The 60,948-nt window shown below is 40.0% G+C and overlaps 1 protein-coding gene and 1 pseudogene across 1 annotated transcript; one reads left to right on the top strand and one right to left on the bottom strand.

The window, feature by feature from the left end:
* Positions 1–2,239: 2,239 nt before the first annotated feature.
* Positions 2,240–3,867, bottom strand: LOC145041092 (Transducin/WD40 repeat-like superfamily protein). Its single transcript, XM_078989017.1, has one exon. It carries the CDS (start codon positions 3,785–3,787, stop codon positions 2,429–2,431), a length of 1,359 nt encoding a protein of 452 aa, XP_078845143.1. The 5' UTR covers positions 3,788–3,867; the 3' UTR covers positions 2,240–2,428.
* A 1,386-nt stretch (positions 3,868–5,253) lies between these two features.
* On the top strand, positions 5,254–7,038 carry LOC145039227 (pectinesterase pseudogene; annotated as a pseudogene).
* The last annotated feature ends 53,910 nt before the right edge of the window (positions 7,039–60,948 follow it).

The raw sequence follows: 60,948 nt of genomic DNA, 5'->3' as shown, positions 1-60,948 counted from the left end.
TCAGAAAAAAATATATACCATATGAACTATTTTTATAGTTTTGTTTTATTTTTATTTTTTTTTTATATAAAAACTGTTATGATTTAAAAATATTCTAAAAAAAAATTACTGATGACAAGTGAAAACATATTAGTATTTATATATGATTTTAACAAATATTTGGTTTAAACATAAATTTGAGTTTTGATATATTAGTAGTAATGACCGATAGTGTGGTATCAAATTCAATATTGATGTTTTTGAAAAGAAAAAAAATATTCATCCTCGAAAAAAATAACAAATGAGTTGTGAAATAAATAATACCAAATGAAAATTTTTATTTATTTTTAAGCTTAAAATATTATGTTTTTATATAATAACTTATAGTTTTATATAATTTATTTTATATAAATAATCGACACAAAATATTAAAGGTTTATAATTAAAATTGAAGGGTTTTGACAAAATTAATATCAAGATATTACATGATGATATTATTCATTTAATTGATTAAATATAATTATAAATTATTAAATATAATTTAATTGTTTCGGTTCCCATTTGATAATTTCCTAATATTTTATGGTCTCATATCCCTACCATTTCATATAACATTATTTAGTCAAAGAACATGCAATTTATGATACCACTCGAATAAATTCTAACTACAGTCTAAAAGTCTAATACACGATTTCATGATTGATGGTTGACCATACATATAAAACCCTACTAGCACATGACAGTAAAATACAACTATACTCAAAGTTGCTTTAAAATAAAGAAAATTTTAATTTTAATTTGTGTATAAGCATAACAAACTTAAATGTAATAATTTTAGTAGTAGTAATGTATATGCATGACAAACTTAAATATAATTAACATTAGAAAAGAAATTAGGAAACATAATCTGAACTACAAAGTTTAGGAACAGGGGAACACGAACATATAAAAAGTTTGTAATCAAATAACATAAGTTTAGTCATAAAAGGTATATAATAATTTTATGCATAGTCATGTATCTTTAAATGTTCAAAACTATGTATGTACTATAGTTTGCTAATTAACTGATTAAGTGTGTATACGTATTATTCCACACAGTGTTGACTAATTTGAGTTGAATACAAAGAAATAATAATAAACCTGTTATAATATTATTTAAATGACATATATGTTTATTTATACTTTTGGAAATCCAGGCTTTTAGATTTGAAAATATAACCCTAAAAAGCAAATGGGAAATCTTTAAGGTTTGTTGACTTATGAAAGATGTTCCACATGACAAGTTGCTCAATTTATGTGTTGAAGTGTGTGTATTTATTTAATTCCATTATTTGTGGCTTTTATACCAATATCATACAATTATATTATGCTACATTTGTCTCATTCTTTATGATCTTTTGCCAAAACAATTTGAATTTATATTTAAACCGGAATAATAATAATGATATCCGCATCCGTTAGTATGGGATATAATATTTACTAACTATCAAGCTAATATATCTAAAAGCCAGTCATTAAAATATGTCAAAATCCGTGGTTAGGTTGTCAAATTAAATAAACATCATGAAGTATATATGATTATTACGTACTTACTTAGAATTTTAAATCTGAAAACATTATAGTATGCTACATTTGTCCCATTCTTGCGTATGGTTTGAAACTTTGAATCTTGTTTTTGGATCTCAAATGAAAGTAAAAATCAAACACAAAGGACAAAAAGGTAATTTACTTAATAATTATTGTACAATGTACAATAAGCATAACTAGTTGTACCAGCTTATAACATGAACAATGTTTATTGTAATGGACAATAAGTCCAAAATTTGATAGTTGTTATCAAGGAGATATATAACTTAGAAAATCACGTAACATTATATTAAATCCATGCAAGGTGTAGACTACTATACGAGTTTGAGTGCACTCTACATATCATATCCTACACACATAATTATTTCCGCTCCTCCAATCACTTCGTGATTAGTTAATTAATTAATCAAAATCTAAATTATCATTTTTATAGATTTATTGCTCATAATCCCATGTCATATTCATGCACTTCGGTCTAATTTAGTATATAATATAATATAATGTTTATGTATACATGTATGTACATGTTTGAAATATGTATGTATATTGTTGTGACATTTAAAGCCTAGCAAAATCACTCGAAAATTGGGTATTCAAACAAGAACAAAGGTAACATGGAATCACGTGATATGTAATCAACTCTTGTCAATTTCACCCAAAACAAAACCTTAAATACAAATTAAACAATTCATTAATTGGTAACATAAAAAATAATCACCAATTATGTACATCTCATCCACTTTTCAGTTCTTCGTTCTACATGTAAATAACTAAATTAATCCAAAACAATTCTCAAACTTTTTTGTATTTGAATTTCACACAATGATAATATCTCATAACCAAAACGAACACGGTTTTATGATCATAGTCTGAGTTTAGATAGATGACTTGACATCGGACTTGCAATATTCGAGACCTCAACCTTCCATACCTTAATTTCACCCGCAAAACTTCCGCTAAATACTTTTACGGTTGATACAGGTACAGATTCTTCTGAAGAATCTGTATCCGCCACCAGCGATCGGACGGGCTCTGTATAGCCGTCCAATACGGTCAAACAACAAAACTTCCCATGGGACCCACGTTGCCAAATCCTAACCGTTCGATCAGCGGACCCACTGAATAATAAATTTGAGACGTTGATGAGACAAAGTATTGCTTTACTGTGGCCCCGCAACGCTCCGGTCACCGCCATATGGTTTGCACTGTCCTCCTTTTCCCACACCAAGATTGAACGGTCACAGGCGCCTGAAAACAGCACTGATCCGACGTCGTTTAGAGCAAGTGCGTTGACAGCTGACTTGTGCTTCTCCAACGTGGCCATGAGTCCATGTTTGTTCTCGCCAAACAGTTTCCCCCATACTTTAATCCGGCGATCGGCGGATCCGGTGTAAATAGTGCCGTCTGTTGCCACCACGACGGCGTTGATTGCGTCGTCGTGTGCTTTGATACTCTCCACACATCGGAAGTTTGACGTTTTCCAGATTTTTAAGTATTTATCCCATGAAACCGAACACATTAGCTGATTATCTATCATCGCTAGTCCAGTGACGGCGTCGTGGTGTTCGATCCATAACCGCCGTCTATGACGACGGACATTCACGTAATTTTTATTTAAAATCGATCTCAGCAACCGATCCTCCATCGTCGGCAGCGTCGCGGCGTGTTTGTGACGTTTGCTTTCTGTTAATTTCCATACTCGGATCTTACTATCTTGATGAGCAGTAAAAACTTTCCCGTTGTGAAACGCAACAGATTTAACTGAACCAGACGAAGAGTCGTTGACGCTGAAGACATCCAGTAGCGCGAAAGATGTCGTATCGAATACGTGAATGAGGTTGCCGGAGGCGGCGTAGAGGAGGTGGTTATGGACGGCAAGGTAGTTGACTCGTCCGGGTGGGGAGGGTTTGAGGGAGGTTAGGTAGCCATGGGAGACGGCGAGGTTGAGAGTATCAGGGGAGAGTTTCTGGAGGGAAGGGACGGAGGGTAGAGTTTGAAGAGAGAGGTTGCTGTGGAGGCTGCTACTGTAACTGTAACTTGTGTCGAGTGATGGACTGGTGGCTGTGTTGGTAGTATCGGAGATGCTACTGCTTGTGTCGGAGAATAGGAGTTTACCTGGCGGTGCTCCATACTTTTGTCGATGTGTTATGGTGGTCGTGTCGTCGTCAGTAGCTGTGCAGATGGTGGCGGAGCAGGTGGAAAGAAATGAACGTAATTTCATGTCGCCGCCGGCCGGAGGAGATAGAGGGTGTTTCGAAAAGAATGGTGTTGATGAAGATGAAATGAACTAACCAAAGGAAACGATATATAGAGCATGGATAATCTCACAAACGCGAATATATTCTTTTTCTATCTTTTGTACTTCTGCTATTTTTATTTTGTTATTTTTTTTAGAAAATTACAAAAACTGAATTATTATTCCTACATTTAAACAATTACTGTCAATATTTTTATTTTATATTGATTAAGCTATGTACATTTAGACATAAATAATTGTCTTTGAACTTATGTGTACTTAAGTTGTTGGTTTAAATATATATAAATATTCTTAAGATTATATGCATGAGAATTTAGATATTTGATTGCTGCAGTTCTTATTGGCATAATTAAATGAAAAAAGAGGCGTAAATATCTGAATTTTGTCTATCTTGTTCTGAAGATATTTATAGGGAAATTATTATTTATTTAACCTGATTAGGTGAAACATACGATATGCATGTTTTACAAACTCCAACTAATAGAAAAAGGTTGCTTGATCAATATATATACAGTGGACTAGTATAAGTTCAGTTATTATGCTACGTACCTATAATTAAGAATTAAAAACTTTTATTTTATCCTTTCATTTGTTTTGCAATTTGGTGAACATACCTAGCTATTAGTATTTTCCGTTTCATTCTTTATGTTGGTGCCCATCAATAACGAATATGATTCCGTATAAAAATATCGATATAAAAGACACAAATCAAATAAGTTGATGATTAGCATTTAACGAGTAGTTCCAAAATTAGTAATCTTCATATATAACCCGAATCTAAGAGGAAAAAATGTAAAATTTTGTTACTAATTTTAATTAGTTAGTTAAAACAATCATATATATATATATATATATATATATATATATATATATATATATATATATATATATATATTCCAATGGATGCAAGTGAAACTAATAATAAAATATATATATATATATATATATATATATATATATATATATATATATATATATATATATATATATATATTCCAATGGATGCAAGTGAAACTAATAATAAAATGGAAAAGAAGTGGCCTCGAAATGGTATATGGAAGAGCATAAAAAGGGGAGATGCTTAAGGGTTGATGGAAAACTAAAGAGAAGGACGGCCTTTGCTAATTTTAGGAAGAGTTGCAATATACATTCAATGTTTTTAGGAAAAGTAGCAAAATACATAAGATTTATCCTCTCTAGCACATGCTTCATTCGTTTGAAATAAATAAATTTGACAGGAGAAAAGGATACAAATAGAGGGAAAAAAAAAAAGAGAGAGAATAGAAGTGAAGCTCAATCTCCGTCTCCATCTCCAATAAGTTTGCTTGTTCCATTGATGCATGCGGAACAAGCAAATCTTTTTGGTTATTGTTTGTCCCCAATACTAATAATAATATAAGTAAGAGGATATATTAATATTTGAATTGAAGATGGCTAATCATTTAGTACAAGCCGTGTTATCATTAGGGTTCTCGATTGTTGTTATTCTTTGTATCGTGGCTTTGGTGGCTAGAAATGGATATTTGGAGGATGATGAGCTGATAAACACCAAGGCAGTCTGCATCATCTGTAAACCAACAGAGTACAAAGACGCATGCAAAAAGGCATTAAGCGAGGTGTCCAAGAACTCGTCGTCCACCAAGAAGGATTACATATTTGCTAGCTTCCATAGCATCCAAAAGGGGCTTGATAAGGCTTCTGAATACGCCAAGTCTGGTGGCTCGGAACTTAAGAACTGTGAGAAACTATTAGGTGACGCCTCGGAAGCATTGAATCAGGTTCTTAATGTGGCAACGAAGAGCAAAATAGCGACTTTGGGAGAGCAGGCCGACCCCATGCTTGTTTGGCTCACGGCTATCCGTGCATACCAAACCACATGTGTCGATGAGATCAACGACGAAACTCTCAGAAAGGAAATGAAACAGGAGTTAGACGATGCCAACAAACACACCTTTAATACGCAAAAGATCGTCTACTATATCTCTGATATCCTCATGGAGTTTGGGGTTGACATGGGTAATTTCCATTACGCAGGACACCGCAGGCTTCTTGATCTTGATGAGGAGGATGAGGGTCCAGTTCGGTTTTCTGCTGCCGACCGTACCCTTCTCGGTGGTGGTGGCGACGACGAGGACGAGGATGATGAAGAAGAAGACAAAGACAAAGGCCATGGGATGTTTAAAAAATACACAAGCCAAGACTACTTCAAGACTCCCGAACCTGAAAAACTTAAAAAGCTTAAAAAGGGATCAACCTTGACACCCGATGTGGTGGTGGCTCAAGATGGTAGCGGCGATTTCAAGACCATCAAACAGGCCCTTGATGGGTATCCTTCAAATCACAAAGGAAGATATTTCATATACGTCAAGGCTGGTACTTATAAGGAGGGTCAGATCGTTGTGAAAAAGAACCAATGCAATGTTTATATGTATGGCGATGGTCGTGACAAGACCATCATCACCGGTGACAAGAGCCAAGAAAAAGGACAGACCGGGGCCACCCAGACCGCAACTTTTGTTGCGGAAGGCGAACGGTTCATGGCAAGAGGTATAGGATTTAGAAACACGGCCGGTCCAGAAGGGAACCAAGCGGTGGCATTCCGATCCCAAGCCCCGAATACTATCATGGTGGATTGTAGCTTTGAAGGTTACCAAAACACTATATACTATCATGCCCACGACCAGTTCTACAAGAATTGTTCCATCTATGGAACTGTGGACTTTATCACTGGAAGCGGGAGGGCTTTCTTCCAAGATTGTGAGATCTATATTAGGAAACCAGAAAATGGCCAAAGCTGTTATATTACAGCAGACGGAAAAATGAAACATGTAGAAGCTGCAGGTGTAGTGCTTCAGAAGTGTAAGATCAAAGCAGACAAAGAACTAGATTCGGCCAAGGGAGAAACCAAGAGCTACCTCGGTCGTCCATGGAAGCCAGATGCTACAGCGGTGGTGATGCAATGCAACATCGGCGATCTCATTCAACCACAAGGATGGAGCACATGGCTTGAAACAAAGAATCACAAGACGTGCATGTTCAGAGAGTTTTACAACAAGGGACCTGGCTCTGACACCGATGATAGGGTCAAATGGAAAGGATTTAAGGTCATCAAAGATAAGAAATATGCTGGCTATTTTACTCCTGATCCCTTTATGGATGCAAAATCTTGGGTGCGTAACGCTGGTATTCCTGTCAAAGCAGGATTTAAATATTAATTTAATTCATTCATTCATTAATGTTTTTACTTTTTATTACCATCAGTTTTATAATTATATACATCTATACATAGGTAGAGTTTAATATCATATTTTACCCTTTCATTTCATGTAATATTATACTTATATACATATTTACTCATTTTGCCCATAATAGCTTAAAGTTAGTGGATATTTTATATACTGATAAAAATCCTTTGAATTGTAATGCATTATTGATGATCATACTCTATGTTATCATGTTAAAAATTGTGATCCGATGTATTTTTGTCGTTGTATTAGAAAAATCTTTGGTTGATTATTTGTATTATTGGATTATTAGCTAAAAAGGTATAAAGATATCTTTGCAAATGTTAGGTGTTACAAATCTGCACGTTCTCTCATTGGCTACAGATAAAAATATTACTACATACAACCTATTTCATTTTGACATGTCATTAGTTGGACTTTGAGCATAACGTCCCAATAAGTGGTTATTCATCGTCAACCTGTGAAAGCCGAAAGCTACATCGAATTTTGAACCTTGCTTATTTCCATATGCATAAAGTTCATAATGTATGTCTTGATCTTCCATCATTATTAATATTTTTTTTGAAGGACAAATAATTATTTTATCACCACATTGAACTCATTACCATCTAGTTAGTTGTTAGTTTAGAACATTCATGCTAGTGAAGTGGACTAACCTAACTTTCTTGATATTTTAGGTGAGATATATTGTCAAGTTTCTTTGTCCTATTTACGTTGTCTATTCTGACATTCATCCACTTCAAGGTATTTTAACTAAAATCAAATGCAGTGTTTGTTTATATGCAAAGTTGTGGCTCTAAATCTTCACAAGTTACTAAATTGATGGTCGTTTTCAAGAATAATCGCATATTTAGGTATATAATGATCTATCCGTAATTTGGCCGTATGAAAACCTTCTTGGAAGGGATTACAACAATTATTGTTAAGAAACGTTGATCTTGTTAAAATAATTGAGTGATGATGATTACATAGAATTCTCTTTTACATGCATAGGTCATGTCTTATTTTTAATAAATACAATTGGATATCTGCTACGTTAGGTCATCTGGTATACTTATAACGAATGTATTCATGATCTACGTGACAACTAACCATTATAGTGCACATCATCTCACTCCTTAGTGGTAGCTAGTGGTCGTGGTGGATTGTGGTGCAAACGACGAAAGCCAACATTTAGTGGATTTTTTTCTCTCTCTATCTCTCTCTAATATATATATATATATATATATATATATATATATATATATATATATATATATATATATATATATATATAATTTATTTTTTTGCTACTAAATATTTAATCCATTTAGTGGTGGGTACACCAACCTTTTTGTGGTTGTGTGTCGTGGTGATGTGATATTTACCACTATAGTGGTTAGTGGTGACTATAACAGATGGTCTTATATGTAATCTTTAGAACGACAACAAACATATTTTTTGATCTACTTTTAAATTACACAACTGTCGGAATAAAACTTAAGCCATCAACAGACGAAACTCAAATATTCAAGTTAGGGGCCGAAATTATAATTTTAAAATAAAACCATATAAACATACGGATCAATTAGACGACCAGTGTCATTCCGGAAAAATAATTAATAATTAATTAATGTTCATTATAATAATAGTTAAGAACATAAGATAAGTAATAGTTTGTCAATAAAGTAACCTCATGTAAATTTCATTTTTTTAAAAATATTATGCTTGATAGGGATAACTAGAATACAAAGTATTAGGGAGGTCGCTTTTTGCGACGACAAGAACTTTAGCGACGACACCAGACAAACCACGCTTGGTGTCGACACTAAAACGTCAATATCGTCACTAAAGGTATGGACCGGAGATCCGTCGGAGATACACCGCTTTCGATCCTGACCTTTGGTTCGGAACATGATCCAACAGATAGGGTTTGTTCCTGTGGAAGACAATAGAGACAACACATTTAACGACGACATGTCGTTGCTATTGGTGTCGATCCATTGACCTACATTGGATGAAATCTTGGCCCTACGATTCTCACGCGATCTAATGGTCGATAATCTCCAGAAAAGGCGCATTCAGTTCCCTCCAGATTGTCGCCGCTAATAGCCTCTATGTCGCCGCTATTAGCATTGCTGCTAAAGGGTTGCCCCTTTTGTTCAGCTTCCTCATCCCATATGACGTATAATCTGTCAAGCGTCTCCAATGGGTCTCTCCGACTATGATTTGTGACATCACTGCTGACGCCACTGTTCTCCACTGCCGATTGACCTCCAAAGCCGATTGCCACCACCAATTAACCTCCAAAGCCGACTGTGAATGCTTTTCTTCAAAACCCAACGTTTGTGACGACCATTGGAGACATTGTCCGTTCGTTTAAAAACCAAGTCAACAACGAGGAAAACAACAATGAGGAACATGTAGAAACATAGTATTTCTTGTTTTTTTTGTTATGGATAATGTTATTTTGGATTTATTAGATAGTTTATGGATGATATATTAGAAGTTTATTAAGGATTTATTAACCCATATTATATATGAGTCTCATAACTAGTTTCATTAATGAACTTTCCTTCTAATTTCAAAATTATTAAATTAAAGATTCATTAATATTATTTATTTATTTATTTAAATTTAAAAGTGAAAACAAAACACTTTAATTTTTCTAATTAAATATTTTCTCATTTAACTTATAAATTCAAACTTCTCAAATATTTAGAATTTTATATTTAGTTTTTATTTTAAATAAACTTATTTAATACATAGGTCTCACACATAATTTTATAATATATATACAAATTAATATCATAAATGAATTGCTTTTTTAAACCATTAGTAGCAACACATTTAGGGACGACACTGACCAATTGCGACGACAACCGATTCCGGAAAGAGAAGCTGGAAAAACTCCGACCGGTGTCTGGAAAGGTAATAGAGACGACGACAATAGTGACAACAATGACCATTTAGCGACGACAAGTATTAGAGATGACGATATTTGCGACGACAAAAGAGTATTAGCTGGGAGGTAATAGCGACGACCTTTTAGCGACGACAAGTGGCATCAATTGCGATGTTTTTTGTCGTCACTAAAGGGTACGTTTTTTGTTGTGAGGATCTTAAATTTATTTTGGACATTTTTTAATTAAGAAAAATTATCCATACACAATAATTTTTCTTCATAGACAACAATCTATGTATAAAGGGTTTTATATTATAGCATTTTAATACATATATTGTTGTGCATGGAGAAAAAAAAGCATTCTATATTAAAAGATGTCTACATTTTAAAAAAGTTTTTTTTTATAAGTTTCAAAGTTAAAACATGAGAGTTATTAAATTGTTATAAAAAAGAAAACTGATAATATATAATTTGTTTTTAATCATATATAAAACATGTATTTGTTTTGAATCATATATAAAATTGTAAACTAAACGAGGTAGAAATATATAATTTAATCGTCATAGTCAATGAGCACCAGTTAAGCTCATTAATTGGTAATCATCTTAATCTAAAAAAGTTGCCACTAGTCTTGCAACTTGCCATACTTAAATATCAATCATATTAAATATAAACAAGTGACAATGACTTATACCAAGTAAAAGACACAACGACGATAATCAGGAACTTCAATTTTATGAAAAAATAAAATAAAATATCAGTTACTTCAATTTTGTGAAATATATATATATATATATATATATATATATATATATATATATATATATATATATATATATATATATATATATATATATATATATATATATAACATCTGATATGATATATGATGCGACCTGGTCCTTCGGTTGTTTGATGCGGTGGCTCTTGGCTGCTACAGAGTGGATCCAATTGTTTCCGGAAGACCTGCTAGGTCACAATCGGATCCACTCTGCTAGGGTTCGAACGTCGCTTCGATTTTTTCGGTGATGTGAGTGCACATTATGCCAGGCGGCTACATCACCTATCAGGGATTTTGAATACCCCGCTTTCCCTATTTCCTTATAAGGAGGGATCTTTTTTCCTTTTCTGCTTATGCTTCCCACTTTACTCTTTCTTTCTTCTTTGACTTTCTCGTCTTCTTTCATTTTCATCTTCATGGCGAATCAGTCTGACATTACTAATTCCGTTGCAGAGTTCAAGCTTCTACGAGACACTTATGGCTTTACTCCGACGGGCGGAGTGGAGTTTTCAGTTGTTGATTTTGTGAGCTAATCGCCTCATCCGAGGAAGGTCGGCGTTTATCTGAAGACCTTCGATGTAGGGCTTCGCTTTCCCTTAACCGATTTTCAGGAAGAATTTCTTCAGAAGAACGGTTGTAGCATTCAGATGCTTACTCATAACGCCATCAACAAGATGGTGGCGTTTGAGATGATCTGTCGGGCCAACGGTATCCTTCCCGACTACTTCGTCTTCAAGTTCTTCTTCTGATTTAGTACCACCAGTGATAAGTTCACCTCGTTGAGAGAAAAACTTAAGATACTTGAACAAAAGGTTAGAACAAGTATATTGCGGAATAGTTAATCTCAAGGATCTATAAGCTCAACAATAATATTAATATTAGATAGTTAGAGTATTAGTTGTGGAAAGTAAAGAATAGAAAAAGATAGCAGTTTATAAAGTTATATCAAGTATACACATAAGTTGATTCATAATTAGGAATGCATTCAAACCAAGTTAATAGATGTGATCAAACTTAGTAATTAAGTCATAGCTGACTTGCTCCGAAGAGAGATTGTGATTAGATAAGATAGTGAGAAGTGAGAGAAGAGAGAATTGCTGAGATAAGTAGTAAATATACTTTTAAGATGTGTGTTTGATTCAGAACAAGTGAGCTCTATTTATAGAGACTCAAGAATTACAAAAGATAACTCTCTAGAAGTAGCCATGCAAGGCATACTGGACAATAGAGAGTGTAAAGAAAAGACAAAATAGACTAGGTACAAAAGATTGATGTCTTCTGACTTCGGATGACTGCGGTAGAGGCTTTCATTGCGGTAGTAAGTTCGTTGCGGTTCCAGGAAAGTTCAAGAGGGTCACTTTCAGTGTTCTAACAATTTCCCCCTAAGTGACCTCTTTAACTTTTATCACTTATCAAGATGGAGATGCTTGATTAGGATCCACCAAAACTTCCTGACACTTTCTAACCAAGTGATCATTCTTAGAATTTCATACTTGACTTCCGGAATGGTGTATTTTGACTTTTCAACTGCGGTCCGATAGATGTCAAGCTGCTTCTTTGTTAGACGATGTATAGCAGAGGTAGGAATGAAATTTGACATTATCAGTTTTCCTTTTGAAGATGACACCGAGTTCAGGGAAGTTGGTTGCACCTAAGGGTCTTTTTTCAAAGCCTTCAGAGGGCATCGGTGTTGGATCAAGTAGAGGTAATTCAAGCTTCTTCACAATGGTGGGATAGATATCTGCATCGATTTTAGCAAAATCGCATACAGTATCCATAAGAAAATTGTTGACTCTATCAAGTGCAATTTGCATCTTCGGGTACTTCTCAGCCTTACCCTGGAACACTCTTGCAATGAGGAAAATCTCTTCCGGATTCATGCAAGGAAAATCAACTTAGTTCCGGACATAATCTTGTTCCCTTTGGGTCAGAGTGTACTGGAAAAACTCTGCCTTCATGAGTTTTCTAACTTTGTATTTTACGACTGCGGATGGTCGATCGTTTGACCATATGTGCTCAAAGGAAGAGGCATGCTTCGCATAGAACTGAGATAGTCTCTCAAATTCTATAGGCAATCGTTTGACATCCGGAAGGCTTTGATCAAATGACTCAAATACAGTGAAGTATTTGGCATTGGGTGAGATGGGGATATCCCAGTAACCATCAGTAGGAGGCTCAACATATGTAAGATGAGGAACGTAATCTTCATCTAGCAGTCTTCGGTGGGGATTAACCCAAGAATTGATAAGAGTTTCATCCATGACTGTGTCAAATCCGCATAGCCTCCAGATCTCTTCACCAAGTTTGGCTACCCTTCAGTCTTTCTTCCTTTGGATGGTGGTAGGAAAATCTATTGAGCTTGGAGATGACATATGTTCCTTAAGATATTTTAAGTGTGGGGGAGTTTCAGGTTTCTCCGGAATGTGAGGCGCAGTGTGAGATGATGGTTGCGGTGAGGGAACTTTGCCAATGATGACGGGGGGGGGGGGGGGGGGGTTGATGTGGTGAAATTGATTGATGAGATTGATGGGCTTGATCTTCTTCACTTCCCCCTCTCGAGGAAGTCAAAACCGGAGCTTCCTCAAGCCATTTCTGAAGGCCATCAATTTTGGAGAAGGCCTCCTGAAATTGAGCCTTGATAGCATCTGTGAGTTGTTGATTGGTTGGAGAGGAGGATTTGAATAGCAGACGATGAATCTCCTTAGTGAGTTGAAGGATTTCAGGGCCATGAAAGTTTGTTGTTAAGGATCGTTGAAGACGGTTGATGGTAGAGGGAAGAACCGAGATGGTAGACTCATAAGCGGTATGAGTTTCATCTATTAACTTCTGAGACTGAGAGGCTTGATCTTTGATAGCGATTTGAAGATCATTTTTGATTGTGGTGACTTCTGAGATAAGACGTTCAGTGGCATCCATGAAATCTTTGTGGTCTGCTTTGCTATTGTTGTCGAGGGACCGGATTCCCATTTCGACTTTTAAAGAGATGCACTCCGTAGCCATTCGTTCTCTTGCTTCCAGTCTTTCAATCCTTTCTATCAATGATTGTGGTCCAGGAACATCCTCTGGTTGCGGTTGAGTTGGCTTGACCGCAGCCAGGATTTGATCGACTTTCGCCTGGAGAGATAGAAACTCTTTTCTTGTTACTGCGTTCTTCTTCTTCTTTTTGGGCTTGGAGGTGGAGTGGTGAGAACCACTTGATTCTTCACCTTCATCGAACATCATTAGATCGTCTTCAGAAGGAGAGGGTTTGTTTACCTCTTGTACTTCGTCATCATCAAGACCGAAGGTAGGAGCTTAGCTGATTGCGATCTCAGGACCTTCGTCTTGTGATGTTTCAAGAACCGTAGTGGGAGGAACTTGGGAGGTATGTTGGGCCGCAGATGCTGCTTGAACTTTGAGGAGTGTATCGACCATCTGAGACATCTAGTCTTGAATATGAATAATCCCTGATACAGTATAGGCATTGTTGATTGCATCAGCCCAATACTTAGTAATCATCTGAATTTCTCTTTCCTTCTGCTGTTGCTGTTTGATTTGTTGATCCTTGCGGGCTTGGAATGCCCTACGAAAGGCAGCATATTTCTTGATTTCAACATCAGTAGTTGGTTGATACTGACTCCATGAATCACTTGAATCGTCTCCGTCAATTCCTTGAGTGCGCACCAAGGTGTCCCTTGGGTTCACGGATCCTTGCACATGTGTGCTCACCGTGCCTAAACCACCTGTAAATGATGGAAGCATAGTAGGATTTCCGGAGCTTCCTTGGTCTCCGTGACTCGTGGTCACGTTTGGCCTCGGCTCCGTTCTGGCAAAGGCTAAAGAGGTGCCCTACGGATGGTCAGGTGTTTGAAGTGTTTGGGATATGTTCAAGAGGATGGAGTCTAACTCCTTGGGAGAAAAGAAATGCAGTCGGGAAGCCCTGGAGACCTTAGGGCGATAACCATATTTATCTACTTGAGATATAACTGGGGGGTGTCTCCACGTTCAGATGATGATGATGATGATGAAACAGGCTCACTTGATGAGCTTGAGTGGAACTCGATTGTGGTGTCGAATGGATTTACGGGTATCCGAATGACTACCGGAGCCTTTTGAGAGGCTGAGGTATTAGTCGGTTCACGCATTTGGCTAGAGGTTTCGGTTGTTTTTTGTTTCTTGAGGATAGAGATTGATTGCCTATCCTCATCAGAGTCGCTGATAGATATGGTTTGGGAAGGTTTTGTTTTACATTTCTTAGAGGGTGCGGTTGGTTTGGGAGCATCCTTCTATGGTGTTCTGTGTTTCCTTTTGGATGCCAATTTCTTTCTTCTTTGAGAAGGATTGGATAAGGTAGTGGTAGAGGTGACTGCGGCACCTTCAGGGTTAATGGTTGCGGATGGAAGGGGCGGGGTAGAAGGGTATGGGGTAATACCCTCTGTAGCCTCAATATGGTCTGAGACATCAGCAGTCTTAGGACCAAGAGTAGAGAGAATATGGGTGGGAAGCATGCGGATTGTTCCAAAAAGAGTTTGATCGTATGAAGGAGTGTACCTTTTGAGATATTTTATAGCAAAAAGATTAGTGTTATTGCCCATTGTGATGCCTGCATCGGCATGAAGATCTAGGATGCATAGTGACAAGAACCTAGCAAAGGTAAGTTCTGTTGGGTTTTCCTTACGGTGTTCTTTAGGGATGTATTGAAGGAAGTCATCCCATAGGATTTTCCCGTAATTCACATCGTTCCCTGTGAATATGCTCCAAACCAACTCAAGGAGCTTATACCCCATATTATCGGTTCCTCTGGTTTTGCCGGATAGGCTTCGGATGATCAAGTGGCATACATATTGCCAAGCTGCGGGCAGTTGATTTTTCTTGAATTCACCGATACCCTTGATTCTTTTCTGGTATCCCATTTGGTAGAGGGATGCAATGATGTCCGCCATTGAAGGAGAAAAGAACTTGATCAACGGATGAACCAGTAGATTGATGGACCTTAGAAATTTCTCCTTGGTCAGAATGACCAATACGTCATTCACGAGATTAAGATGCACTTCTTGAGGGTTTTGGAGTGGTCGATATGCTGAGAATGCACATTTGAACAAGGTTGAAATTGGTACAATCTTTGTAAATGCATCGAAAGGACCAAACAGAGGGTGGTTCTTGAGGAACTTGATCATGATCTTGATGGGAGCATTGTATGAAGGATGATCTTCAAACACTGCTCGGAAATTGCTTGATGCAATTGAAGGAGAGTCTGATCCTATTGGATTCACCGAACCAGAAGCCTTGGATTGCTTCTTAGATACTCCTGATTTCACCATTGTTGAAGTTTGAAGGTTGAGGGTGTTTGAAGATGAAGAAAAACACAAAGTTCTTGAAGATTTTGAGAGGGATTGATCGATATTCTGAAAGCGTAAGGTAAATAAAGGAAGGAGATGGGTTTATAAAGGGAAAACGAAAATAACCCTGTGTAAATGGTAAGAATAGGGTAGAACGACGATTGGTTTTTTGGGGGGGAATCTATGAATTTTAGATTGAATCTCAGCCACAAAATATGAAACAGTTCATAAAAGATTTTGGAGATTTTCCGAAAGCGGCTTGCATTTAATGAAAAGTCAGACGTGGGTTATCACGTCTGGTAAACGTGTGGAGGAAGATAAAATTGGTGGAATGGATGGGACAATCTGGGTATAATGAAAGGACGGGTTAAGGTTTAAGAAAAAGTTCTTTTTGTCATCATACCTAAAATAGGTCTGACACAAAAGGTCTTAAGAAAGAACATGCGACAGTTTCTCAAGGAATGTTTTTATTTTTTAATTAATGTAATATTCAATGACAAGTCATTAAATAGCACACCATAATTCAAACATTAAATAGAAAACCATCTTTGCGGATTGGAAATGGTAGTGCGGTTGGACACATAGTTGCGGTTGAGAACGTCATTGCGGTTAGGTGAATAACTGCAGCAGAAAGAACTTGGGAGAACACTTGTAAAGAGAGTTAGCAAGACAAACAATAGGGACCGGTGAAAGATAGATGTAATATGTGGTTGCGGTACATAGACTACCGTGCAATGTATGCATCGAGACCACTTATTATAAGTGTCTATCACTAAGAACCGTAATGGGGATCACAAATGTCTTCGGTATCTGTCAATTCAAGAAGAATTGAGGATCCGGGTTCATCATTCCTAACATTTGTAAGAATGTGTTGAGTCTGGTGAAGTCGAGAGCTTTTGTGAACACATCATCAATCTCTTCATAAGTAGGGACAACGATAAGTTCAATATTACCTTTCAAGATGTGATCTTTGATGAAATGATACCGTAGTTCAATATGTTTGGTCTTGGAGTGCTGAATTGGATTGTGAGAAATAGCAATGGCACTTTCAGAGTCGCAGTAGATGGGTATCCGCAACATTCTATAACCGTAGTCTAACAGTTGTGTTTTCATCCATAGGACTTGTGAGCAACAGCTGGCTGCGGCCACGCACTTAGCTTCTGCAGTAGACAGAGATACACAACTTTGTTTCCTTGAAGACCAGCTGACGAGTCATTCAGCCAAAAAATGACATCCACCTGAAGTGCTTTTCGATCGAGCTTGCATCCGGCATGATCCACATCAGTAAATGCTTGAAGACTGAAGTCATTGCCTGCGGGGTACCATAGACCCAAAGATTTTCTTCCTTTTAGGTACCGAAGAATTTGTTTGGCTGCGGTCATGTGTGAAACTTTTGGGTTAGCATGGTACCTTGCACACACACCGGTTGCGAAGACAATGCCAGGTCTGCTTGCGGTGAGGTACATTAGCGAACCAATGATACCTCTATAAGTCTTGTGATCCACAGATTCTCCAGAGGGATCAACAAAGATCTTATAATCGAAGGCCATGGGGACCTTAGCAGATGAATAATTGTCCATCGAATATTTCTTCAATAGTTCAATGGTGTATTTCTCTTGATGAATAAATATGCCTTGCGGTACCTGTTTCACTTGAAGACCTAGAAAGAAGTTAATCTCTCTATTCATGCTCATCTTGAAGTTGTTGGTCATGTGCTTAGCAAATTCTCCACCATGCCTTGATCAGTTGAACCAAAGATGATATCATCCACATAAATTTGTACCATCATAAGGTGGTCACCATTTGCTTTTCTAAATAATGTGGGGTCAATCACTCCTCTTTTGTACTCGGATGGGACAAGGAATTCAGAAAGTGTCTCATACCATGCTCTTGGGGCTTGCTTTAGACCGTAGACTGCTTTTTCAAGCTTGTAGCAGTGGTCAGGGAATTCAACATTCTCAAAGCCCGGAGGTTGCTGAAGATAAACCTCCTCTTTTAGTTCCCCATTGATAAACGCACTTTTAACATCCATTTGGTGTACCTTGATGTTCTTGTAGGCTGCGTATGCTAGGAAGATCCTGATAGCTTTGATGCGTGCTACCGGAGCATACGTTTCATCGTAGTCAATACCTTTAAGTTGACTATAGCCCTTTGCAACTAGCCTTGCTTCGTTTCTGACTACCGCACCAGATTCATCCAGCTTGTTTTTTAATACCCATCTAGTGCCAACAATGGAGTGACCATGTGGTTTCGGAACGAGTTTCCACACTTTGTTTCTTTGGAATTCTTCAAGCTCTTCTTGCATTGCGGCTATCCAGTCCGGTTCAAGTAATGCTTCTTTGATCGTTCTGGGTTCTACCGAGGACATAAATGCTGCATAGTGGCAATGTTCAGATAGGTCCTTGGAAGATCGAGTCTGGATACCTGCGGATGGGTTGCCGATGATTTGACCTGGTGGGTGGTCTTTCGTCCATACATGAAGACGTGGCAACAGATGATCAACAACTACGGTAGAGGGGATATCTTGAATGTCAGAAGAATCTGTGGTTGGAGATGGCAGTTTTCCCTAGACTTGAGAACAACCTACTGAATCATCTTGATCTATTAGAGCCTAATTTTCTTGAGTAGTTGAGAGAGGTTCCCCCTGGGTTGCGGATGGAGGTTTCTCGGGAACTTGAGAAGGTTCCCCCTGGACTGCAGATGGAAGAGTGACAATTCTTGGATCAGTTCTGGTGTCAATATTCTCTATGAGTTCATCATCCGAATCCGAAGATACGTTTGATGGTAATGCTTCTCTTCGAGCAGGAATTTGAACAACATTACATACTGGAACCTCGACGGTTGCAACTGGATCTGGAGTAGAGTTTTCCCCCTCAACTGGAGAGGTGGAAGTATTGAGAGATACTCCTTCAGACAGAGGTGGTCCAGAAACGTCAGCATGTTGTAGTTGACCTGCGGGTGACACCAGAACTTCTGATAGTTTCGTCATTTCAACAGGATCGAAGAGATCATCATAATTGACTTCAATTAGATTTAAAGGACCGGAAGAGGAAGGAATGTCACATTCCATGATTGCGGTGGTTTCGGTGGATGGAGAGGCGTTACGGATGTGTGAATCATCAAATTTCACATCGAAGCTTTCAACGATCAACCTTGTACGCCTGATGAGCACTCGATAAGCAACCTTGTTGGTAGAATAGCCAAGGAAAATGCCTTCATCCGCCTTTGGTGCAAACTTGTTGAGTTGGTTTCTGTTGTTGATCACGAAGCATCTACATCCAAAAATGTGAAAGAAGCGAACATTTGGCTTGCGGTTGTTAAGGCCTTCATATGGTGTTTTATTGAGACGCTTGCACACAATGGTTTGGTTTTGGACAAAGCATGCGGTTGCTACAGCTTCAGCCCAGAAGTAGAGAGGAAGGTGGGCGAAGTTAAGCATGGATTTAGCTGCTTCTACTAGTGTGCGATTTCTTCTTTCTACAACACCATTTTGTCGCGCAGTGTAGGGTGCTGAGAAGTTGTGAGAAATGCCCTTGGACACCAAGAAACTATTGAGAAGGTGATTAGTGAACTCGGTTCCATTATCACTGCGGATGCGTCTAACTGGAACCTTTATCTGTAGTTCGATTTCTTTGATGAGGTTGATAAAGATCTGCGGTGTCTCTGATTTGAGTCTGAGGAAGAAGACCCATGGGAAGCGAGTATAGTCATAACCAATAACCAGTATGTACTTCTTGTGGTGGAGGCTGGCTATAGTTGATGGACCGCAGAGATCAATGTGTAATAGCTCCAGAGGTTCAGAAACAGAGGAGTCCATTATAAGAGGGTGACTTGCTTTGGACTGCTTACCACATTCACAAGTCGGACAGAGAGTGTCGTTGCTAAATTTGAGAATAGGGAGACCGCGGACTAGTTCTCCAGTGACTAAATTGTTGATGTACCAGAAGTTAAGATGAGCTAGCTTTCGGTGCCATAGCCAGCTGACTTCGGATACAAATTTGGGCAGGAAACACAATTGCGGTCTACCAATGATTAGAGAGACATCCAAAGGGTACATGGTACATTCGGATAGAGATTTGATCAGACATGAGCTCCTATCACTTGTCATTACGTAGCAGAACTGATCATCAAATTCAACATGATGTCCTGCTTTACATAGTTGACCAACACTGATGAGATTGTGTTTAAGGCCTTCTACATAAGCAACCTTCTGAATGGAAAAGTTCCCGGTAGTAAGAACACCATATCCTCGGATGACACCGTTTGCATTGTTACTAAACGTGAGATTTCCACCATTGCATATAGGCCTAAAATCCCGAAGGTATTCTAACCCTCCAGTCATGTGCAAGGAGAAGGCACTGCCAATTAACAATTCTTCTTCTTGTTCCTCCTTGCACATAGCCTGAGAATTACACAGTTAGTTTAGGCATCCAAACTAGTTTGGAGCCTGGGACAATTGGTGTGTTTCTGATTGATGCACGGTCCAAGGTTGCAGGGATAGATTTATTGTCTTCTTTTAGTCGTAGTCCTGGGTGTTTGTTTAGATTTGGAGTGATGTGAGTTTTTAAGAAAAAACGAGGTTTCTGACTTTGATTTGATTGGTCATGAGATAAAACCTTTTGACAACTGCACTGACATTTACAAAAAGAGATTTTGTTATTCGATCTGACATTATGCTTGGTCAGCGGTTTATTGGACTTGTTACCGGTCCGAGGTGGGTAATTCCTAACATGAATGTTGTTTGGTTTCATAAAAGTTTGTTTTGAACGAGGATTAGCGCGTGCAAATCTTTGAGTCCCTTTAGATGGATTTGGTAAGATACCCTTCCATTTATTGAAGTTTTGACGTGATTTTAAAAGTGTTGGAGTGGGTAAAATACCTTTCCATTTAGTATCATTTGCGGAATAGACCTGAAAAACATAGTTTCAAAAAGACTTGACACTTTTTTGGGTTTTTTCAGAAGTAGTAAGAATGATTTTTGAAACTGAACTTTCCTTTTTGTTTGTTTTCTTGATGGGAGAGTTTTTTGAAAAGTAGTGGGTGAAGACAAATTTTTCTGGACTCTTGTATTTTGGAAATTTGATATGTTTCTTGTTTTTTGAAAAGGTTTGTCTGTTTGTGCCTCGAGATCTGATTTCCTCTTTGAAAGCCTTTTTTGCCAAAGATTTTTGTGATCCGCAATCATTGTTGTTTAACTGCGGTTTCTTGGATTTTTTTTGAATAATTTTGAAAACGTGGGCTTGATTCATTAGAACTTGAAGATTCTGTAATTTGAGAGCATTGACCTACTTCAAAATTCTCTATGGGTAACTCATGAAGTATCGGTTGAAGAGTCACAGTTCCCTGAACTGATGACTGCGGTAGTGATGACTTGACTATCTCAGAGTAAGTCTTAGATGGGACTTCAGTGAGACATTTGTGGGACATTTGACTACAAGGAGGGACACTGTGGTCTGAGGGTAAAGACGGAAAGTCTTTAGAGACTTCAGGGCCCTGAACAACAATCTCTTCATCAACTACGGATGTTGTTTGAGAATTTGGAAAAATGGTGTCACCTATAGGAATTTGATCACATGTGTGACCCAAAACCTCAGGCACAATTTCCTCAATGACACAATTATTGCTTAAATTGTGTAATCTACCTAAGTAAGTTTTGATGTCTTCGGGAAAGGTCTAGTTATTGACATGAAAATGAAATTCTCTATCCGGAGGGACATACAGTCTGTCTTTGTTGAACCGGGGCAAGGAATCCATTGCGGTAGAATATCCATTCAACCAGCCCCAATTGTATGTATTGTCCATGGTGCCATTGTTTACCAAATTTTCAATAGCTTCACTTTCATTAAACAATTTTTCAATTAAGAGATTTAAGTGTACAATTTATTTCTGAGCTAAATCTCTCTGGTTCAAAGCTATATCTAATTGGGTTTCACTTAACATCCTAGCATCTTTTTCTAACTCGAGATCCTTCTCTAACATAGCCATCTTAAGTATTTTGTTATCCAGTAGTCCTCTCACGTGAAACATCTGTTGGGACGCAATGTTCTTCTCATCTAAGGCTTTATTATAGTCTGTTAGGACGGCAACACAAATGTCATTAAGATCATCTATGTAGGGTTGACAGTCATGCATGCTATAATTTAGAGTTTGGATCATGAGTTTTACCTGTTCGACAATGCTTAGAGTTCCATCCTTTGCCATGTAGCAGTAGTTTTTGTTCAGCATTGAAGACCCATCATCATCCGCAGTGACCAGCATGCAGATTTTCCCTTTTTCTTTGACATTGCTGATGGCCTCTTCTTCATCTCCAGATGACCAAACTTGATGGTCTCTTTTGATATGAGCCACGTATGCCCTAGCCTTTTTTCTTCCAAATCTCGAGCCATTCTAAGGTAGAATGCTCTGTCTTTGACTACATTGGCCTTGCAATCTTTTACGAAGTGATTTTCTTTATTGCATTTGTGACAAATCAGAACGTCAGTCTTATCTTCTGAGGAAGTATCGGAGTCATTGGTTTGAGGAGACTGCGGTACCTCCTTTGGTTGATTATTCTGATATTGCGGTGGTGGAAGAGGACTTTTGGGATGTCGAGGTTGGTTATTCTGGGAACCGAAGTTGCGGTTGAATGGAGGTTTGTTGAACTGCTGATTCTTGCGGGAGGAAGGAGGTGGTATACGGTTGAACTTTTTGCTAACAAGATCAATAGCCTTCTGAAATTCTTATTCATCATCATATTCCGAGTCAACTACGTATGACTATGGTGGATTGTCATACGATGAAGAGTAAAGTGACTGCGGTGGAGTTTGTGCTATGAGAGCTAGTGGTCCTCCGAAGTCAGCAAAATCTTTAAGTACGGTTGATTCTTGTGCTTGAAGCTCTCCATAGAGCTTGTAGAGAGACAAGGAGTGGATCTTTCTATCTCCTTGGACTATCATTTTAACCGTAGTCCAATGTCTTCCCAAACCATTAAGAAACTGAAGATTGGTTTCATGGTTACTGCGTACGGTGCCTGCATTGGATAACTTGGTGACTATTAGGTTGAACCTTTTGAAAGAGTCTTCCAAACTTTCACCAGTATGAGCTTTGAAGTTGTTGAACTCGTTGAGTGCGGTAGTAAGTTTCTTGTCTTGTGCTTGTTCTGTGCCTTCGTACATATTTTTGAGAACATCCCAAATCTCTTTTGCTGATTTTCAATCTATGATAATATCGAAGTTGTCAGGAGCAACTCCGCAAGAGATTTCATAAAAAGCAATAGCATCATTTTCCATTTTATTGAGATCATCCTTGGTGGGACGGTTCATTGCTGGTTGACCTCCTCCTAGCCTGGTTGCAGTACCATCAATTTGAACTGGCGTAAGGATTGGGATATGTGGTCCTTCTTCTTCGGATCGACATACATCTCTTCCAAGTCATCTGAGATATCTCTCCATCCTCTGAGGCCAGTGATGATACTCATTTTCAACCAATATTGGGGCTCGATTGGAACCACCAACACTGTTGGAAACATTCAGTGATAACGATTGTGCGATTAGAAATTTTTTTGTTTAGAAATGAGCTTCAGTGGTATAGAGGGCTCTTTGAAAAATCAGAGTTCCGATTTTCAAAAAGCAACCACTTAGGCTCTGATACCAATTGTTGAGAGAAACACTTAAGATACTTGAACAAAAGGTTAGAACAAGTATATTATGGATAGTTAATCTCAAGGATCTATAAGCTCAACAATAATATTAATATTAGATAGTTAGAGTATTAGTTGCGGAAAGTAAAGAATAGAAAAAGACAACAGTTTATAAAGTTATATCAAGTATACACATAAGTTGATTCAGAACTAGGAATGCATTCAAACCAAGTTAATAGATGTGATCAAACTTAGCGATTAAGTCATATCTGACTTGCTCCGAAGAGAGATTGTGATTAGATAAGATAGTGAGAAGTGAGAGAAGAGAGAATTGCTAAGATAAGTAGTAAATATACTTTTAAGATGCGTGTTTGATTCAGAACAAGTGATCTCTATTTGTAGAGACTCAAGAATTACAAAAGATAACTCTCTAGAAGTAGCCATGCAAGGCATACTGGACAATAAAGAGTGTAAAGAAAAGACAAAATAGACTAAGTACAAAAGATTGATGTCTTCTGACTTCGGATGACTGCGGTAGAGGCTTTCATTGCGGTAGTAAGTTGGCTGCAGTTCCAGGAAAGTTCAAGAGTGTTCTAACACACCTTTTCCGCTCGCTGCGGTGGCCATGTCTTGGTTCTAAGTGGCAACATTTCAAAGAATTGGTAGAACAAATGGTTGTGGGTTGAGTGGGAGTGAGTTGGTGGAGGGTATTAGTGAGCGAACAACTTTTCCAGCGTGACTCCTAAGCTGTTTCTGCATAACCAACCGACGGCTGACCTTCTGAAGACAATCCAACTTGTTCTTGATGACTATTTGGAGGTCCTTCTTGCTGGCATCAGAATGAGTCCTTTGTGGCACTGTAACACTCTAAAATTTCAAACAAAATTTTCAAATTTCAAAAACTCCAAAACAAACATAGTTTAGTATTTATCAAGCCAATTTGAATTTTTCCCAAACACAAAACATCAAAAATTAATTATCCCAAAATCCTCATAAGCACAAATCATCAAGCTGGTGTGTACAATCATGCCGACGCCTTCCCGCGATCCTATGATGTACCTGAAACACATTTCACACAAACATTGTAAGCTTAGTGAGTTCCCCAGAATACCACATACACAAATAATTAGCCTCACATGGCTATATCTCGATAAGGACCCTCTAGTTATGTGTCTCAATAAAGACCCTCTAATCTCACGACTCGGTATGGACCCTCCAGTCCTATGTCTCGGTGAAGACCCTTCGGTCTCACTACTTGGTATGGACCCTCCAGTCATAATTCAATATAAAGACAGAGTAATATAACAACATAATTCACAAAGACGGAATGCATAATATCACATAGCTCAGTATAAGCACATAAGACCCTTCGTTCAATAGCACAAATAAGACCCTCCGGTCGCACAATAATTACAACTCAGGTAAGTATAGTGAGAAGACTCACCTCGTAAAGTAAATCAAGTATATCCTGCAACCGAACTGTCGGTCTAGACTTTGCCTAACATATATTCATATAGCTCTAACTAATATTTTATATTAACAAACCCTAAAAGTTGTTAGGTTAGGCTTGTCTACTAATCTCAGAAGGGTAAAACACCATTTTACCCCACCATGTCCTCCAAGGTCCACAATTTGACCAAAACCCTAAAAGTCAATGAAAGTGAACACCCAGCATGTACGCTGGGCGTACAGTCTTCTACGCTGGGCGTACAACTGACCATGCATACAATGGGGGTGGCTTAGTGCTACGTTGCGCGTAGCTGGGAGTATGCTCGACGTACATCCCAGACTCACTTTTCTCATTCTCCTGGTCTTAATCCATTAAGACCATTGCTATAATCTCAGATCTGGACTAACTAGAGTCTATTACTTCACAAAGTTGGTGACTTTAAGCCTTAGCATGGTTGGCCAAGTCTAAAACTCACAGATTCCCCCTTTATTTACAAAAGTCCTCCTATATCATGCATGGTGAGATATATACGACCAATATCTCATTTTTATGAGTCCAAACGACTAGAAACACCTAAATGGACATATGATATGCTTTGTAGCTCATCAAACTCATAAAGCTTCAAGCTTTGGGGACATGAACCCAAAAAATGGACCAAAACATGAACTAATCAAAATAATGATAAAGCTTTAAGCTTGATACCTCTAAATGATGCACCAACCACAGGGAACCTCATATCTAAAAGCTTGGACACCAACTCTTCTTCCTTCAATGCTCCTTCTTCATAAAGAATCCCACAAGATCAGTCAATAAGCCTCAAATGCTCACACGAGCTATGAAAACAAGATTTAGGTTTTGAGGGGAGTTGAAGGCCGGAAATGGTGGCTGGAAATGAGGCCATCATGTTCCTTAAATAGGGACACACAACACAATTAGGGTTTACACTTTGAGCCTAGTACACCCAGCATACCCTCTGGTATGCCCTACGTACTAGGTGGCCTACGCGTCCATAATACGCACATGAGTACGCTGAGCGTACACATGTGTATGCCCTGCGTACTCATCTGCCACCTTTTTCTCATTTAAGGGTTAGTTTTGACAAATCAATAAAAGTAAGGGTCATCAATAGATACCTTAGTCCAGGATGTTACAGGCGATCTCGGGGGAAGATGTCCGTATTCTACACTGTTGTGGATGGTAAGCATTTCTAATCTTTTTTCTCTTCTCCTTCCCCCTTCCCCACTCTTTTTTTCTTTTAAAACCATCTGCGGATATCTCCTGTTGTTTGGTCAAGTGTTGAGACCCCGATGACATTGGATTTTGTGCTGCAAAAGAGATACCAGGGAAAGTTGGAGCACCTCAAAACTGATCTCCACGATGTTGTCTCGGCTCTACGTCGTTCCAACCGTTTGGTTATTACTCCTATTCTAGTGGCGCGGCCGTTGGACGGATCATACACGACCGATGGTGAGCAGACTATTGATGCTTAATCGATCACTGTGATTATGCCACCTTCACCTACTAAAGTGGTAGAGGACAACAAGGATGAGATAATATCAAGCGTTCGGAGGTCCATGGATAAACAAAAGGCAGTCCTGGTCATGGGAGAGGCTTATTCCGATGTTGGCACTGCTAACATTGGTCAGCGCGTTCAACAAAGGCGAGGTCTCAACCGTCTGCTAGATTCGATCTCCTCCAACCCGTAGGGGGTTGTGGTGATCCCCGATGACAATGTGGAACATTCAGAGGGGAATCAAGGGGCGTTTAAAAATCCCTGTAACATCCGGATTTTTGCCAGGTATATTGTAAATCTAATTTTTGTCATATTGTGAGAGGGACTCGGCGAGTTGGAGCTCAGACTCGCCGAGTAGAGACGCGGAATTGATCATTGGTGCGCGCCTGGACTCGGCGAGTCCAGGATATGGACTCGGCGAGTCTGCGCTGTGTAATGAAACACTAAATCTCCGGGTTTGAGGCCTATTTAAAGGGCCTTATGGCCGTCATTTGTGCTCACCCAACCCTCAGTGAGTGACCCTTGTGTTCTTGAGCTATTTGTGAAGAGAAAGGAGCCATTCTTGATCTTGTGTGTGTTATCTAGCAAGAAGAAGGAGACCCTAGGCAAGAGGAAGCAAAGGAGGTTGCTATTTCGTGGATTTGGAGCTTAGATCATCACTCTAGAGGTATTATCTCGGACCATTTTCTGTTTAGTGAAAGCATGATGCAATTTAAGGCTTGTGGTGGTCATTTATGGGATGATTTGATGCCCATTGGTTCCCTCTTTGAGTTGAGGCCATGGATCTAGATCCATAGAGGTCCAGGGAGCCTCACTCATCAAGCTTTATGAGTGTCAATAGAGTCTTTGGCCTTGTGTTGTAGTATTTGAGTCATAAACATCATATATGGTCATATAAAGGTTGTATGTGCACCAAGATTGTAACTTTACGTGCTAAATGAGCTTGGAGGGACTGAATCTATGGACTAATGAACCGGATCTGACCTTTAGAGCAAGATTGAGTCAGTGCATGGCATGGACTCGCCGAGTCCGAGGAACAGACTCGGCGAGTAGCATGAATGTTGCCCGACCACTCTGTGAGTGGCCTCGCCGAGTTGGGAAAGGTGGACTCAGTGAGTCAAGGGGGAGTCAGAATGGGCAGGTGGACTGAGTTTAACTGGACTCGCCGAGTTGTTCTTGAGACTCGGCGAGTTGAGTTGTGGTGGCCCCACAACTCGTGCCAGGTGGAACTCGTCGAGTTGAGGGAATGCTCGACGTGTCAAGGGAGGATTCCAGAGTAATTGGGTGTACACGCCTAGACTCGCCGAGTCGCCTGGGTACTCGCCGAGTCCGGTCAAAGTTGACCGTTGACCAGCGTTGACCTAAATTGACTTGTTATAGTGTGGTCAACCCTAGTTGGGAAAGTATTAATTAGAGGTGTATTGTGCTATAGGGGGACGACAGCTCGACAGGTCGAGTGATTAGCGATCTCAGGTTTACGATTTACCGAGACACGTGAGGTGAGTCTTCTCACTATACTTTGCCTTGAGTAGGTAACCAGAGTTATGTGATAGAGTATTTGTATGCTATGTATGTTATGTGTTGTACTGCATTACTTCTATGTGTTTGATGCTGTGCATGTTTACAGAGTTAGAACCGGAAGGTTCACAGAGTTAGAACCTGAGGGTTCACAGAGTTTGGGTGCACGGACCCACAGAGTTATAGCCTTGAGTGGCTAATATGTGTTATATGTAGTATTTTGGGGGAACTCACTAAGCCTTGTGCTTACAGTGTTGATGTTATTGTTTCAGGTACTAGTGACGACCGCGGGAAGGCGCCGGCTTGATCCGTACACACACACATTCGGAGCTTGATATCATGATCTTGGGATTTTGTATTGTCTTGTTTGGATACTTAAAATGGTTGTTTAATGAATGTTAATGGAAACATGTTTTATAAAATTGAAAATTTTGTTTGGAAATTTTCGGTGTTACAATCCCATCGTTCAAGTGAAAAGTGCTTCAAAACCTACCCCAACCCTTCTTCTTCGGGCGGTTTTTCGGGGGGTTTTGTGCCATCAAAATCCTCTACAAAAGGTTTCTCAGGGGCCAACAGGCCATGATGCGGGATCCTTTGTGCTAAAGTGGAATGTTTGCAACGACTCAAGGCTATTTGTTTATGCCAATGCCGTGGAGTTTTCCCATCTTGCTCTTCCTCCAACTGATGTTGCTAATATGGATGTTATTGTTAACATTGCCCTTTCTCATAACATGCCTTATGCTGCTGCTCCAACCATGTTTTATCTAGTGGCTGGTTCTTGGCGCATTCAACATCTTGATAAGCCGGAGTGCGTCCTAGTTGGTGTTGTTGCCCTTGAAACAGAATACAAACTTCAAATCGTAGAGATCGAGAAGGAATTCCACAGCTTCAACTGTAAGTATGATCTGTTGGCTTCAGAAAAAGCGTATGTGGAAGAGGTTTGAGAATCGTTGGAAGCTAGGGTGGATTCTATGGTGCAGTTCAATGAAAGGTTGGTGATCCAGAATGAGAGCCTTGAACGAGATGTTCTTGATTGGGAAAAGTTGGTTAAGGATACCCAAGCCGATGTGGAGGCCCTGCGTCAGGATCCCGATTGACTTCTACAGGTGGAGGTTGTGCACGTCATGGACAAGTTGATTAAGCATCCAAAGTTTATAGGTAAGGTTAGCCGAATTCTCCATGCTGCTTTTGTTATCGGGGAAGAATCTAGCTATGTTGGGCTAAAGTTAAAAATAGACTCTGGAGCCTATGACCCTGAAGCCAGTGATTCTCGGTCCAGCCACACCATGGGGTTGGATGATGCACTTCTTAGCTTTGTTATACTTGACTACGTTGCTCTACATGGATTGGGTCAACTTGACATGGCTGGGATAAGGCAAATATGTGTGTTTGATGATGTTGATGAGCCTGTGGGTGACCTTGCAGGTGATTATGGTGTCGGTGGCAACGTGGCAGGTGGTGGTGGTGCTATTGTGCAAAATGTTGAAGTAGGTGTTAGTGGTGGTGTTGGGAAAATTGTTGAAGGAGTTGCTAGTGATGGGGATGATTTTTTTGGTGGTTAAGAGGAAGTTGGTGGTGGTGGTGAGGAGGAGGCTAGTGAACTGTGAGGTACCTAGTACTGTTGTGCTACCCTTCGGAGTGAAAAAAATTGATGAAGCTTTGTTATTTTTTTTGTATGAATTTGGCCCTCTGTGGCATGAAATTTTTTGCACCATGAATGTAATGACTTATATGTTTTGGAAAATTGTATGCACTTCATTCTACGCTCTCTTAATATTTTCGTTTATCTGCTTTACATTTGCTCTTTTTTTACTTCTTTGCTAGGTATTTACCTAATTAGGTTCCTTCCTTTTTGTCTGGGGATTCTTTTGGCTTTATGCATGCTAGAAAACTTGGTCACCTCTTTCTCTTTTCCCTTTGGTGTTGAATTAAGTCTTGTGGAAGTTGCTATTTCAAGATGCACTAGGTTTTATAGTTTGCCAATAGTATGTTTGGCTTAAGTGTTTAGTAGTGCAAAGGGATATTCTGACCCATTAAAGTAGAAAAACTAAGTATTTAAACGCATAAAGGTTGTTTTGAGCCTTTTGAAGTTGAATACGTTGAGTAATAAACATTTTGAGCCCTTTTAAAATGAAATACACTAAGTATTTTAAGTTGTAATGAGTACATTGAGCTCTTTTTAGAATGGAACACTGTAATTATTTTAAGATGTAATTAGTACATTGAGATCTTCTAATAATGAAATACAGTAAGTATTTGAGAGGTGAACTAAACCTGTAATGCACTGAGTATTGTCCATCAACCTAGGTGATCAGTCCAGATGGTATGTCATTGCAAAGTCATTGTCACCCCTGAATGTGGGTATTTCTATGCTCTTCCCCTATGAATGGGGACATTTTCTGTTGCTTCTACTGGGTAGGCGCTTTCCCATAGTGGCTCGTTCCTGGTGGGGACTAAAAATGGAACTTCTTGAGGTTCCTAACATTCCATTTTCTTGGAATCAGCCTTCCTTTGATTGTATCGAGTGTGTAGAACCCGTTGTGGGGTGCTTCAGTTACTCTATATGGTCCTTCCCATGTAGGACCTAGCTATCCTCGTGGTTCAGCATGGCTTGCCTCATTTTTCCTTAAGACATAGTCTCCCACTTTGAAGGCTTTGTCCTTCACACTCTGATTGTAGTATCCTTCTACTGTATTCTTGTAGGCCGCTTGTTGGACGTTCGACCACTCGTGTCATTCCACAATGTGGTCTCGGTTCTTCCTTAGATCCTCATCGTTGTTTTCCTCTTGGAAGTGTATCGTGCGCGGTGAGACAATCCTCAATTCTGCTAGTTGCATTACTTCTTTGTCATAGGCCAGGCTGAACGGAGTCTCTTTCGTGCTTATTCATTGGGTCATCCAGTATGACCAAAGTACTCCTGGGAGTTCTTCTACCTAACTGCCTTTGGCCTTTCCAAGATACTTCTTTATTCTGTTCACGAGCATCCTATACAACACTTCTGTCTGCCCATTGGATTGGGGTGTGCTACTGACGTGAATCGTTGTTCTATACCTCTTTTTGTGCACCAGCTTCTAAATGGGTTTTCTGCAACTTGTAATCCATTATCACTGAATAGTACTTTGGGTGTTCCGAATCTCATTATGATGTTCTTCCTTAGAAACTTAATCATATGTCTCACCGCTATGTGTAGGAGCCCATTTTAACGATCTTATTGTGCGGAATAATATGATCTTGAGATTCAACGATGACAAAAGTATGAATAACATAATGAGATGAGTAATCCAATAATTTTACTAGAAAGAAAGAGTTACAATATAAAAATGAAGAAAACTTGGTGGAAGTGATCCCGCCATACTCTCTCTAACTAGAGGACTACATTTTAGTGCACACATAATACAATGATCATATCTCTCTATTTATAGTTAGAGACAACTTACAATACAATAAAGGGTAATAATTTGTAGAGAATTTCCATGCTCCAAAAATCTCTCCCTAAATTCTCGCAAATGATGAGGCATACAAATACAGTGATAAAAGGCTAAAATACATAGCAACCAACTAGCAAGTGCAGTAATAAGAATGATACATAATGAGAGCCAAATGTTGAAATGTCTCTAAAACTCTGAAATGTTTGTGATATCCGATGTTGGGCATGAATCTCTAATCGGTAAAGGTCTTCGGCTTCACGGTCACCACTTTTGAGGCAGGAAAATAAGATCCAAATCTTCAAACTCATCACAAGCATAATGATCAAGTTGAAGATCCAATCAGAAAAATACTTCGTCTTCAAGAAGTATGAAACATCTCTAGTTCTCGAATCATAATACACCCAAAATTCTTCAAAAGAATAACCTGCTAAAAATATGAAACATCCTGTGGTAGAGTCTGAATAATAAATAATTTGGATCCGGTAGAGAGGCCAAAAATTTGATCATGGTGACCAAAATCAGTGCCACGTCACATCACTAAATAAATCATCATCTTCAGAAGTCTCGAAAATCTAAGCTCAAACAATAAAAAAATCATATCCAGATGACAACATAATATTCTCTTTTTATTTTTGATAACCAATGACCAGATATCAAAAATAAATAAATCAATCTGGATGGAGAGTGTCGGATACCTAGAGCTTCACATGCTCTCCCTAGATGTATGAAGGGTCTCGATAAAACACGAGAATGAGAGTAAAATAAAACTCTTCGCTCATAACTCTTCGCTCATAAGTAGCCGGATGATTATGTCGTAGAAAACTGTCTGAATAAGTACTGAAGTAACAATAAGAACTGTAGCACTTGGTTTCCGGTATGTGAATTTTATTTGAGCATTGCCCTATTTTAGCCTTGGACTCGGCGAGTCATAAGGTCCGACTCGCCGAGTAGGGACGAGACTCAGGACACGTTTTAAGTGGGCGACTCGGCGAGTCCATATCCTGGACTCGGCGAGTCACCGCTGCTGGATGAAACCCTAAGTTTCAAGGGTTTGCACCCTATTTAAACCCTCATTCCGCCCCAACTCGTCCCCATTCACCCCCAGAACTCCCCCAACACCGTTTCCCCTTATTTCCTTGAGAGATTGAAGTGTTCTTGGTGTGTTCTTGAAGGTTTTGAGGAGAAAGAGGAGTAGATCAAGAAGAGGAGAAGGAGATCAGCCATCTTTGTGTCATTTCAACATTTTCCTTGAGGTATATCTCGTTTTTCCCCTGTTTCTATGCTTAGGATTTCATTTGGGACACTCTTGAGCAATTCTTCAAGCTTGTTTGTGCTTAATGTTTTGTAATAAGTGGATTAACCTTTAGATCTAGGCAAGATTGAGCTCCAGGAGCTCAGATCTGTTAGCTTTATGGCCCCATGTGGCTTGTTCATCCTAGATCTACCCTTTTGAGGCATTTTGCACCCTAAAATCCACATTAGTGAATATCCACACGTAAAGTTGGAAACTTTACGTGTGATTTGTGTCCTAGAAGTCCAGATCTATGAATGGCATGGACTGAAATCGAGTAAATCGGTGTATTTGGTGGATGCATGGCGGCGACTCGGCGAGTCGTATTGGCGACTCGGCGAGTCTGGTCGCGAGTCACCGATTTGGTCCCTTCATGATGTATCGAGTTGAGCCGTGAGTCACAGGGGGTGACTCGGTGAGTTGGGAGCTGAACTCACCCATGTTAGGACTCGGCGAGTCAATGCCCTGACTCGGCGAGTCCAAGGCAATCTTCATAGATCAAGAACAGACTCGGCGAGTTGTTCATACAACTCGGCGAGTCTTAGCATAAAGTGTTCTTCGGATGAAGATGAACTCGACGAGTTGTTCATACAACTCGGCGAGTAGGATGAAGGAGTTGAATGACAGTTAGAAGGTGAACTCGTCAAGTCATAGCCCGACTCGACGAGTAGAACCAGGGACCCAGGATAATGGTTTGCTAGGGACTCGGCGAGTGGTGATTCACTCGGCGAGTCGGGTCAACTGAAAGTTGACTCTAGCATTGGCTTAGAGCTAGACCAGGGGTAAAATGGTCATTTTACCTAAAGGACAGTTAGCAGTGTTTGATTGAGTATGTTGTGGGAATTGCAGCCGGAGGACTCCCGGAGCAGCAGCAGTCAGTTAGTTCCCGATCAGTTCAGCAACTACTTTGAGGTGAGTTACCTTCCAGTAGCGGTGGATCTAAGGCCACAATGCCGGCCCACCAGTAGGAGACGTATGATAGATGATTGTCTTTGTGAAATCATCTAGGTTTGCTATTACCTGTTATGTTATATGCTATCATGATACGTTATATGCAATAGTAGTAGAGTTCGGTTGTTAGGACCGCTGGGTAGTCAGACACCCCAGAATTATCTGACTGTATGTGATGGTATGCTTGTATGTTGGTCTGTTATTTTATGAGATAGAGGTAGCGGGAGGGGACCAGTCCCCGAGGATCGGTTGTTAGGACCGATGGGTAGTCAGCACCCCAGAATGGCTTGACATGGGTAGTCAGCACCCCAGAATGGCTTGACACGGGTAAGACGGCACCCCAGAATGGCCGTATGGGTAGGTCGGCACCTCAGAATGGCCGTACCGGGTAGTCAGGCACCCCAGAATAGCCTAGCAGTGCGTATGTTATGTGATTGTATGGTATGTGGTACGTTGGGGGAACTCACTAAGCTTTGTGCTTACGTTTACAGTGTTGTTTTCAGGTACCTCTGCACCGAAGGGGAAGGAGCCGGCGCGGTAGCGGCACGTCATACACACACTCTTCGGTTTCCGCATTTACAAGATTTACTGGGATTGTACTCTGATATTTTGATGGGATGTATGGTTTGACCTTTTAGAACATGGTTGCGATGTGTTATGGTGTGATCAAACAATGTTTTTATTTATTAATGTTTTCTAAAGTAATATTTTAAAATGAAATTTTCGGACGTAAAAATTGGATTGTTACAAGTTGGTATCAGAGCCCTGGTTTGAGGGATTCGGACACGCCTTCGGGAGTGTTTGGACTCAAATCGAGGGATTGAAAGATTTTTCAAAAGAAATTGTTCTTTAAAACCCGGAAAAGAGTCATAAGAAAGAGCAAAGTGTATGACGTGCGCGATTGGCCGAGCTCAAGTAAGTATTCCCCATAGTACCCATACAAGTTTATGTTATGTTTATCAGCTTACGTGGAACTGCATGCTAGAATAGGCTAAGGATCTAGGAGTGATGCCTTATGTGCCTGCTTATGTGTTACAGCTTTATGAATATTGCATGCTAGAATTGAGTAGACAGCAGTAGGATAGCCTGTTTAGGTTATGCCTGATAGTATGAGCTTAGCATCCTATGTTAAGTGTCGTTTCTTGTTACAAGAATAGTTTGGCTTGAGTCTGTTTTTCCCTTATCCGAATGCTGCTTGCTTCGTGCTTGGTGGGATTCTGAGTAATGGGAGTTAGCCACTAGGTAAACACGTCACACCACATGTAATCAGGGTTGAATAATCCCAAAGTATTGGAACTGGCCCTATTGCGCAGCTCTTGTTTGAGTCCAACCGTGGTAGGGACGGATCTTTTACTTGAAGGATTATCTAATCCTTATCACATGTGATGGTGTTTAGGTGGTGGCTAACTGGCATTAAGAGGAGACCTACAACAGCTGAGGACCAGTCGTGTTGAACTTGAGTTTTCCCCAGGGCAAGCCTAGGATGAGAATATCAGAGAGTAGCAGTAGTAAAGGGGAGCTGGTGGAATCGAGGAATTCCTCGGAGAAGGTACGGATAGATGTGGAAGGTAGTATGGGCCCGTACTACTGAAAGCAGAGGATCCGTACCCGAGCCGAGGAAGGCCAAGACGAGACCAAGGAACCTGTAAGTAGTTGAGATCCCTCAGAAAGTAGCAGTACCACTAATGATTATTATGGTGTTTTGTAGAATGGTGGTACTTCGACCGAGACCGACAGATGGCAGGTCAGGAGAGGGGTCAGGTTCGGGATCTGGCACCGAGCCGATTGATGAGAGGCTACGTGAGTTCATCACGTCGGAGATCACTAGGGGCATCCTTGAGTCGACCCCCATCATCTTTGGGTCGATCAAGGAAGGGATCGTGGAGTTGATGGAGGATCGCCTACGGGCATTCAGGAGCGACTTGGCCTCTAGCCAGTCGGGATCTCGCACACTATCCTTCAAGGACTTCAGGGGCAGTGGTGCGCCGGATTTCCATGGGGTGAAGGACCCCATTGTCGCCAGGCGATGGATCGCGGATATTGAGTCCGCCCAGTTGACCAGCTTCTGCCCTGAGGGGTCGAAGGTGAGGTACGCAGCAGGGTGTTTACGGGACCGAGCCCGGGATTGGTGGGAGTCAGTGGGTGACTCGTTGGGAGCCTCGGCTATCGAGGCAATGACCTGGTCGGACTTCGTGGCTAGGTTCAGGGCAGAGTTTGCGCCAGCGGTCGAGCTTCAGCAGCTGGCCAGAGAGTTTCTAGACATGAGGCAGACGACAGAGACCGTGGCGGAGATCACCGCCAAGTTTCGGGAGAGGGCTTTATTGGTGCCCCAGTATGCAGGTGACGAGGATATGAGGAGGACTCGTTACCATGATATGCTACGAGCTGACATTCGGGAGCATGTTAGCTTTTCGGCTTGCCCTACCCTGGACTCCATGATTGCCAGGGCTAGGGAGAGAGAGATAGATTTGGAGCACATCCGGAAACGGAAACTTGAGGACGGTCAGGCAGCAGGGGCTTCGGGGAAGAAGCCCAAGGGATCAGATGGGAGGCCGAAAGGCCAGTCGGGACCGAGCCGCTGCAGGAGGTGCGGCAGGCCGCACGAGGGGGCGTGCAGGATGGGATCGTCAGGCTGCTACAAGTGTGGCAAGATTGGGCATATCAGCAGGGATTGCACTGCTCCTGCGCCAGTTATTCAGACATCGGAGTTGCTGTGTTTCCACTGCAACCAGAGGGGCCACAAGAAGGCCAATTGCCCCATGTTGACAGTTTCAGCGCCAGCTCCAGCGACCCTACGGATCACGGATGGCCGTCAGGGCAGGGCAGAGGCTCCAGTGGTGAGGAGTCGGGCATTTCAGTTGACTGCCGAGGAGGCACGCGCCGCGCCCGATGTGGTGACGGGTATGATTCCTTCCTTCTATCTTTTATTTTACGTGGTTATGATATTGATATGTGCTCCGTATGTATACATGTGTATTAGGATCGTTCCATGTGAACGACATCCCGGTTCAGGTACTGTTCGACTCGGGTGCATCCCGATCGTTTGTTTCTCTTGCTCTTAGCAAGAGATTTCATGAGACTTCAGGCGAGTTAGATTGCCCGTTAGAGGTAGAGATTGCTGATGATCGATCAGTTCGAGCATCGATGGTGTTTCGAGATTGTGTTTTGCGACTGTTTGAGGAGCGTTACCTGGTAGACTTGGTTCCCATTCCATTGCGTGGGAACAAGGTGATTATTGGTATGGATTGGTTGAGCCCTAATGGGGCAGTGATAGATTGCGCGCAGCAGCTAGTGCGAGTTAGGACCCCAAGCGGGGGAGAGTTAGTGATTCATGGAGAGCGGCCGCAGTGTGGACCCACTATATGTTCAGCAGCGATGGCTAGGCGCTACCTTCAGCAGGGATGCGAGGGTTATATCGCGTATGTGATGGATACCCGGGAGGCGGGTAAGGCGACCGTGAGCGAGGTCCCAGTGGTTCGAGATTTTGCTGATGTTTTCCCGGAGGAACTACCTGGGATACCTCCGGAGCGACAGGTGGAGTTCAGGATTGACCTCATTCCCGGTGCGGCTCCGATAGCCAAAGCACCATATCGGTTGGCTCCTCCCGAGATGCAGGAGTTGTCTACGCAGCTGCAGGAGCTGCTGGACAAAGGATTTATTCGGCCGAGCAGTTCACCCTAGGGAGCCCCGATTCTGTTTGTAAGAAAGAAGGACGGGTCGCATCGGATGTGTATAGATTATCGGGAGCTGAACAAGGTAACGGTGAAGAATCGATACCCGCTTCCGAGGATTGACGACCTATTTGACCAGCTTCAGGGAGCATCTTGGTTCTCCAAGATTGACTTGCGTTCGGGGTATCATCAGATGAGGGTCAGGGAGGAGGATATGCAGAAGACTGCGTTTCGGACGCGCTATGGTCATTACGAGTTCGTGGTGATGCCGTTTGGGCTCACCAATGCTCCTGCCGCGTTCATGGACCTCATGAACCGCGTGTGTAGACCGATGCTGGATCGGTCTGTGATAGTCCTTATCGATGATATCTTGGTCTATTCCAAGACTCGGGAGGAACACGAGGAGCATCTGAGGGAGGTATTGGAGACCCTGAGGAGGGAGAGCTTGTATGCCAAGTTCTCCAAGTGTGAGTTTTGGTTGCGCGAGGTGCAATTTCTTGGACACCTCGTCAACCAGAACGGGATTCTAGTTGATCCGGCCAAGGTCGAGGCCGTGATGAGATGGGAGGTCCCGAAGTCTCCATCCGAGATTCGGAGCTTCCTGGGATTGGCAGGCTACTATCGGAGATTTATCCAAGATTTCTCCAAGATAGTCGTACCCCTGACACGACTGACGAAGAAAGCCGTGGACTTTCGGTGGGGACCCGAGCAGCAGGCTACGTTTGAGATGCTGAGACAGAAATTGTGTGAGGCACCGATCCTAGCCTTGCCTGAGGGCGTGGAGGATTTTGTGGTTTACTGCGATGCGTCCATTTCAGGGTTGGGCGCAGTTCTGATGCAGAGGGGGCATGTCATTGCCTACGCTTCGCGACAGCTCAAGCCTCACGAGGCAAATTACTCGACGCACGATTTGGAGTTGGGGGCGGTGGTCTTTGCCCTCAAGATTTGGCGGCATTACCTCTACGGGGTTCGGTGTACCATCTACACGGACCACAAGAGTTTGAGGTACCTCATGGACCAGCCGAATCTGAATATGAGGCAGCGGCGGTGGTTGGACGTGGTGAAGGATTATGATTGCGAGATCCTTTACCATCCGGGGAAGGCCAATGTGGTGGCCGATGCGCTTAGCCGCAAGACGGTGCCGATCAAGGACGTCTGTTTGAGGATGACTGTGGTGACTCCCCTGTTGGAGCAGATTCGGGAGGCTCAACAGGAGGCTATCAAGGAGGAGCATCGGAAGAGCGAGCGTGTGGTGGGTCAGGTTTCCTCCTTTGATTATGATGGCAGAGGACTTTTGACATTACACCGTAGGGTGTGGGTGCCGTATCACAGTGGCGTGCATCAGATTTTGATGGAGGAGGCGCACAAGTCCCGATTTTCTATTCATCCCGGGGCGACGAAGATGTATAGATATCTTCGTCCGGATTACTGGTGGCCTTGCATGAAGCGGGATGTGGCATGGTACGTCGAACGGTGTTTGACCTGCAGGAAGGTCAAGGCCGAACATCAGAGGCCGCATGGCAAGATGCAGCCGTTGGACATTCCACTGTGGAAATGGGAAGATATCACGATGGATTTTATCACAAAGCTTCCCAGGACCGCACGGGGAGTGGATTCGATTTGGGTCATCGTGGATAGATTGACCAAGAGTGCTCATTTTATTCCGATTCAGGAGAGCATATCAGCCGAAAAATTGGCCGACATCTATATCAGGGAGATTGTGGCATGGCATGGGGTGCCAGTATCGGTAATCTCGGACAGGGATGTGCGTTTTACTTCCAGATTCTGGAAGAAATTCCATGACGAGTTGGGCACTCGTCTGCATTTCAGCACCGCCTTTCACCCGCAGACAGATGGTCAGAGTGAGCGGACCATCCAGACTTTGGAGGACATGTTGCGGGCGTGTGTACTGGATTTCGGTGGTAGCTGGGATACCTATCTTCCTTTGGCTGAATTCTCCTACAACAACAGCTATCACGCGAGTATTGACCGACCACCGTTCGAGATGTTGTATGGGCGGAAGTGCAGAACCCCGATATGTTGGGGGGGAGGTTGGCCAGAGAGTCATGGGAAGCACCGAGGTGGTGCTAGAGACGACCGAGAGGATCCAGCAGGTTCGGAGCAGACTTCAGGCTGCACAGAGTCGGCAGAAAAGCTACGCCGATAGACGTCGATCCAACTTGGAGTTCCAAGTCGGGGATATGGTCCTCCTGAAAGTGTCACCTTGGAAAGGTGTCATTCGATTCAGGAAGCGGGGCAAGTTGGGCCCAAGGTTCATCGGGCCGTTCAGGGTTGCAGCCCGGGTGTGCAAGGTGGCGTATAGGCTGGATCTGCCAGCCAAGCTCAGTCAGATCCACAGCACCTTCCATGTTTCGCAGCTGCGGAAGTGCCTGGTGGACGATTCAGCAGTAGTACCGTTGGAGGATATTCAGGTTGATGACAGCTTGAATTACATTGAGCGCCCAGTCGCAATACTTGACAGAAAGACCAAGACGCTGAGAAACAAGAGGGTAGAACTAGTAAAGGTGCAATGGCAGCACCGCAAGGGTTCGGAATGGACTTGGGAACCAATGGACGAGATGATGGAGCATTACCCCGAGCTGTTTCGGGACCGGGCAGCAGACTTCGAGGACGAAGTCTAAAATAAGTGGGGGAGATTTGTAGCACCTGGTTTCCGGTATGTGAATTTTATTTGAGCATTGCCCTATTTTAGCCTTGGACTCGGCGAGTCATAAGGTCCGACTCGCCGAGTAGGGATGAGACTCAGGACACGTTTTAAGTGGGCGACTCGGCGAGTCCATATCCTGGACTCGGCGAGTCACCGCTGCTGGATGAAACCCTAAGTTTCAAGGGTTTGCACCCTATTTAAACCCTCATTCCGCCCCAACTCGTCCCCATTCACCCCCAGAACTCCCCCAACATCGTTTCCCCTTATTTCCTTGAGAGATTGAAGTGTTCTTGGTGTGTTCTTGAAGGTTTTGAGGAGAAAGAGGAGTAGATCAAGAAGAGGAGAAGGAGATCAGCCATCTTTGTGTCATTTCAACATTTTCCTTGAGGTATATCTCGTTTTTCCCCTGTTTCTATGCTTAGGATTTCATTTGGGACACTCTTGAGCAATTCTTCAAGCTTGTTTGTGCTTAATGTTTCGTAATAAGTGGATTAACCTTTAGATCTAGGCAAGATTGAGCTCCAGGAGCTCAGATCTGTTATCTTTATGGCCCCATGTGGCTTGTTCATCCTAGATCTACCCTTTTGAGGCATTTTGCACCCTAAAATCCACATTAGTGAATATCCACACGTAAAGTTGGAAACTTTACGTGTGATTTGTGTCCTAGAAGTCCAGATCTATGAATGGCATGGATTGAAATCGAGTAAATCGGTGTATTTGGTGGATGCATGGCGGCGACTCGGCGAGTCGTATTGGCGACTCGGCGAGTCTGGTCGCGAGTCACCGATTTGGTCCCTTCATGATGTATCGAGTTGAGCCGTGAGTCACAGGGGGTGACTCGATGAGTTGGGAGCTGAACTCACCCATGTTAGGACTCGGCGAGTCAATGCCCTGACTCGGCGAGTCCAAGGCAATCTTCGTAGATCAAGAACAGACTCGGCGAGTTGTTCATACAACTCGGTGAGTCTTAGCATAAAGTGTTCTTCGGATGAAGATGAACTCGACGAGTTGTTCATACAACTCGGCGAGTAGGATGAAGGAGTTGAATGACAGTTAGAAGGTGAACTCGTCAAGTCATAGCCCGACTCGACGAGTAGAACCAGGGACCCAGGACAATGGTTTGCTAGGGACTCGGCGAGTGGTGATTCACTCGGCGAGTCGGGTCAACTGAAAGTTGACTCTAGCATTGGCTTAGAGCTAGACCAGGGGTAAAATGGTCATTTTACCTAAAGGACAGTTAGCAGTGTTTGATTGAGTATGTTGTGGGAATTGCAGCCGGAGGACTCCCGGAGCAGCAGCAGTCAGTTAGTTCCCGATCAGTTCAGCAGCTACTTTGAGGTGAGTTACCTTCCAGTAGCGGTGGGTCTAAGGCCACAATGCCGGCCCACCAGTAGGAGACGTATGATAGATGATTGTCTTTGTGAAATCATCTAGGTTTGCTATTACCTGTTATGTTATATGCTATCATGATACGTTATATGCAATAGTAGTAGAGTTCGGTTGTTAGGACCGCTGGGTAGTCAGACACCCCAGAATTATCTGACTGTATGTGATGGTATGCTTGTATGTTGGTCTGTTATTTTATGAGATAGAGGTAGCGGGAGGGGACCAGTCCCCGAGGATCGGTTGTTAGGACCGATGGGTAGTCAGCACCCCAGAATGGCTTGACATGGGTAGTCAGCACCCCAGAATGGCTTGACACGGGTAAGACGGCACCCCAGAATGGCCGTATGGGTAGGTCGGCACCTCAGAATGGCCGTACCGGGTAGTCAGGCACCCCAGAATAGCCTAGCAGTGCATATGTTATGTGATTGTATGGTATGTGGTACGTTGGGGGAACTCACTAAGCTTTGTGCTTACGTTTACAGTTTTGTTTTCAGGTACCTCTGCACCGAAGGGGAAGGAGCCGGCGCGGTAGCGGCACGTCATACACACACTCTTCGGTTTCCGCATTTACGAGATTTACTGGGATTGTACTCTGATATTTTGATGGGATGTATGGTTTGACCTTTTAGAACATGGTTGCGATGTGTTATGGTGTGATCAAACAATGTTTTTATTTATTAATGTTTTCTAAAGTAATATTTTAAAATGAAATTTTCGGACGTAAAAATTGGGTCGTTACAAGAACTCTGAGTGAAAAATCTATGCTCTACTGCAAAATGCTAATGTATCCAAACTGCGGTGTTAGAACTCCTGAAGCGGTATGCAAAAAATAAAATCCACTTGCTCAAGACACATGGTTCGTCAATTAAAGATCAAGAGCGATAAGTCATAAGAATACCCTAGCATGAAGGTTACAAAGCAACTTTGTTGATCAAACACAATTGCGGTACAATCCTCGCGAAGAAAAATATGATGTCCGACTGCGGTATGGAGGATAATCGGTCCTAAGACATTGATACAGGGACTGCTGGTTGACGGACCTTGATTAAAGGGCAATCCTCTTGGAAAGAATAATAAAATTATTCCAATATAATTAGCAATAAGTAATCTATTGAGACGATCGAAGCTCGAATGAATATCCAATAATAATCTCTTTTGTGAAGACAATAAATCGAATCTGATAAAAATTATTCTTCACAAAAGTGATTCTGATCATGGGTTGGGCTGTGGAAAAAATTGGTGTTAAAATAAAATAATTGGTTTTAAATAAAATAAAGAAATGAATTGGTTTTAATAAAAAAAACATTAAAATGCTAAGGTATTTGTTGGGTTTCAACAAAAGAATTGGCTAAATAAAAATTGGTGTAAAAAATTGGTATTAAAAAAATTGGTGTTAAAAAAATGAGTGTTAAGTAAATAAATAGGATACAAAATTTTGGCTAAAAAATATGGTTGTAGTGTGAGAGGAATATAGGCTAATGGGTTAGGAAAGGTGAAAGTGGCTAAAGGGCGAGGAGGAGAGGGATACCAAGGAGGGGATATAAAAATACTTGAGGTCTCCGGGTGAGAAGATAAGACTAGAGTGGGAAGGGGTTTGATGAGTAGACAGGATTTTGACCGAAGATATAAAAATACCAAGGAGGGGATATAAAAATACTTGAGGTCTCCGGGTGAGAAGATAAGACTAGAGTGGGAAGGGGTTTGATGAGTAGACAGGATTTTGACCGAAGATTGCAACCCTAAATGCTTTGGATCTATGTTTTCTATAATTATACATGCATTTTCAATTTTTCCAAAGCATTCTCCCTAGCTAGCATACAATTGAAGCTATACAATATAAACTTAGTTTGGATGCTTACCTCTTGAGTAGGGTAGAGTTCTTGTCCTTTGAAAGCTTGAGCACCCCAAGTGTGATGCCTCTAATGGTTCACAAATACCAATTGCAAGAGGAGGCTTTAGAGAAAAGGTTATTTAACGTAAAATCTACTTCACTCTCTTAGAATGTATGTGGTGACCGATTTTAGCTCTAGGGGTGAGTATTTATAATGGGGAAAATGCTAGGATTACACTGTGACATCCCCATTTTCACAGCCAGAAAAGACCGATTATTGTTTATGCTTTATAAAAAAAAATCAGAGTATCTCTTTTAATAAAAACGTTGCGGAATTTGTTCCCAGAAAAACATGATAATTTCATTATCAAAGCATTTCCGAAGAAATGTATTTTTATTCATTTCAAAACATTTGGGATTTCATCATCAATACATAAAAATAAGCATAAAGAGAACTTACATTCATTTACACTAGTGATCTATATCTCCTTAATCTCTCAGTGTAATGTAACTTCACATCGTCACCTGTGATACAAGTAAACTGAGTGGGTCAGGTTGGGAAACCTGGTGAGTACATCGGGTTTTCAACCCACAATAATATAATTATTATGTTTAATCAACAAACAATTAACCTAATTACCCATCCCCATTATCTTCTTTATTCCTAAGTACCTGCCCTAAGGATTTATCCTAAGGGTTGTCTCCTACATCATATTTTCCTTTCATCTCCTTACATCGCATTTCCTTATATGTTTGTTCCTAAGTACTCTCCCTAAGGATCATCACCTACATCACATAGACAGTATTGATTCAGGGATTACTCCCTCAATACGTGCCTAACAAGGGTTAGGGTATCATCGCATGAACAATTAGTTACATCGCCTGAACTCGTAATTCATAGTAAGGGGTTAGAGTATCATCACATGAATACGTAGTTACAACATCGTCTGAACTCGTAATTCATTACCTACACGTTATGAGCCTGCTAGTGTTTCTACGGGGTTATCTAGAATAGTCCGTAGTCTCCATCTATACTCTGGTGGATGACTACATCTCCAAATTGTCGGACAAGGTTGTAGTATCCTACATCACCTATCTATCCTCACCTAATTATCATCACCTATCTCTCATTATTTTATTTCATCACACACCAACTATTTCATCTACCCATGTTTTATCCCAACATATTTGTAGATATAAGATAAATATACAGTTTAAATCATTTAAAACATGTATAAAATCATTCATCCAGCATAGACAACAAGTATTTAGATAATATGCACACATTGCACGTAATTTATGTAAAATACTTCATATCTATGTGTAAGATATAAGTAACTATGCACTCACCTGAGTAGGTGGTGACTCGGTTCTCGGACAGTACTTCGTAACTCTTAAAACAATTTTCCTCGACAAAACCTAGTATCAATACCACTAGGGTTTAGTCTAACGTTAACCGCGACTACTCAATAGTCTAGCTATTATTATTATATAAGCGTTAAACAACACTATATAACTCATAATAATAGCACACATAATTATTTTAAGGTCCTAATAATGTTACTATAATTAATTAGAAGCTATATTAAAAATAGCGTAGGCGTAGCTCACTTACAGTGGATTTTAAAGAAAACCGGGCTTTATTTGGAGCAGCGTTTCGAAACCGAAAGACTCTATTTCTCGGGACTCCGGGAGCCTCGGGGATTCCTTAGGGTGCTAGTGGATCACCTAGGCTTAGGGGAGGGTTAAAACCCTTAGAGATAGAACGGTTAGAGAGAAGAAATGAAGAAAGGTGTGAGATTTTCGAAATGGCTCGCATGCTATTTATAGTAAGTTTTTATGACACTCACTTCGTGAGTGTCATAAGAATCACGTCGTGAATCTCATGATTCACTCCGTAGACTTGCCATTTGTGATCCTAGCTTCGGATGGTGGCCATGACACCTCACGTCGTGAGTGTCATAAAGCTCACGTCGTGAATGGATCTTATCCTCTCGCAGCTTCTAGATTCCGAATTATGACAGAATATCCTGAGCGTCATAATTTTCACGTCGTGAATTAAATCTTATCCTCTCGGACCTTCTAGATTCCGAATTATGACAGGATATGGTGAGCGTCATAGTTCTAACGTCGTGAATTAGCTAGTTTAGGGTTTTTAAAAGCTAAATCTTCGGAATGCCATAATTTTTTTCATACGAACTCCATTTTTGACGTTATTTATATCCACGCGTAGGTGGAGACGTATTCTACAAATTTCATTTAGATCCTTAAGGTTAAAAAGTCTTCTATCTTAAATTCACTATTTATATCTCTCGGTGCCGTGCCGGTTTTGCCGAAAAACTTCAACGGGCCATAACTTCTTCATTATAACTCGGATTTCGGTGTTGTTTATATATACGGAACCCTTGAGACATATTCTACAACTTGGTTAAGATTATTTATTATAAATAATCTTTTGTCAAAAAGTCATTTTCGACACTTATTGCCTCTAAATTGACTAGCCCGGATCTACGGGCGTTACATACAGTTTGTAAACCCTAATGACCTTTCATATACTTAGGCTCCATGGGTTAACCTCCATGGACTATCTCAATGGTTTATCCCATCCTAAATAACTATGGGTCATTAGCCTACATTATAAGAATGATTGATTTACACAAATCAATCCCCGTATATTTAATTAGTCTCTTTTGATCACAAAATTAATTCCAAACTAATTCTTGAACAATTATAATTAAATAATATGATTTATCAATTAATATATTATACTTATAGTATATTAATAAATCACAAATAACCTTATTCTCAAAAGTACATCCTATCAAATTGCATTGATGAAGGCAACCCAAAAGGACCATGCTACAATATGATCAAGTACATCCCAATTATAGTTATGGGCTTAGATACCAAATCCAATAGTCTGTCACTTGGATAAGTGTAATAACTATAGCTTCCAATGTAACTTTAGGATCTGACTTAGCAATCGTAAGCTTTCAAAAGTCGTTGTCAACTCTAACCCAGTCAGTGACGCATCCTTTAGATAAGGGATCATATATTTCTCTGTTCTTAAGATATCAGCTGGACAAATACATGGAACAATGTCATACTTCTTGTACAGCAGCTTGTTTCCCGATTTTCGATTCATCTGACATAGAATATAACTGAACACGTCAATTTAGTTCCCCCTCGGGTTGAGTGCTAGTTTTTGAGGTTCCTTCATCACTTAACTCTTGAAGCTCTTCAAGGTCAATTTGCCTCCCACTATCCTCTTGGCATAAGACTCCTCTCCTCGCAACAAATACAACATTGTCACTCGGTCTATAAAAGAGATATCCAAAGGACTTCTATGGGTAGCTGATGAAAATACATCGCTCACTTCGAGATTCGAGCTTTTTATGAGTCTCGCATCTCACAAAATCCTCACAACCCCAAACTTTGATGCGGTCTAACGTGGGAACCTTCTATGTCCACATCTCGTGAGGTGTTTTGGAAACCATTTTAGTAGGGACTAGATTAAGGATATGGGTGGCAGTATCTAAGGCATACCCCTAGAATGAGATAGGTAACGAAGCTCGACTCATCATGGAACGAACCATGTCTAGCAAGGTTCTATTGCGCCTCTCAGCCACACTATTAAGATGTGGTGTCCTAGGTGGCATCAATTGTGAAACAATTCCACATTTCTTAAGATAGTCAAGGAACTCGATACTAAGATACTCTCCTACTTGATCAGATCACACCATCTTTATCCTCCTGCCCAATTGATTCTCCACTGCTTGCTTAAACTCTTTGAATCTTTTAAAGGTTTCTGACTTAAGCTTGATTAAGTAGATATAGCCATACCTATTTTAATCATCAGTAAAAGTCACATAGTAGCGGTTAGCATCCTTTGTGGCGGTTCTGAATGGTCCACATACATCAGTGTGTATGAGGTCCAACAAACTTTCACCCCTTTCACAAGTACCAATGAAGGGTGACTTGGTCATCTTTCCGAGTAAACAAGATTTGCAAGTGTCATCCGACTTTAAGTTGAATGATTCCAAGACTCCATCCTTTTGGAGTTGGGTTATGCGTTTCTTGTTGACATGTCCAAGATGATAATGCCACAAGCATGCCTTATCCAAATCATTGGAAGAATCAATGTGTAACACATTACTTACTAAGTTATCTACAACCACCACAGTTTCATATACACCACTGCAAGGTAATGCTTCAAAATAAAATAAACAATTATAATAAGCATTAATAGTACAAACTTCATTATTAAAAGAAAGGGTAAAACCTTGTTTGTACAAACTATGAAAGAAAATAATATTTCTAGCCATATTAGCCGAGTAACAACAGTTATTTAAATCTATGTTTAAACTATTACTAAGAAATAAAGAGTAAAATCCGATCTTGGTCACAGATGACATTTTCCTATTTCCTATGATTAAGTTTATCTTCCCATGCTCCACATCCCTACTTCTTTTTAGTCCCTACAAATCAGAACAAATGTGAAATCCACAACCTGTATCAAGGACCCAAGAATTAGCATGTGATGAGTTATTTGATTAAATAGTGTAAATACCTGCAAAGGAGGGCATGATCTTCCCATCCTTTATGTCTTGCAAGTACTTAGGGTAGCTTCGTTTCCAGTGCCCTTTTTTCATGGCAATGGAAGCATTCAACATCCTTCGGATTGGAAGAGGAATTAGCAGAACTAGATTTGGTCCCACTAGAAGAGGATCCATCAAGAGACTTTCCCTTGTGGCTCTTGGAGGGAGCCTTCCTCTTCTTTTCCTTCCCATGTCCGATTGCCAGAACAGGGGCAGAAGTAGTAGTGGTAGGAGTAGACACAACCAATTTGCCTTTTAGGTTGCTTTCTACAGTCCTTGGAAGGACTTAAAGCTTGCTAAGAGTGACCTCCTCATTGTTCATATGATCGGTCATACGAAACTAATCATAACAAGAAGGTAAAGAGTGTAGAATTATATCTATTTCCATCTCTTCATCAAAATTGACATTCAATTTTAGCAAGCGGTTAACAAATTTTTGTATCTTTTGCAAGTGGGCTGTGATGGGTTCACCATCCTTCATTTTGGTTATGATCATGGAGGTAATGATTTTATACCTCTCCTACCGAGCACTTTGATGGTATCTTTCCATCAAATCCTGATACATTTCATAGGGATAGTAGTCCTCATAGGACTTCTACAGCTCAACAGTCATGGTAGCATTCATTAGACACGACACCTTTGTCGCATCCCTCTCATTAGTAGTGTGTTTAGCGATTTGTTCAGGAGTAGCAGTGGTTACATCAATCTCCTTAAGCTCTTTATCCATGACATATTCTTTTTCCTCATAGAGAATAACCATTATGATGTTACGAATCCAGTCATTGAAGTTCGGGCCATCGAAAATGACCTTCCCACATAGGTTCATGAGGGAGAAACAGTCTGAAGGAATTGGTGTGGAAGCATTGTTTAGGGTAGACATCTAAAAAAGAATAATAACAAAGTTTAGGCTATATGATAATCCTTAATATTACAACCAATATAAAATATTAAGGCTATGACCCAACACAATGTTATACAATTGCGAAGAGGGATTCCATAATCAAATTGTAAAATATTTGAAGGTAGGTAAATGATGATTTACCAATTTCCACCATGAAAATGAAATAGATTATTAAGTTTTAATTGGATTTGAAATTCCTAGATCCTTTAAGATTCATTGAACTTTTCAATGGCATGTTTAAATCTCGATTGTGCCCTTCAAGTTTGTGACTGGGATGCCGAGGATCACAAACAATGTGTGAATGACCATGAAAATTAACTAGGTACACTCAATGTTACAAATTACCTACTCAATGTGTCAGTTAACCACACACGTTCCATTGATCTATGGTTAACACCAATCTACCCTTTGCAACACATTGTCAGTCCTAGATTAGTGTGTCGGTTAACCACACACGCTCCACTAACGACTTAACAAGGTGCAAAGTGTAATTTCATGGATTAGCATCATTTTCACATTTTTCCTAAAGTAACTAAGATTGGGAATTTAATAAAAGTTTAGTTACTTTATATTTGTCATTATACTCATAATGAGGGAGAATTAGTGTCCTATCCTACTCATTCGACTAGCGACCCTCCACCAGTCAAGGAAGCGGTGGGTGAGAGTGGACAACCATTAAAACACCATTTTATAGGAAGTAACCTTATACCCCCTCATAGACTGGCTTCGTGAATGAGGCCTACTAATGGTAAGACTGACTAGTCTTATACATACATTATGATTTCGAGATTCTAAGGTCTCAAAGACCGAGTCTCCGATATTACAAAATATTCCACTAGAAGTTTGTTACAAGAAACAATTTCATGGTAATGTAGTCTCAAACTTAAGGTATATTCCTTGAACACCTTTCTTACATTAAAGTTTCCAACTCACATGTAGAATTTATAGCCAACTCTTATTATGGATACATTTCCATATACCCATCTCATATTATGGAATCATTTCCATATTCACATATGACCATCAATTATGACCAAGAATCATCTCGAACCAAAACATGTCACTATGGTTTTTCTAAAACAATACCATACTTCCATCTATCCACAAGGAACCAATCTTCAGTAAACCTCAGAATGTTGTTGACAGTTTATTTAACAACATCAGTCACATGTAATTCTAATCCTTTTCACACAATGCTTAAAGCATTTGAAAAATACAATAATTGAATATTATAGCATATGTAATTGATCCTATATCTGAAGCATATGGGACTCAACTCATTATTACAAGGATACATTATTTGTTCAATTCCTTGCTATAATATTTCCATATATATAATACCTAATGTCGAAACACTTCAACATGGTATGCCTTTGACTAAGTTCTATTAAATTATTCAATCTAAACCTTTAGATTCATAGCATGAGTGACCTCTCCCTTATGTCCACTATAGCATAAGAGTTCCCAACTTTTGCAACATGAAAATTATAGACATTGCTCCCTATCGAAAATCTCCATGGGCTCCTTTATGGTAGGTACAACTCCAAGATCACCAATAAAGCTCTTTAACCATATTGCCTCTTTCGACGCTTCGCTCGCTGCGATGTACTCTGATTCGCACGTTGAATCAGCTACGGTTTCTTGTTTGGAACTTTTCCAAGTTACTGCTCCTCCATTCAGGGTAAAGACCCAGCCTGACTGCGAACGGTAGTTGTCCCTGTCGGTCTGAAAGCTGGCGCCACTATACCCTCGCGCCTTCAAGTCATCACTCCCTCCGAGGACTAAAAACCATTCCTTGGTCCTCCGAAGGTACTTAAGGATATTCTTCACCGCTATCCAATGGGCTCTGCCAGGGTTCCCTTGATATCTACTGACCATGCTCAAAGCAAAGGCTACATCATGGCAAGTACAAGTCATAACATACATGATTGAGCCAACTACGAAAGCGTATGGTACTCGGCTCATTTCTGCTATTTCGGCTTCGGTACTCGGACTTTAAGTCTTACTCAACTTGGCATTATATTGTATCGGTAATTCTCCCTTCTTCGAGTTTTCCATACTAAAACGTTTTAGTACTTTATCTAAGTAAGTGTTCTGACTAAGTCCTATTAGTCTCTTACTTCGTTCTCTCACTATCCTTATTCCCAGAATATAGGAAGCCTCTCCGAGGTCCTTCATAGCGAAGCACTTCCCAAGCTAGGACTTAATCTCCTGCAGTGTCGGGATGTTGTTTCCTATGAGCAGTATGTCATCGACATACAAAACGAGAAAGCTAACTATACTCCCACTGGCTTTGACATATACACATGATTCATCTTCACTTCGTACAAATCCAAACTCTTTGACTTTCTCATCGAAGCAAAGATTCCATCTGCGAGATGCTTGCTTTAGTCCATAAATGGACTTATCAAGCTTACACACTCTATTTGGATGCTTCGGATCCACAAAACCCTCTGGCTGAGCCATGTAAACATCCTCATCCAACTTTCCATTAAGGAAAGCGGTTTTGACATCCATTTGCCAAATCTCATAATCATGAAATGTGGCAATTGCTAGCATCAATCACTCTAATAGATTTTATCTTCGCAACTGGTGAGAAGGTTTCATCATAGTCAACTCCGGGAGTTTGAGTAAAGCCCTTCACAACCAATCGCGCCTTATATGTGTGTACGTTTCCATCCACGTCGGTCTTCTTCTTGAAGATCCATTTGCACCCAACGGTCTTACGTCCGGGCACATAATCAACCAAATTCCAAACTTGGTTGTCATACATGGACTGGATCTCGTTATCCATTGCCTCTTTCCACTTCGCAGACTTCGGGCCTGCCATGGCTTCCTTATAGCTATTAGGTTCATCTAGATTTATTAGTGTACTATCACTAATATACGTGTCCCCTTCGGTAGTAATATGAAAACCATAAAATTGGGGTTGAACTCTAACTCTTTCGGAACGTCTAAGAGGTAAGGACTCTTCAATCGGTTCAACCGGAGTTTCCTCCTCGGGTTGAGGGCCAGCGGTAGAGGTTCCTTCATCTATCGACTCTTGAATCTCTTCAAGCTCTATTTGCCTCCCACTGTCTCCTTGGCTTATGAGTTCTCGCTCTCGGAAAACTCCTCTCCTCGCAACAAAGACAACATTGTCCTTCGGTCTATAGAAGAGATATCCAAAGGATTTTTGCGGGTAGCCGATGAAAATACATCGCTCACTACGAGGTTCGAGCTTGTCGTGAGTATCTCGTATTACGAAAGCCTCGCAACCCTAAACCTTGATATGTGCTAACGAGGGAGCTTTCCGTGTCCACATCTCGTGAGGCATTTTGGCAACCTTCTTAGTAAGGACTCGGTTAAGGATATGGGCGGCAGTCTCTAAGGCATACCCCCAGAATGAGATAGATAGTGAATCACGACTCATCATAGAGCGAACCATTTCCAACAAGGTTCGATTATGCCTTTCTGCCACACCATTCAATTGTGATGTCCTAGGTGGCGTCAATTGTGAAACTATTCCACACTCCTTTAGATAGTCGTGGAATTCAAGACTTAGGTACTCTCCTCCTCGATCGGATCGAAGTATCTTGATTTTCCTGCCCAATTGATTCTCCACTTCATTTTTGAACTCTTTGAACTTTTCAAATGATTCTGACTTTTGCTTGATTAAGTAGATATACCCATATCTACTATAGTCATCGGTAAAAGTCTCATAGAAGCGGTTTCCATCTTTTGTGGTTGATCTAAACGGTCCACATACATCGGTATGTATTAGGTCCAATAAACCCTCACCCCTTTCACATGTGCTAGTGAAGGGTGACTTAGTCATCTTTCCAAGTAAACAAGATTCGCACGTGTCATCTTCCCTAAGGTTGAATGACTCCAACACTCCATCCTTTTGGAGTTGGGCTATGCGCTTTTTATTGACATGTCCAAGACGACAATGCCACAAGGATGCTTTATCCATACTATTGGAAGAATCCATGCATAAAACATCATTTTCTAGGTTATCTACAAACATAACAGTTTCATAAATTTCATTACATGGTATTGCTTCAAAATATAAGACACCATTTAGATAAGCACAAATAGAACCATTCTCATTATTAAAAGAAAATCTAAATCCTTCTCTAAACAAACCATGAAATGAAATGATGTTTCTTGCCATTTCTGGCGAATAGCAACAATTGTTCAAATCTAAACATAAACCATTCCTAAGCACTAGAGAATACACTCCAATCTTGGTTACAGGCGACGATCTTCTGTTCCCCATGATTAGATTTATTCTTCCATGCTCCACATCCCTATTTCTTCTTAGTCCCTGCAATTCATAACAAATGTGGTAACCACACCCGGTATCGAGGACCCAAGAAATAACATGAGATGAATCATTAGATTTAATTGTATATATACCTGAGAAAGACGGCTTGATCTTTCCTTCCTTGATAGCTTGCAGGTACTCTGGGCAGCTTCTCTTCCAATGCCCTATTTTGTGGCAATGGTGGCACTCTACCTCCTTTGGGTTAGAAGTAGGCTTAGCGGGATCAACTTTTATCCCACTAGAGGAGGAAGCATCTCGGGACTTTACCTTCCGGTGGCTCTTAGATGGAGCCTTCCTCTTCTTGCCTCTTCCTTGCCCAATTGCCAAAACAGGAGCAGCGGGTGGATTGGGAGTGGGTGCAATGGACTTGTCCTTAAGATTGCTCTCAGCAACCCTAAGGAGACCTTGGAGCTTACTTAGGGTGACCTCTTCTTTGTTCATGTGGTAGGTCATCCTAAATTGGTTGTAACACGGAGGCAATGAGTGAAGCACCATGTCGATTTCCAAGTCTTCCCCAAAGTCATCATTCAACTTGCGAAGACAATCGACATACCTTTGCATCTTTTGCAGGTGCACGGTTAGAGATTCACCATGACCCATCTTAGCGGACATCATGTTAGTGAAGATCTCGTAACGTTCTTGCCTCGCGTTTTGGTGGTATCTCTCCAACAAGTATTGGTGCATTTCGTACGGATACATGTCCTCGTAGAACTTTTGGAATTCGGAGTTCATAGTGGCTATCATGATGCAATGAACCTTCGTAGCATCACGCTCATGAGTTTCAAAAGCGGTGATTTCAGTCGGAGTAGCGATTTCTGGATTGATCTTTTCGAGCTTCTCATCGAGGACATACTCCTTGTCCTCGTAGCGAGCAATCGTGCGAATTTATCTTATCCATTCGCTAAAGTTCTATCCATCGAAAGTCACCTTTTGGCAAAGGCTCATCAATGTGAACGAGCTAGCAGCAGCGTTGTTCGCGTTCGACATCTACAAATAGAAAGGACAAAGATAGATTAGAATTTGGATCCCTAATTCTCACCCAATAAGAAAATTAGGGCTAGGATCCAACAACAATATTTACATATTAGAAAAGGGATGCCGTAATCTAACATGCAAACAATTTGAAGGTAAGTGAATGACGATTCACTAATTCTCCACCATGAAACATAACTTTAAGTTCTAAATGTATTGAGAATTCCTAGGTTTGGATGAGATTCATTGAAACCTTTCAATGGCATGTTTAAATCTCGATATGCCCCTCTCGTTTGTGACAGGGATACCGAGGATCACAAAGTGGGTGTGAATTACCATGCAAATTCACATGGTTCCTTCATTGTAACAATCACCTATTCGATGTGCCGGTAAACCACACACGCTCCATCGAACTATGATAAACAATGAATCACCCTTTGCCACCTTTTCTTAGAACGAATTAGTGTGCCGGTAAACCACACACGCTCCACTAACTTCTTAGCAAGGGTGCAAAGTGTAAATCCATGGGATTGCATCAATTCACTTTTCCTAAAGTAACTAGGATTGGGAATTGGAAAACATGTAGTTACTTTGTATTTCATATTATACTTTTAATAAGGAGATGAGGTTGCCCTATCCTACCCGTTCGGCTAACGACCCTCCACCGATCAAGCAAGCGGTGGGTGTGAGTGTACACCCATTAAGCGCCATTTTATAGGCAACAACCTTATACCCACCTTATAGAAGGGCTTCGTGAATGAGGCCTACTAACGGTAAGACTAGCATTTTAATTATACATACATATATATATATATATATATATATATATATATATATATATATATATATATATATTAATCTTGTAATATTATATTAGTATAGGGTTGAATTTTAAACTTGTAAAATTCTAGCGTTTGAAATTTAAATTGTCCAAATTAAACTTTTAATCACAAAACATAAATTTCAAAACTTGAGGGCAGGTTTTAAACTTTTCAAAACATAAAGGATCAAATAACAAATAATCTAAATCAACATTTAATCACATAATTATCCATATTTGATTTATTTAATTATTTATTGCAAAACAATTTACCAATTTAATTAAAATAATTAATCAATTATCACATAAGGAAACTAATATTTAATTAATTGATAAATATATTTAATTAGGTCAAGGATATACTCAAATATATCTAAAAATCAGATTTATATTAACCTAATATGATTAAGGTAAGTATCAAAAGGATAAACAGCAAGAAATCACGAAATTATCTCTTTCTGACGCTTGAACTCGCCGAGTACCACAATGGACTCGCCGAGTTGAGGCCTACTCGCCGAGTCCACTATGGGACTCGTCAAGTTCATTAGGAAGTAACACAAAATTCAAATTTTGCAAGCATCAAACTAGCAACCAATGCATCAATTCAATAGAAATCAATGTAGGCTCTGATACCACTGATGGGTTTTGGCCATATGAACATTCCTATATGCACATACAAACCCTAATGCTTGGATCTAGGTTTCTCTAATTGAACATGCATGAATCCAAGACTTCTAATGGTCATTCTATCATAATAGCAAAGAGAAATCATAGTTATAAGTTTACCTTGAATCACTTGTTTGATCTTCTTGTCCTTGGAGCTTTAGAGTCACAATTGTCACTCCTCTAATGGCTTACAAACACCAACTAGCAAGAGGATGATTATAGAGAGTGGGGAGGGACTTAGAAATCGGCCAGGGTGTCCTTAGAGACAAGAGTGTCGATTTCCATGGCCCCAAGGGTCTATTTATACTTGTAAGGCTCCTAGGGTTTTACCTTTAAACCCTAATTGGATAACTTAAGCCCTAAGGAATCCTAATCCCTTTCATGATAACCTTGGACGGATTTTAGGCCTATCCTAAGCCCTAAAATCGTCCACCCCATTATCCATAAGGGATTATAGCCTAAAGTAGAACTATCACACACTTAACAGTTTATGCCCTTCTATTTAATTAATCTCTTGAAGTCACCAAATTAATTCCTAATTAATTTATGACTTATATTAATCAAATAATAATATTATTATACCTTATAATATTTCAACTCTCATTGTAAATCATCCTATCAAGTTGCTATGGTGAAGGCAACCCAAAAGGACCATGCTCAATCGGGTCAAATACTTGCTTAATATAGTTGCAGCCTTAGACACTATTCCAACAGAATCTTCATACACCAAAACCATCCATATGAACTCCAAGAACACGAGTGGCAATTTTGGCTATGGAGTAACATATTTATATGTACGATTCCAAAGGTCATGGGTTAACCCAAACCCATAACCATGGGTTAATGATCCATGGTTCATGTGGCCTAACTCTTAGTCCAACATGGATCAATAGCCCAATACATATGTTTCACTAATTACCATAATTAGTCCCCATAGATTCAATTAGTCTCTTTGATCACTAAATTAATTCCAAACTAATTCTTGATTAATACTAATTAAATCATATGTTTTCATATTAATATATTATGACTTATAATATATTAATAAATCATAAATAACCTCTTCTCAAAATTCCATCCTAACAAATTGTCCTGATGATATGCAACCCAAATGGACCATGCTACTCTTGGGTCAAGTACATACCAATTATAGTTATGGGCTTAGACATCTAATCCAATAGTATCCCACTTGGATAAGTCTAATAACTATTATTGCAAGTACGACTCCAAAATCCCAACTATCAATCATAGCTCTTAAAAGCCGATGTCGAACTCTTACCTAGTCAATGACATGTCCATTAGATAAGGGATCATATATTCCTTCATTCTAGATATCATATGGACTGAGACATGGATTATGATCATTCTCTCTATCCATCTGTTGTTTCCCGATTTCCAATTTATGACGACTGAGTAATTGAACAAATCAAATCAGTCCAGGCCCGACCGAGCACTTAGGCTTGTCATCACTAAATTATCGAGGGCCCACATATATCGCTTTTATCCCTCTAAGAGTAAAATGAATGGATAAACTTCGACTCATATTCTTGCTCTATCTACTCATTAAATCACACACAATAATGTGTTTTATAACACCAAGTTACTAGTGCGTTTTCACATTATCAATGTGCAACCGACTTGTAGACTGCAACTCATATCTCTCCATTTCAAGAATGATATTATCATCTCATGATCACTCGTGATAAAATCCATTAAGTGATCCAAATGAGCGTGGGTTTAATCCAATACTTGAATCTTATTCCAAGAGTACTCACGAATTCTGCAGCTATGTCTAGAACACCTAGACAAACTATAAACTCATTCATGACAATCTTGCCTCAATACCTACTTCCAAAGTATGATCAACTATGGATGGCTTAAATAACCTAGTTATTCGGGAATTCAAAACATGCAAAGTGAAATATAAGAATAATACTAATCCTATATGGCCCCAAAACTTTTGAGTCATATTGATTATGCATTATTCATTGTATAATGTTTCAATTAATCAACTTAATACTTGAACTAAAACAATAGTTCTCACATGCTACAAACATGCACACTATGTTTATCTATGGTCCTTTCTTTTTGGAATATATCAATTGAAAACATTTCAATGATGCTCATTTCATAATTCCAAATCCTTATGATAAATGTACGAATACAAGATTCTTTGCTAGTTACTGAAATATGTTAGACTCTAAAATTATATGCAATGTTTCTCTTGTAATGACTAAGCATAAAGGTCACAAAGACTTGGCAACATACTACAAAGTATTCCAATGGATAGAATTCCATTGAAACAAATCTCACATTCAAAGTACATTCATTTAAACATCCTTTTTGCATTAAGTTTTCTAATCTTACACAAATTTAATGAATAACTTCCACTTATGGAAACTTTTCCATATTCCCATTTTGATTATCACTTCTGAACAAGAGTTGCCTCTTTTCATAATATGTCAATATTGTCCTTCCAAAAATTTACACTATACTTCCAACTGTCCATGAGCAACCAATCATTAGTAAACCTCAAATTATCCTCGACAATTGCTTAATGCCCTAGGCATTTGGAAAATTTAGAACACATAGAAATATTAAAGCATATACAATTGATCCTATACTCAAAGCATATGGGATACGATTCATAATGTCTCACATAAAGACATGATACTCAACCAGTCTTTTGCTATAATTTTTCTATTTGCCATGTTCCCACAATTCAGACTATGAAGAGGGAGGTCGTAATCATAATCGAATTTTGAGAACGCAATTAATATTCCCATATATAGAATTTCCTTATGTTGAACCATTCAACCATAACAATCATATATATACTTGAATAAATTTGATTAAAATCTCAATCTAAGCTTTTAGAATTGGGACGAAATATAATTTCCTCTCCCTTAATTATAGAAAACAACTTTTCAAAACCATGCATCTTTGCAAATTAAAACTTTTGTTTTCTATAATTAACATTGCTAACTTGCAATACTTAACCTAATGATCATGTTCCCACTAACATGATAATTATATCCTTATTAGCATAACACTTATTCTCCCACTAACTTTGACATGTATCCAGAAATCAGCTGGACTTCTAGAAATCAATACTTATTGACTTTATTACTAGAGTTCAGATTTATGATACAAGATGCTTCAATAAGACTTTATCTAAGGTTCCCAAAATCATACACCTTTACTTTGATAGCACACATGTGTATCTAAGCAATTATGAAGAGGGATGTCGTGATCTATTTATCACAATTCGAACTATGAAGGGAAGGCGTAAGGCGTAATCATAATCGAATTTGAGATATGCAAATATCACAATTGCTTACTATTTAAAATCTACTTAGTGAAAGCGTTTGCTCACCATTATTTTCATGAATCGGAGAGAAACCTTATGACACTTACATTTTGATGGTGTATATGTCCTCATCCATGTGAATTTGTCAAAACCATAATCACAAGACAAGGTTAGCGACAAATCCAAACTCATATAGACTGAACTTGTTCAGACTTAATTTCTTGCCACCCGGCAGCACAAGGACCTACCATGTCTTGCAGATTGTTATGCAAACAATTTGAGAACTCATACAACTCACAAGCATAGTCAACTTTAACTGGAATGGGCACAAAAATAAGAATAAGACAACACAATAGGTTACAAACCTCAAGTCGTGTGCTAGTGATAATAAATAGGTTCTATAGTTGATTAGTTCTTGAAACCTTTTCAAGATCTTTAAGACTCCCACTGACCTCTTGACATATAAGATTCACTTTGTCAAGGAACATTACTTGACAAACAAATATTCAAGAGTTAGGGCGGATTCTTATCAAGATAAACACTTCACACATTTGGTCTTAGTTGGTCTTTGTTTTATCAAAAACATCACCACTTACCATATGTTTTAAACATTCTTAACATTATGTCACTCAAGGCTCGATCTTTGAGTGTTACTCTAAGACTCAATTTTGGAACAAAGTATGATTCATCTTTTGATTTAACAATTTCAACAATTCACGATTCCTCTTCTTAGTCAAACAAATGCACTAAGATATCCTTAGAGGATCAATTGTGATATGGTTTTTCATAATCATGAAGATGATCATAAAACATGATACTTCAAGTACTCTCCCATCTTTTCAGATTAGAGAAACTTTTATCTTTCTGCCTAATTTGAATCTTCTCAATCGTCTTGCCATGCATTGAAACTTTTCTAATGTTTCATAATTATACTTAAACTTGTAAGGACAACCATATTTACTAAACTTTGGTAAATCATGACGAATAGTCTTATCGTTCTTTGTGGTGGACCTGACCAGCATACAACCAAGTGTACCCGATCTCCTAGTCCTTCACTTGACTCACATATACATGTGAACAAGGAATTAGTCTTAATTTCCCAAAGATTGAAAATTCTCATTCATCATACAATACAAGTTGCATGAATCCAAGTTCCTATACAACTGAAACTTGGGTGATGAGAATCTTTCCTTATTTGGTAAATTATGACACTATCACAAATGAAAGAATCAAATCCATTTTCCAATATTGCTATCAATGGAAACATATAAACAACAATTTTTCAAAAATCTCATTGTAAGGAAACTTAAAATAAAATAAATAAATAAAACTTTTCTTCTATTTAAAAATTTGCGGAAAAACATATCCTTACAATGCAAATACATATGAAAACAATGTTGTTATCAATTCCTAAGCAATCTATCATAACTCTTAAGCAGTAGCTCAAAATTCTGATCATCGAACGATACGATCGAAATCCATCTCTTCACGATCAAAATATGCATACTCTTCCTTTAAGCTTCCTTTGATTCTCCAAAACATTAAATTGTAAGTTCATTACATCATGTATTAAGAATCACCAAATAGGAACTTAATAGAGTTAGATTGTAACACCCAAAGTTTCAAAGGCCAAGAAAGGAAAGAAAAGCCCTAATTTAAGGGTCGACTCGGCGAGTCCAAGGAAGGACTCGGCGAGTCCGAGCGGGATCCGAGTCAAGGAGTAAGTGACCGACTCGGCGAGTCGGCCAAAGGGACTCGACGAGTCTGGTCTGTGCGGGGAAAACCCTAAAATCGGGACTTAGAGCCTATTTAAACGTCCCATTCTCTCCCCTAGGGTTCCTTTACTGCCCCTTTCACCCATAACACCGCACCCTAAGCCCCCATTGTGCCCATTCATGCTTTTGGCCATGTTGGAGTGAGTTAAAGGAAGAAGAAGAAGTGGGAATCTTTGAAGCATCAAGGAGTGACATTGGATCCGAAGTTTGGGGATCATTTC

This window comes from Lactuca saligna, chromosome 4 (genome assembly GCF_052625555.1).
Source record: "Lactuca saligna cultivar CGN05327 chromosome 4, ASM5262555v1, whole genome shotgun sequence".
NCBI lineage: Eukaryota > Viridiplantae > Streptophyta > Magnoliopsida > Asterales > Asteraceae > Lactuca > Lactuca saligna.
This window is presented reverse-complemented; position numbering and strand designations above follow the sequence as displayed.

Bases quoted from the DNA above. Each gene is read 5' to 3' on its own strand.
- LOC145041092 (XM_078989017.1), bottom strand. From the start codon at position 3,787: ATGAAATTACGTTCATTTCTTTCCACCTGCTCCGCCACCATCTGCACA.